Source organism: Abramis brama (genome assembly GCF_963993115.1).
Source record: "Abramis brama genome assembly, chromosome: 10".
NCBI classification, from domain to species: Eukaryota; Metazoa; Chordata; class Actinopteri; order Cypriniformes; family Leuciscidae; genus Abramis; species Abramis brama.
In genome coordinates this window covers 40587856-40659944 of record NC_139972.1, presented here as the reverse complement: position 1 = coordinate 40659944, position 72089 = coordinate 40587856, and the positions used below count along the sequence as shown (strand labels likewise).

The 72089-nt window shown below is 39.8% G+C and overlaps 1 protein-coding gene across 1 annotated transcript; it reads right to left on the bottom strand.

Moving 5' to 3' along the window:
• Positions 1–28813: 28813 nt before the first annotated feature.
• LOC311091076 (complement C2) lies at positions 28814–63085 on the bottom strand. Its single transcript, XM_084126815.1, has 19 exons — positions 62953–63085; positions 61430–61648; positions 60530–60766; positions 53387–53572; positions 50852–51025; positions 47731–47829; positions 47505–47638; positions 46325–46463; positions 46086–46217; positions 44652–44756; positions 41978–42115; positions 41715–41809; positions 41474–41603; positions 41062–41209; positions 40306–40382; positions 40064–40155; positions 31377–31509; positions 31249–31298; positions 28814–29141 (listed from the first exon to the last, which is right to left on the bottom strand). The coding sequence occupies exons 1-19, from the start codon at positions 63017–63019 to the stop codon at positions 28983–28985; spliced, it is 2514 nt and encodes an 837-aa protein (XP_083982941.1). The 5' UTR covers positions 63020–63085; the 3' UTR covers positions 28814–28982.
• Between the last annotated feature and the right edge of the window lie 9004 nt (positions 63086–72089).

Below are 72089 nucleotides of genomic sequence, written 5' to 3'. Positions count from 1 at the left end.
GCCAGGGAGTGCGGCTCCCTAACGACAAGCGCTTTCTATTAAAACTAGTGCCCGCCCATTCTGTTTGAGGCCAGCGTTCGGTGACTGCACAAGTGTACGCAAGTAGCCCGATCCTTCATCTGCCAGGCTCGTTGGTCTAGGGGTATGATTCTCGCTTTGGGTGCGAGAGGTCCCGGGTTCAAATCCCGGACGAGCCCAGCAGTTTCAGAACAAGCAGCCAGTTGGCTCCCTCCTTTGGAGCGCTGAGCCAAACTCAAAAGTGCTGTGAAATCCTTAAGGCTGTTTGTCTTCATCTGTACTAAAATTCAGCCAGATAACAAGTGTTTACTTCCTTCACAGAACATACTCAAAATCGATGCCTGCCAGGGAGTGCGGCTCCCTAACGACAAACGTGTTGTATTAAAACTAGGGCCCGCCCATTCTGTTAGAGGCCAGCGTTCGGTGACTGCACAAGTGTACGCAAGTAGCCCGATCCTTCATCAGCCAGGCTCGTTGGTCTAGGGGTATGATTCTCGCTTTGGGTGCGAGAGGTCCCGGGTTCAAATCCCGGACGAGCCCAGCAGTTTCAGAACAAGCAGCCAGTTGGCTACCTCCGTTAGGAGCGCTGTGAAATCCTTAAGGCTGTTTGTCTTCATCTGTACTAAAATTCAGCCAGATAACAAGTGTTTACTTCCTTCACAGAACATACTCAAAATCGATGCCTGCCAGGGAGTGCGGCTCCCTAACGACAAACGTGTTGTATTAAAACTAGTGCCTGCCCGTTCTGTTAAAGGCCAGCGTTCAGTGACTGCGCAAGTAGCCCAAGCCTTCGTTAGTCAGGCTCGTTGGTCTAGGGGTATGATTCTCGCTTCGGGTGCGAGAGGTCCCGGGTTCAAATCCCGGACGAGCCCAGCGGCTTCAGAGCAAGCGGCCAGTTGGCTCATTCCTTTGCAGCACTGAGCCAAACTCAAAACTGTTGTGCTCTTGAAATCCTTGCTGCTGCTTGTGTTCATCTGTACTATAAGTTAGCCAAGATTTTATTTATTTAGAAAAGGGACAGTGTATATCAATCAACATTCATGAATGTAAATGTACCCAAATTAGCCCGAAGGCTAGTTTTCATCGGTAGTGCCTTTGCCAGACGTTATTAGGCCTAAAACTAGAGTAAAGGGTAAAACATTGCAACAATAATAGAACTGGAACTTGTAAACAACTCTGTAAAATACAATGAAACATATGCAAACAGACGATATATATATATATGTACACAATAAAAAAAGTAAGATATCTAAAAAATAAAAAAATAAAAGATATTGTTATGAGTTAAATAATACTAATTATAATGTATATTACTATACTAATTACTAATTATAATTCAGCAAGATGGCAAGTGTTTATTTCCTTCGCAGAACGTACTCAGAATCATCTGCATGCCAGGGAGTATGGCTCCCTAACGACAAACGCTCATTCTGTTAGAAGCCAGGGTTCGGCGACTGTACAAGTGTACGCACGTAGTCCCAAGCTTCATCAGTCAGGCTCGTTGGTCTAGGGGTATGATTCTCGCTTAGGGTGCGAGAGGTCCCGGGTTCAAATCCCGGACGAGCCCTCTCCCCTTTAGTACGAGTTCAAGGGTTCTCTGACTCTGTTTGCTTCTGCTGCTTTTCTTTATCAACCACTTCATATCTGGCCATTTACTGCAACCCACATAGTACTTGACGTCACGTTCTGCAGCATCAGAGGCTGATGCTTCGGCCAAATTGAACTTTTTGCAGGCCTGTAGATGCCGTAGTGGGATTCAAACCATTTTATATCGCTCTTAATTGAATCACCGTGGCTCTTTTGCAGAAACGCTAAGCACAGGTATACTTGTTGTTCTGTGGAGTTTCTTTGAACAAATTATCATTGACTTTTTGCAGCATCGGCTTAGAGCTAGCTCAACAAGCACGCCCTAGGTGGGGGGCTGATGTCCTATGGTTCAAAGTCAAGCCTACGACATAGCCTCTATGAGGCTGTTTACATTTAGGGCCCGCCATTTTGGTTCTATGGTCAAAACAAACGTATCAATGATGTTTTTGTATGTCTAGATTCATTTATAGTTCATGACTCTTTCCCACCTGTTTTGTGTGTAATCTGCCTCTCTGCTTTCGTACGCAAAGCCTCCGTCGTAGGTCCGGTGCAAAAGCAAAAAGTGGCCTTTTCCCCTTAGGCCACTGGGCCTCTTGCGCAGGGTGCATTGTGTAATTTCAGCCTGATAGGGCGCATGCACGGGCAGGACAGAATGATGCACACAAAAACCCACCACAGCTGTCAGAAGTTTGTCGGTTCTATGCTAATTCAGATCTTGCGCTCATCATGGCGTTGCTTTGAACAAACCATCCTTGAATTCGTCGAACGGCCAACTTAAACAAAGCCCATCAAAGACGACCCAGGTGGGACTTGAACCCACAATCTCCAGCTCCGGAGGCTGATGCCTTATCCATTAGGCCACTAGGCCTTGTCTGGCAAGCTCTGCCTTTGATCTGTAATATGACTTCAAGTGGTTTCTGACGCTCAAACAACTACACTTTAGTATCTCGACGCCAGGTCGGGTTCCGTCTTTGAGGTGAACTTCACTGAATTTGTGGCGCCCTCCCGAAAGGCTTCCTTCCGACGAGGCTCGTTGGTCTAGGGGTATGATTCTCGCTTTGGGTGCGAGAGGTCCCGGGTTCAAATCCCGGACGAGCCCAGCAGCTTCAGAACAAGCGGCCGTCCTTTTGCAGCACTGAGCCAAACTCAAAACTGTTGTGGTTTTGAAATCCTTACTGCTGCTTGAGTTCATCTGTACTACAACAGAGCCAAGATTCAGCCAGACGACAAGCGTTTATTTCCTTGCACAGAACGTACTCAGAATCGCTGTCTGCCAGGGAGTGCGGCTCCCTAACGACAAGCGCTTTCTATTAAAACTAGTGCCCGCCCATTCTGTTAGAGGCCAGCGTTCGGTGACTGCACAAGTGTACGCAAGTAGCCCGATCCTTCATCTGCCAGGCTCGTTGGTCTAGGGGTATGATTCTCGCTTTGGGTGCGAGAGGTCCCGGGTTCAAATCCCGGACGAGCCCAGCAGTTTCAGAACAAGCAGCCAGTTGGCTCCCTCCTTTGGAGCGCTGAGCCAAACTCAAAAGTGCTGTGAAATCCTTAAGGCTGTTTGTCTTCATCTGTACTAAAATTCAGCCAGATAACAAGTGTTTACTTCCTTCACAGAACATACTCAAAATCGATGCCTGCCAGGGAGTGCGGCTCCCTAACGACAAACGTGTTGTATTAAAACTAGGGCCCGCCCATTCTGTTAGAGGCCAGCGTTCGGTGACTGCACAAGTGTACGCAAGTAGCCCGATCCTTCATCAGCCAGGCTCGTTGGTCTAGGGGTATGATTCTCGCTTTGGGTGCGAGAGGTCCCGGGTTCAAATCCCGGACGAGCCCAGCAGTTTCAGAACAAGCAGCCAGTTGGGTACCTCCGTTAGGAGCGCTGTGAAATCCTTAAGGCTGTTTGTCTTCATCTGTACTAAAATTCAGCCAGATAACAAGTGTTTACTTCCTTCACAGAACATACTCAAAATCGATGCCTGCCAGGGAGTGCGGCTCCCTAACGACAAACGTGTTGTATTAAAACTAGTGCCTGCCCGTTCTGTTAAAGGCCAGCGTTCAGTGACTGCGCAAGTAGCCCAAGCCTTCGTTAGTCAGGCTCGTTGGTCTAGGGGTATGATTCTCGCTTCGGGTGCGAGAGGTCCCGGGTTCAAATCCCGGACGAGCCCAGCGGCTTCAGAGCAAGCGGCCAGTTGGCTCATTCCTTTGCAGCACTGAGCCAAACTCAAAACTGTTGTGCTCTTGAAATCCTTGCTGCTGCTTGTGTTCATCTGTACTATAAGTTAGCCAAGATTTTATTTATTTAGAAAAGGGACAGTGTATATCAATCAACATTCATGAATGTAAATGTACCCAAATTAGCCCGAAGGCTAGTTTTCATCGGTAGTGCCTTTGCCAGACGTTATTAGGCCTAAAACTAGAGTAAAGGGTTAGGGTTAGGGTTAGGGTTAGGTTAGGCTCATGGTTAGGTTTAGGGTTAGGGTTAGGTTTAGGTTATTGGGGTTAGGGTTAGGGTTAGGGTTAGGGTTAGGGTTAGAAGGTTTAATCTAGGAGATAATATACTGTGGATGAGAGCAAAGAAATGGATGACGGATGAGTTGCCAGATCTTTATAAGGAACTGATGAGCGCCTGGGGTAAATTTTTAACAAATGTACATTTTAATCCACAAGGTAGAGAGAACATTTTAAATCAGCCTTTATTCTTAAACAACAGCATTTTAAATAAAGGAAAGGAGATCTTTTTTAAGAAATTCTGGGAGCTGGAAATTACAAGAATAAGGGATGTTTTATATGAGTTCAAAGAGGGATTTTTACCAGTGCAGTATATTGTAGATGTAATGGAGGAGGCAAAGGAGGATTTTAGCAGACAGCAGATAATAAACTATTATGAGATAATCAAAAAGGCAATACCCAAAGACTGGATAAAAAGAATTGAAAGTACGGAAGAGGGGAAAAATGAAAAAGAAGTGTATGTGAAGTTGGGAGAAAAATTGTATGGTTTTAAAACATGTACGGTGAAGATGTTTTATGTTTTTTTTAGAGATGGTGTTTTTAAAGAGCCGATTGTAAATGGGTGCAGAAATTCAAAGATTTAAAAAAAGAGTGTATATGGAGAAACATGGGGGGGAGGTGTGCGGAAACAAAATTGGGATGTTTGGAGTATTTTATAAGGCACAAAGTGGTTTTTACTGAGGCTATTTTAAATAAAATAGGAATTGAACAAAACGCTCTGTGTAAAGTGTGCCAGGAAAAGGACGAGTGGATTTTACATATGTTTTTATATTGTAAAGAACTGGAGGAATTTTTAAAGAAACGTAAATATTTAATTAAAGATTTGACTGAGGTGTGGGATGAAAATGTAATGTAATGGAACAGAGTGGTGATGTTTGGTTGGGAAAAGAAGTGTCAAAACAAAAGTTTTATTAATCTGTGTGTAATGTTAATGAAAAGTGCAATATGGGAGAGAAGAACTGTGGCTAAAAAGGAAAAAATTGTGTTGGATGTTTGGACTGTGTTTAAAAGGAAAACGGAATTATATATTGAAAGATTGTATGTGTATTTTAAAGGTGAAAATATGTTTGGATGCTTTTTATGATGTTTTTACTCCAAAAGTTTGTTGTGTTTTAAAAGATTGAATGTGGAAGCTGCCGGGAAGTGAAGAAGATTTTTAAATTATGCATGTAAGATGTGTGATGTAGAGATGTTTGAAGAAGAAAATCTGTATTTTTTATTGTATTTATTTTCATTGTATTTTATTGATTGAAATTTCTTTTTTTTTTTAAAGAAAAAAAAAGGGGTATGATTCTCGCTTCGGGTGCGAGAGGTCCCGGGTTCAAATCCCGGACAAGTCCAGCGGTTTCAGATCAAGCGGCCAGTTGGCTCATTCCTTTGCAGCACTGAGCCAAACTCAAAACTGTTGTGCTCTTGAAATCCTTGCTGCTGCTTGTGTTCATCTGTACTATAACTTAGCCAAGATTTTATTTATTTAGAAAAGGGACAGTGTATATTAATCAACATGTTTGATGGTTTGAGTGCACGCTGGCGCGCCTAGTTGCCGCTACTCACCGGTGAATTTTTAATGTTTTAATGTTTTAATGTTTTAATGTTTTGATTGTCTACTTGTATTACTGGACTGTGGATTTTCACTCATCTAACCATTAATACTTAGTTTATTTTGCTCTTCCGTGAGAGAACACGTATTTACCCCCGGCTTCTACTCTGCTCTGCTTCTGTAACTGCTTACTATGTGGACCAACGCTATTCACGTTTGGTCTGCACTCATCTGGACTCTATCAATAGTCCTCCACCAACCTGTTGCTGGTCTGCACCAGTACACAGCCGCCAAGCTCCTCTGGATCCGCCACCTACCTGGATCTCGACTGGCTTCACTACACCTCGATTCGGACAGCGCTCATCTTTTCCACCGGAGATACATCCACCGCGGGTCACGTAGGAACTTTCACTACGAAAACTCCACTGCAATTAAATCCTTTTGGTCCACCTCTCGCCGTCGTCCTCACAGGAATTCTAGCCGGGCAGCTGATCACTCCTCGTTGGCCAGCCTAGCCAGGTCGGCTAACACCACTAATGGATGTGGCAACACTACTCTCAACTTTGGCTTCCTCAATATCCGCTCTCTCACTGGAAAGGGTCATTTCATCCACGATCTTATCAAAGATCGTGACCTTGACTTCATGTGCTTATCTGAAACATGGCAACAGCCAAATGACTTCTCCCAAGTTCATGACGCTACTCCTCCGGGGTTTTTTTACCTCTGCAAACCACGCGGTTCTCGCGGAGGAGGTCTCGCGATAATTCATCGCGAGAAGTGGAAAGTCTTGCCGGTGTCTGTTCCTGATTTTAATTCATTTGTGTATTTGGTTTTTACACGGACCAACCCCAACGATCATCACATCAGTCTACCGTCCCCCTAAGCCACACAAGGACTTTCTGCTTGAATTCTCAACATTACTCACTCACCTATCTACACTCTCATCAAATGTAATAGTGCTTGGGGACTTTAACATACATTTGGACAATAGTAATCTTCTTCTCACCAAAGACTTCTCATCCTGTCTGGACAGCTTTGGATTTAATCAATACATTAATTGTGCAACTCATTCCAAAGGCCACTGCCTGGATTTACTGTGCTGCTCTGGACTTACCCCTCTTAACTGTGCAGCTGATGATCTCCTTATCACCGATCACTTCTTTATTTCTTTCAGTGTCACACTTCAGCTCTCCTCAACCAAACCAACCCGGCCTATCTCCTTCAGGAATATTAAGGACATTAACCCTGATACCCTCTCCTCCTGCATTGATAATATTCACCTACTGGACAATAACTCTCTACCTGATGACCTGGTTGTTCACTATAATGATCAATTAGCTCTCATTCTAAACTCCCTTGCTCCAGTTAAAACTCGTTCTGTCTCTTTCATTCAGTCTGCTCCCTGGTTCACCCCTCAACTCCGGACTCTGAAAACTAAATCCAGACTGCTTGAGCGCCTCTACAGAAAAACTGGTCTTACTATCCATAAAGAAATGCATAAAGCTCATATGTCTCACTATAAGGACTCAATCGTACAAACCAAATCACATTACTACTCTGGTCTAATCAACTCCAATAGAGGCAACACTAAGTCACTGTACTCCATACTCAATAAGATTCACCAGCCACCTGACTCCCTTCCTTCACACATGTACTCCACTGCTACTTGTAATGCCCTCCTGTTATTTTTCAATGATAAGATTCATAACATTCATCGTCTCATCGATCCAAATATCCTTCCCATCTCCTTATATGATCCTCCCCAACCATCACAATTATTATCCATCTTCCAACTTCCCAGTCCCTCTGAAATCGCAGAAACAATCCGTAAGTCAAAGCCGTCTACCTGTCTGTTAGACCCCCTTCCCACTAATCTGGTTAAATCTTGCCTCCCCTCTCTGCTCCCCCTTATCTCCATCATCATACATGCATCTCTTACCACCGGTATTGTTCCTTCCCTTTTCAAAACTGCTGCAGTCACTCCAATACTTAAAAAGCCTGGTTCAGATCCAAACATTTTTAAAAAATTTCATCCCATTTCTAATCTACCCTTCATCTCCAAAATGTTTGAAAAAATAGTTGCTGCTCATCTCCACACTCACCTTACCCACAACTCCCTTTATGAACCCTTCCAGTCTGGTTTCCGTCCACTCCATAGCACAGAAACTGCCCTCCTTAAAATAACTAACGATCTTCTCATTGCAGCTGATTCTGGTTTATTATCCATCCTGGTTCTCCTTGATCTGAGTGCGGCCTTTGATACAATTTCTCATTCCATCCTCCTTCATAGGTTATCCTCCATCGGCATTGTTAACACTCCTTTTCATTGGTTTCAGTCATACTTATCAGGCCGCACTCAGTTCATCACTATCAAATCCTTCCGCTCCCAGCCGTCTCCAGTCACCTCAGGAGTGCCCCAGGGCTCTGTCCTGGGGCCCCTCCTCTTCATCACATACATCCTTCCCCTTGGCAATATTTTCCGCAAATTTAATATTCAATTTCACTGTTTCGCGGATGACACCCAGCTTTACCTTTCCAGCAAACCAAACTCCAAACTTCCTCCCTCCTCCCTCACCACCTGCCTACAATAAATAAAATCGTGGTTCAGTTCAAATTTCTTAAAATTAAACACACTTCTTGTCATCGGCACCAAAAACACCCTCTCTAAATTTGACAGTTTTTCTCTCCTCATTGATGATACCTCAGTTTCCCCCTCCCCTCAGGTCAAGAGTCTGGGTGTCGTCCTCGACAGTACACTATCTTTTCAATCTCACATTAATAGAATCACACGGTCAGCTTATTTCCATCTTCGTAATATCAACCGTCTTCGCCCCTCCCTTACCATTTCCTCTGCTTCCATCCTTGTTCACAGCCTGGTTACATTGCGCATTGATTACTGTAATTCTCTCCTTTTTGGCCTCCCTCACAAAACTCTTCGTAAGCTCCAGTTGGTTCAGAATTCAGCAGCACGTGTTATAATCAAAACTCCCTTTTCCCACCACATCTCGCCTATTCTTCAACAACTACACTGGCTACCAGTTCAACACAGAATTGAGTTCAAAATTCTCCTGCTCACTTACAAGGCCATCCATAACCTCGCTCCTCCTTACATGTCAGATCTCCTCCATGTTGTCACCCCGTCCCGCTCTCTCAGATCCTCCTCTTCCACCCATCTCTCTGTTCCCTCTGTCCGCCTCAGTACCATGGGGAGCAGAGCCTTCTGCTGCTCTGCACCCAAACTCAGGAATTCTCTTCCGCCTCACATCAGGAACATTAACTCGCTCACAGAATTCAAATCCATACTCAAAACTCACCTGTTCAAAATATCTTACTTATTGTGAAACACACATTGTCCTGTTTACTTGTATTTGTGCCATGTTTTATTTTTTATTCTTTGCTTGTTTTTTTTGTTTTTTTACATATTCTTGTGTTTTTACTTTGTACAGCGACCTTGAGTGTCCAGAAAGGCGCTTTTAAATAAAATGCATTATTATTATCATTATTATTAACATTCATGAATGTAAATGTACCCAAATTAGCCCGAAGGCTAGTTTTCAGCGGTAGTGCCTTTGCAAGATGTTATTAGGCCTAAATCTAGAGTAAAGGGTAAAACATTGCAAAAATAATAGAACTAGAACTTGTAAACAACAAGCCTACAGACTTTGATCTGTAATATGACTTCAAGTGGTTTCTGACGCTCAAACAACTACACTTTAGTATCTCAACGCCAGGTCGGGTTCCGTCTTTGAGGTGAACTTCACTGAATTTGTGGTGCCCTCCCGAAAGACTTCCTTCCAACGAGGCTCGTTGGTCTAAGGCAGGGGTGGGGAACATTGATCCTGGAGTGCCATTGTCCTGCAGAGTTTAGCTCCAACCCTAATCGAGCACAACTGAAGCTAATCAATGTCTTCAGGCAGCCGAATGTTTTTTTCAGGGTTGGAGCTAAACTCTGCAGGATAGCGGCCCTCTAGGATCAACATTCCCCACCCCTGGTCTAGTGGTATGATTCTTGCTTTGGGTGTGAGAGGTCCCGGGTTCAAATCCCGGACGAGCCCAGCAGCTTCAGAACAAGCGGCCGTCCTTTTGCAGCACTGAGCCAAACTCAAAACTGTTGTGGTTTTGAAATCCTTACTGCTGCTTGAGTTCATCTGTACTACAACAGAGCCAAGATTCAGCCAGACGACAAGCGTTTATTTCCTTGCACAGAACGTACTCAGAATCGCTGTCTGCCAGGGAGTGTGGCTCCCTAACGACAAACGCTTTCTATTAAAACTAGTGCCCGCCCATTCTGTTAGAGGCCAGCGTTCGGTGACTATACAAATGTACGCAAGTAGCCAGATCCTTCATCAGCCAGGCTCGTTGGTCTAGGGGTATGATTTTCACGCTTTCACTGTGTGATTTAGTCAGTTTATATCATTTAATATAGTTAAAGGAGCATTTCACCCATGGGAACATTGATCTTTAATGAAAGTGGGTCATATATGTAGTTGAAATGTAAAATAAATTTTCGAATTTGGTGCCTTCTTGACCGAGGAAAGACAGAAAGTAACTTCAGGACGCATTTGTATGAAAGACAACAACTTCCACAATACACCACATTGCACAGCTCCGCAAGCCACTCCCACTAATCCAGAACAGCGCATATGAGGTATCCGCCTATAAGAGAAATCACTCTTCCGTCTACAAGGCTAGCTACCACCAGAGCTTGAAATTCATTTCACACAAAATGTCTAGTTAGTGGCGAACTCATTAGTGAATTACTCCTCGTTTGTATTTCTTTCGAAATGGTGAATTATTGCATGGTACCGGGATGTTCAGTCAGAACATATGCGGTGCGAAACTAGGATGGTTCACAACACAAACATCCGTGTCCTCGTCTGATTCAGAGATTTCGTCCAGAAAATTCTTTGCAGCAGAATCTCTCTCTATCTCTGTGTCCATAGGCGCACAGTGAGAGCACAGGCACCACCAGTCCGCCCCAGCTCGAGCCAGTCCGGGCTCCTCGTCCGCGACAGGCAGGTCTTCTGCCTCCTGTTCCTCCATCAGCCTCCGCTGCTCTTCGCTATATTGCGGCTCGTAAAGGTAGCCACAAACACCGGATTCGAGATCTTCCGAAATCCTCTTCTTCTATATCATATTGAGTACCCTCCGCTATTGTCATAACTTCACATCTGGCTCCACAGCGCCTGTTAGCTTAGCTTCCAAACAAGATGGAGGATATTGCTTTTAGTTTCAGAAAGTGAAGTCCCACCCACTGATCTGTAATAGGTCTGTAAAGTGAGTGGGTCCCACCCCTTGGAAAATGAGGAACGAGTGTTTGTAGTCTCAACCCCTCTACAAAGATATGGAACTTCCTGCTTAGAATGACGCAAAATGACGATTTTTGCATCATTGTAAGCAGGAACTGCAACACTGAAATACTTATTTCTCCCGTCTCAGGGGAAAATGAGGGAATAATGCACGACCATTCAAAAATATGACTGGGTTTCTAACGATACAAGGCTTGATGCAAATGGGTGAAGTGTCCCTTTAATCTTATATAATACAAAGAGTGCAGTTTTTCTCCAGATATTAACATGATAATAAATGTGATTAAATAAATTGATGAATTAAAAGTTTAAAAGTTTGCCTGTTTTAACTCTATTTCGCCAACGAAATTAGTTGAAAACTAAGCCACAGCACTGTATTTGTGTCTCGAGAAACAAACAAGGTATTTCCTTACTGAATTATGAATCAGCTTTTTGAACGAATCAGTTGAATCTCAATGACTCACTCATTAACAATGAATTGCTGCCACCTACTGGTTTTAATTTCACATTTAAAGTATCTTTTCATGTTTTAACCTGTTAAGCTGCAACGCCACTTTTGAAAAATCCCCAGAAATGGCATACCCAAACTGAAACAGATACAGTTCATGAACCCTTTGTGCTAAAAGCATAAGTATGATCTCATTTGAAAGCTGACACCTGGCAGTTTATTGTACATGTAGAATTAATTATTGTCATAATGAAAAAAAAATAGTTATACATAGCTTCAAAGTTTTGTAAAGTTATTAGAAATTTATTTTTTATAAAACATCTTCATGAAAATAAAATTGAAGTTGGCACTGTATCAATCTAAAAAAAAACTTCAGCTAAAGCCACACGTCTGACCATGTTATATTTAAAATCTGAAGATGATAAGTCTAAAACTTTGTATTTAGTTAAATGTTTTTCAAGATCATGTCATATTACTTTATTTTGATTAGACTCTAAAATGCAACTGATGTTTATTTTCATCTTCTAAGTCATCTATTCAGTCTATAGTCTCTATGGTTTTGTGGTGCAAACAAGCCCCATTCAGTCTCAGTCTCTCCTGCACACATTCACACCTCTCCAGCCTGGTTATGGCTCTAAATATGCATTTCTTTTGTCTGCATTATAGTTACTAACGACTGGCTATCCACGCTGTTTCAATACCTCATTTCTTTTATCAAAGTTCTCACTTCACATTTGAAACTGTATCAAATGCCCTTCTTGAATAAAGAAACATTTCAGTAAGTATTCCTATTTAGAAAAATTCATAAAAAAATAACTGCTAGGTAGCAGGTGCACCTAGGGCTAGCTAGCATATTAGCTTAACACACCATCAATACACGACAATTTATGAGATTATGTGCTCCAAAACTTACTTTATAACGCAAGTCGAGTGTTTTAAATAACATTCTGTGATCTGATTTGGCTTCAAATAAAAAAAATCAGACAGAAAATATATTATTTTATAGTATTCTGCACGATGATAAAGTCTATATGGATTAGCATTACATTATAAATATAATCTATTATTATGAAAATACCTGACATGGCTCGAAGAACACAGGTAAATCAAATATCATTGCAATCATGTTTATTGTCTTCAAAACATCTTTATCTGCATGTTACAATGATCTCTGTTAGCTTATGTATGTGTCAGGGACTTCCTGGAATGTCACATGATTATGGCTCTTCTTCATGTGTTCCATATATGGACTATACTGTGCATAGGGTGCCCTCAGGCTGCTGGTATGGATTGAAAACACAGTACATCAGAGTATCTACCGCTCATAATGATTACATCGACGCATTTGGGTATAAATTCAATAAATATTATTCCTGTCTATAGAAATCTGATGTAAACCTATGAGAATCTATCAATATTTCTCCAAATCTGCACATTTTTGAGCTAAAAGCCCTGAGGGACGTTGTTTTGTCAAGTGCTGTCATGACGACAGCACAGGAGTTTTTTCTGAATGGGAGCGGCTGACGGTCATAATTCATATTAAAGGTATCGACTCATTTTTTCATTTCATAACTCCTGACACAAATTAAGACATAACTGTCACTATAAGTTTCTCAGAATACAATAGTGGTCAAATACTGAAACTTGAGTCTTATATCTTTTTAATGATGTATAGTTTGTCAAGGTAATAACATTAAATCTGATAGTAACTTTGAACTATTTAAAAAAAAAAAAAAACGCTTCAGTGCGTCTGAGCTCTGGTGAAGCTTAACAGGTTTTAAATCATTTCAAATATCAATATTCAACGTTTTATGTTTTAAACAAAACATTATTTATGTCTGTGTAAAAGCATCTAAATGCCATTTCAAATGCTGCTTCTGTGTTTCCTTATACTTATTTCATTTGATTGGTAACAGCCCTATTGTGTCTTTATTATTATAATTAAATTTAATTAAATGTATGAAATTGACACAAAAGATGATGTATGCATATAATTAGATTTAAAAATAAATTAATTTCAAATTTTTATACATTTTAATATTTTTTATAAATAAAAATCTATTGAAACTTTTGAAAAAATTATTTCGGTCACTGCTGTGAACTGACCGCCACCAGAATATGAAGAATATCAAAAACTTTAGGAGTCGGCAGTCCTAAACATGCCAAGTTACCAGCACAATAACACACTCAGCAAAATATTGTAATTATCGTTATCGATAAAATCCCTGAAAATATAGAGATAATTTTTTTGTCAATTTCGCACACCAATGAAGAATATTTTGGTCAATTTAGTCAGCTTTTTCAATGAACCAGAGAGAAACTTTGAAAAGAAGGATATGGCACGGTCTCCATGCTACACTAATAATAGTAGTAAGGCTTTCCTCTGTGTACACATATCCATAGAAAGTACAATTTTGCCTGTATTATTGGTGTCCCCTTCAAAAATTGCTCTTGAGGAATGTTATGTTTATTGTCCCTCCCAACATTTAGATGAAATTTACGCCCCTGGGGGTTCAAACTTAATTAATTTTAGTGTTCTTCTACATTTTCATTGGTTTTTATACTGAAAGCAATACTTTTTAGTCTGTTATTTTTTTATAGCCAAGTCAACAAAATCAGTCTTTTTTTGATTTATTCAATGTATGGATCTGTTTTGAAAAATTTGTTTCATGACTATGGCCGGGTATCACTGTCAGTCATCTCAATTTCGTGAATGATTCACAAAGCAGATTAAAGACAATCTTCCTTCGTCTGTGCAGCGGCTCTACTGGAATGTAGCAAATTTATGTTGTAATGTGCCATTGATAATTAAACAAAACGCTTGATTTTAATAAACAGTTACCTATTTAAGCATCAAGAATGGTAAAACATAAACGCTGTCGCCAACATCGGTTAACAGCATGTAGACTACAATGTTATCCTCTAAACACCTATTAATAAAAATGACAGGAAAACACAACAAATAAAATCAAACACAACAAAGCTCCGAAAAGTGTTTTGAATTAGTAAATGAACATTTCAAAAGTTTTTATTTTTGACAAATATTAAACTAGAGACAAAATTCTGAAGATGGTAGAGCTTAGATTCGATCTCGGAACGTTTGAAACTCCGCGAGGCTTTAGTCTGAATGCTGTTATGAAAAAAGTTTAACGTCTTGCTCATGCAACGCCGCATTGATGTAGCCTAATATTTTTCTATTGAAATGTTTTATGTTGAAATGTTTTCATTATTTATTAAAGAAAATGATGCTAATCATAACAACCTACTGTAAGCCTATTTACTTCTTAATAAAGAATGCTAAAACACAGATGCTGCCGACTAACATCGGTTAGCAAGTCCTGATCAATGTTTTAATTTCACGATCATTTAGTTAAGTAATAATAGTTTAGTAATTTCAGTATTGTGAATTGTGATTATGAATTCGTTTAACTACAATGTTTCACTTGAATTGATCTGCTACCAGCTCTCAATCACTCTCAATGAGCCGTGGTGCGGCGTCAGATTACACAATAGAGAGAATAAACTGACACTTTTCAAAGTCTGTGATTGTAGCACCTCTTAGCGGTAAAAGGCAGCAATTACACACCCGAAATTTTACCGCCGCGGGAAACTGTCTTGAGTTTTTTCAACTGCAAAAACGCGAGGCGCCTGGGGCGCATAAACAGCGCGCAGAACGATTAAGCCCAATTTATACTTCTGCGTCGAACTTACGCCGTAGCTACGTCGTAGGTTGTGTGTAGCGCGCGTACCCTTCGGCATACCCTGACGTGCACCTCTCCAAAAATGTAACAACGCGTCAACTCTACGCGGACGCAAGCGCTGTGATTGGTCTGCTAGGACCGCTCCCTCGGGTTTCACATGCTCCCTCTGCGCGCGTGAACGCGGACAACGACGCAGAAGTATAAATGAAAACTAACGCGTTGCCTACAGCGTAGAGGCTCCGGCGTAGGTCCGACGCAGAAGTATAAATCAGCCTTTAGATGAAGGTTGATAAACGTTGGAGAATTTGAATGATATATGAAAATGATATATTACATTTCACAAATGCAAAACACAATTCGTAGATATACAACTGTGCACAAAAACCTGTGAATGTTTAAAATGTACGAGTTTATCCTTGAATGTGAATGTGCAAATCGTCATTCACCTGTGAATTGCCGTGGATTTGTGTGTGTGTGTGTTTGAGACTTTCCTGGCAGAGCGCGTACTCTTTAGCCAATCAGATTTAAGCTTATAAATCGACCAATCAGTATCACATGAGGGCGGGCCTACCTGCATGTTACGTCATCAGCTTTCGACCACAGTTCGTGGCTGAGCAGAGGTATGTGCACTGCAGTTGATCGTTCATTTCTGTATAGTTAAAGCAGGGCTGCCAACTCTCACGCATTGAGCGTGAGACTCATGCAATTGACACTTTTCACACACTCTCACGCCACACATCCATTTTCTCACGCACAGAAAAATTGCGGAGCAAAGAGGTACTTTTAATATTAAACTAATTCTCAGCTCTTAGATTCCGTCAATTTTATTACGAAATTCAGACAAAAATACGTTTGGCGCTTGTAAATGTGACGTGACAGATCGCTGAGCGCCTCAATTGACGTGAACCGATCATCTGTTACTTTTTTATTTAAAGACGCAGTACAACTTACTGAAAGTATACATAATATCGACCAATTAGTGTTTTTCAACAATGGAAAGAGGTCAATATAACAGCAGGAGAACAATTATGTCACATAACGTTACCTTTACCTCAGGAAATCCATTTAATGACCATAGCATGTTAACTGAATAGAAAAAATAGCTAGAGAGGAGATTTTGCTGAGCACTATATTACATATTTATTATATTTTTACTTATGTCATTAAATAATTGTTATTATAATAAAAACTCCATTATGTTTAAATTAATTTGTTATTTTTAAACTTTAATAATACCAGCAGATTGGGCCCTCTATGTTTACAGCATTAGGTGAGATTATTTTTTTAAATAAAATTTAAAATAAACATGTATCCAAATTAGTCAATATTGAATCAAAATCGGAATCAGATCACAAGAATGGAATTGAAATCTTGAAATTTTTGTCAAGCAATAATAAAAACTGTATCCTACCAGTCATTGTACAATGTAAACTTTGTAACATGTTGTCACTAAACTTCATAAAATTCTATTTAGTTACCAAATGTTTTGACAATCACAATTACACTTATTGTGATGCAATATTTGTTTTTACACCCCCCCCCCCCCCCCCCCCCACCCCAAAAAAAAAATCTCACTCCAAGCTAAACTCAAAAGTTGGCAGCCCTGGGGGCTGTTCCATAAACCAAGATTAGAGTATAAGCCAGGCTTATTTCGGTTAGTCAGGCTTATTTTTGGTAGATTCGGTTTCATAAATCAAACTTAAAATAGTTCAAACTCAGTTACCCTGGCAACTTATGCTGGGAAACTAGCCTGGTCCAGGGCAGGCTAACTGTCAGGCTAAGCCTCAGCTGTTACACAGATCCTCTAACACTGACCAACAAGAACACAATGATATTACCACTGACACTCTCTCATACCATTATTGGACTTTATATTATTATTATTATTATTACCACTATTAGTCCAAAAATAAATACACAGTATACAGAAAATCAACTTAAATAAGGCTACAATGATAAATTAGACAATATAGACTTATAAATACATTTCTTTCTGGTTTGTTTGGCAGCTGTAGTACATGTTTATGATTATTAGAAGAACATTAGAACACAATCTAAAAAAAAGCTTTGTAAAGCAGAAGTTAAAATCACAAAATTAAAAATAAATAATTACAAAAGCACAGTATGAATTTTAACTGGTAAGGTGAATCTGAGCTTAGTAACTGACAGTATATTAGCCTACATTTGAATATATCATAAAAATACACTTGTAGGTTAAATAAGGCACATCTAATGTCCAAATAACAAATATTTTAGCATATATATATATATATATATATATATATATATATATATATATATTATGTACTTTATTATGTCTTTCAATTCAAACACATTTAACACAATTATACAAATTGACAGTTCCTGTAAAGACGTCATATTTTCCCCCAATAAATATTCCTTATTTTTCCTTCTACTTTTTTTCTTTTGTGATAATACCCACCAACACACATGATTAGAACAATAACCAAGAAGTACATAGTTAGACACTTTTACATATGATTTAAGGGGGAAATGACAAAAAACAATAAATAAATATTAATAAAAATTTAACATTCACATATTTATATCAAACTCTTATAATGACACATAATTCCTAATAGTTATTCAAGTAATATTATTTGAATATCAAATATTCAATATAAAATAAGCAAATAAATAAAATAACAAATAACTGGGGGGGGGGGGGGGGGGGAGGGTTATATAAAAATGTAGTTAATGTAGGCTAATATATATTCCTTTATTTTATGGAATATTCTTTGATTTTAGAGTTGCACATATCTTTTCAAAATGTATACATTTGCTCTTAATTTCATGTAATCCTCTTCATAATGTAAAGTACATTAAGAATATATTATATTATATGTATAATATATAAAAAATACATTCTAGAAACTAAATCTAACCACTCATTTAAAACTGGGGATTCTTGCTTTATCCAAAAAATTATTGCATTAAAAGCTGTAATTCTGAGCATTCTAATTAAATATACATCATCTTTATTAAGTAGCATAGGTCCTGTTACGATGCAGAGCAGGAAGCAAGAAGCAGGATCCAAGTGCAACGGTGTTTTTATTAAATTAACTAGAACTTTGACATAAACTCAGACTTCAGAACAGAACAAAGAACATGCAACCTCACAACATCAATAACTCACAATGACTGAACTAACACACAGGGCTTAAATACACAGACAACCAAGCTAAACAAGATAACAAGGGGGTGTGGTAAATAAGAAACACCTGGGAAGACTAATCAACATAACAGGAGACAGCTAAACATGCAAAGACAGGGGAACACATGACAGACAAGAACAAGACACAAAACCCACACCGTGACATAGCCCCCCCCCTATGGGCGGCTCTCGACGCCCATAAAAAACAAAAAGTTCAGGAGGGCGGTGAAGCGGAGGCGGTCTTGGGGGAGGGCCGGAGGGCCAGGCCCGCACTGGGAACCGGGAACAGGATATAGGCAAGGCGGGCCTGGGCCGTGGAGCGTGGGCGACAAGGGCGGAGCAGACTGTGCAGACGGCCATGGAGGTGCAGGCTGTGCAGGCAACCAGGGCAGAGACGACCCTTCGGGCGGCCAGGGAGGAGACGAACCTTCGGGCGGCCAGGGCGGAGACGACCCCTCAGGCGGCCAGGGCGGAGACGACCCCTCAGGCGGCCAGGGCGGAGACGACCCCTCAGGCGGCCAGGGCGGAGACGACCCCTCAGGCGGCCAGGGCGGAGACGACCCCTCAGGCGGCCAGGGCGGAGACGACCCTTCGGATGGCCAGGGCGGAGACGACCCTTCGGGTGGCCACGGCGGAGAGGACCCTTCGGGAGGCGACGACCACTTGGGAGGCGACCATGGCACAGGAACAGACACTGGCTCAGGAACAGGAACAGACACAGAGACAGGAACAGACACCAGCTCAGGGACAGGAACAGACACCGGCTCAGCGGCGGCCATCTTGTCCGAAGACACAGGCGTGGTTTCGGCCATCTTGTCCAAAGACACAGGCGCAGAAAGAGGAAGAGGAACAGATTCAGGCTCAGGATCAGATTCAGTCTCGGCGGGACGAGACTCTGGACGGGCGGACGTGACGTGAAGCTCTGGCTCGGCAGGACTGACGTGAAACTCTGGCTCTGGCTCGGCAGGACTGACGTGAAGCTCTGGCTCTGGCTCGGCAGGACTGACGTGAAGCTCTGGCTCGGCAGGACTGACGTGAAGCTCTGGCTCTGGCTCGGCAGGACTGACGTGAAGCTCTGGCTCTGGATCAGGATCAGCGCGCTCTGAGCTTGACGGGACCAGCGGCAGCGAGGGCTTTGAGCTGGGTAGGACCAGCGGCGAAGAGGACTCTGAGCTGGTTAAGACCAGCGATGAAGGCTTTGAGCTGGGCAGGACCAGCGACGAAGAGGGCTTTGAGCTGGGCAGGACCAGCGACGAAGAGGGCTTTGAGCTGGGCAGGACCAGCGACGAAGAGGGCTCTGTGCTGGGCGGCAGGACCAGCGGTGAAGGCTTTGTGCTGGGCAGGACCAGCGGTGAAGGCTTTGTGCTGGGCAGGACCAGCGGTGAAGGCTTTGTGCTGGGCAGGACCAGCGGTGAAGGCTTTGTGCTGGGCGGGACCAGCGGTGAAGGCTTTGTGCTGGGCGGGACCAGCGGTGAAGGCTTTGTGCTGGGCGGGACCAGCGGTGAAGGCTTTGTGCTGGGCGGGACCAGCGGTGAACACAGCTCTGGACTGGCGTGAAGTGCAGGCTCGACTGGACTGGCGTGAAGTGCAGGCTCGGCTGGACTGGCGTGAAGTGCAGGCTCGGCAGGAAGATACTCAGGCAGGAAGGTCTCGGTGAAACATGATTTATGCAGGATAGTCTTGGCGGGACAAGACTCCTGCACGATGGCCCTTATGGCAACACGTACTGACCTCAGCGGAGAATCGGCCACACTGGATACCAGTCCTGGACGATAATAGACCGATCCGGTGACTCGCTTGATGGCTGGCGTGACGTGAAGAACAGGCTGAAGAGATACTGCGGGTTCACGAAGCTTCTCCTCCATGCCCACAGCAAATGACGAATTACTCAGGAAAAGGGCCAGGTCAATATACCTTTCTAGCGTCCAGCCGGTATAGTCCTCTGGCATCATTTGAGCAATATCCTCGTCCAGACCGCTCCAGAACAGATCCATGAGCTGGACGTCATCTAGTGACGCTAAATGGCAGCAAGCCCAGAAGTCCTTCACATACCTTTCCATGGGCTGGCCATCTTGAAAAAGAGTAGCAAGGAATCTCCTTAGGGCCTGGTTACTCACAGTTGCTGGATCCATTTTTGGTGAGTTATTCTGTTACGATGCAGAGCAGGAAGCAAGAAGCAGGATCCAAGTGCAACGGTGTTTTTATTAAATTAACTAGAACTTTGACATAAACTCAGACTTCAGAACAGAACAAAGAACATGCAACCTCACAACATCAATAACTCACAATGACTGAACTAACACACAGGGCTTAAATACACAGACAACCAAGCTAAACAAGATAACAAGGGGGTGTGGTAAATAAGAAACACCTGGGAAGACTAATCAAAATGTATATTTTAGTCAGAATTATTGCGCTCCTATTTGCCGCGCATGCGCGCAGCAGCGCTCGTTCAATATGAAGATTAGCAGTAAAATGGATACATTTGCTCGACTTTCTAACATTTACAGATGAAGAATATAACTGTAAAATGTAAGTTTTGCACTGAGGGAAAAAAAAACATGTCACAAACGCATAAAACAGCACAAAATATAGGCTATTTGATGGTGGATCGATTTGATCCACGATCGACCTCTAGGGCTGCGCGCGCAATTATCTAGACTTGATAAACCTGGATCAAATTAGTGAGATTGCGTGAACTTCAATTACCTTTTATGGAACCACTTTAGCCCCAACTTATTTGTTAGGCTCATTCAAGTCCGGTTTTGGAGTTTAATCCCCGCTTTTCTAAGCAGCTTTTATGGAACAGCCCCCTGGTTAAAGAAGTTTGAGATCAGTTGAAGCAATAGTTTATGAACTATTAACTGATGTAAGCAAGTGCTGTGGTAATCAGATATCCCATATCGTGTCAAAAATGAAAAATAATGATGTTTGATTTGTTGTATTTTAGCTGCAGGTACAGACAGCTCTCACAGCTTCAACAATCACACTAATGAGTGCAAAACAATCAATACCTACCCTAGCTCTCTTAGCACTGGCCTCATCGAGATTGTTCTTTAAATAGTGAATAGACCTATTTTAATGAGCACCCATTGTTTATTTGCCATTTGTGCAATTTGTGCATGTTGGTAATCTTTGGCATATCATCTGGATAGCAGTCACAAACATCTTAATTCATGTTGTTTCTGTCACGGTTGTTAGATCCACCGTCTCTCTCGTCTTGTGGGTGTGTGTGTGTGGTGTTCGTACTGAGTGTTTCGTGTGGGCGTTACCGCTGATTACCTGTCAGTGTGGGTTAGGGTTAGGTTTAGCCTATTATTATTATTATTCTTAGTCAGTGTAGCCTACTTTTGCGTTCATTTTATGAATATTGTTTCTGAAATCGGATAGACTAAGTCGAAAAATTGGTAATTTTAAAGCTTGTTAATGATTTCAATGTGTTTAAAAGAGAAACAAGCCAAAACTATTTGGGGCGTTTTTTTGTGCATTCTCGCGGTTTTTGACAAGGTTTTGGGCTGGAGGTTTTGAGTCATAGACTGATAGCCCGAGATAGGTGCAGATTCATGAGCCCCGGCTGCAGCAGCGTCTCCAGCACTACCTCTTCAAGCCGGGACCACCGCCGGGACACCTTCTGCCTAAAAACCAGAGAGAGCGAAGAAGTTTACCTGAGTCATAGACTGAAAGCCCGAGACGGGCGCATCCTCTGCCCGATCCTGCGGAGCTATGTGTGTCCTTTCTGCGCGGCCACCGGAGACTGGGCGCACACGCGCCAACACTGCCCTCGAAGAGACGCATAAGACATCCCAGATAGCAAGTACGTTTGGGCCAAATTGTGACCATATTTGTTTGGTCTTTTGCTGTTTTGGTTCACAACTCATTTTGAGATATATGGCCCAGATAACAACGAACACATGAGAACCATATGTGGTTGAGCTATGGCACACAGCGAGAAACACCGACTTGTGGTAAACATTTGGCTTATACATGAAAAAACACAGGAATCCTGAAATCAAGTGTGGCAGACATCCGGGCTGCGTTCCAGTCCACTTTTAGACACGCACTTGCAAACTTCCCTAAGCACTTCCCCTCGGGGGAATCCCTGCCGCCATTTTGAAGTGCGTTTCACTTCGTGAAGTGGACGAGGGAAGTTTATATGGGCAGACCCTCGTTCCCTCGATTTTGACAGAGGGAGCGAGTCTACTTCATATGTACACTTCAGGCACCTATATGTCCCACAATTCAGTACAATTGTGACGTCACCACAGATCTCGTCTAATCACCACCACAACAAACAACTCTATGATATATTAATTAATTTTTTTTAAAATTTAAAACATCCCAAACACACCTATATACATTTGGATGCTGCATTAAACAAATTCTTAAAGGGGAAAAAAATAATAATAATAAATCTACTCCATAGCTGATTCTAAGTGATCAAGGGCTTAGGACGTTCATTTCTTCCCATTGCAGTTTCCACCAGTAATGGGCACTCGTGCAACGTAACGAGACGGAGGGAAGTTAGCGAGTGAAGGGCATGACAATTTTGGACTGGAATGCAGCCCCGCCGTTCCACACCTCAGGTTGCTATGCATCTTCCCTCCTATGAGCCTTTTTCACACTTCTGGGTTTTGTGTTTCTGGTGCTCACCAACGCCGGGTAAATTTACTTCCGGTGACAACTACAATGGCCGAGTCCAAGAATAAGTGTTGCTGTAGCGTCCCTCAGTGCAGCAAATTTAAGCAAAAACAACCTTATTTAAGTTTTCACGGGTATCCTTTGAACGAAGACCAAAAAAGAAATGGGTCATCGCTATTAGACGAGACGAAAGGTCTACGTTTGTCATTCGGAGAGGTAGCACGTATGTCTGCAGTCAGCATTTTACCGTACCACTCACCTTGTCAGGAAGCATCAATCAGATCTGGCATTATTGCTGTTTTATGGTTAATTACCAGGGACCAATGTTTCTTGAGCAGTGAATGTATATATTTATAATAATATTATTATTTTTTTTGCTTTGTACTGTAACATTTGATCAAATGTATATTGTTATTATTTATACTAAGTTTCCTGAAAATAATTTGACAGACACAATGAAATAGTTGACAGCAAAATGGCTTTTTTTATTTTTATTATTAGAATTCATGAAAAAAAATAAGTGTGTCAACTCAGTTCTGGTGTTCTGTCACCATCACTGTCATTCATCACTGTCATTGTCATTGTCACCATCACTGTCATCGTCACTGTCATCTGTTAGTCACCGTCTGCACTACAGTTCCCAGCATCCTCCTTGGCCCACACCTGCACGTCCTTCACCATTACTCGCACCAGTCATCTCGTCATCATCAATCATTTTCTTCAGCTGTTGTCATCATTATTCATCTGTGTATTCAAGTTCCCTTCATGTCCTGTGTCATTGTTGGTTATTGTTTGTGGCTTGCACGCTGTCTCACCTAATGGTTGTAACGGAGTTACTTATTAAAAGAATCTTTGTTACTTTTCTATATTCATCGTCTTCATTGTATATTTACGGTAACAAGTTCATTGTTATTTCACACAATATAAATATATATATATACAATTAGTACATTTTTGGACGGGTCACGGGAATGGTGGTGTTTCATTAATAATATTATTATTACACTGAAAAAAATTTGGAGTAGGATTTACTTTACAAAGATTTGCCAAGTAAAAACCTAAACATATTTATCAGTAGCTTTAATTAGAAATCTTTACGTTAAATTTACTTGGAATATGGAATTAAGTAAACTTTACTTAACCTAGTTAAGTGAAAGTAACAAAGAAAATAAGTAATTTTATCTTGGCTAGTTAAAGGTTGATTAATATCGATTTAGTTGAAATTTCCTTTGCATTACATTTGACTCAAACAAAAATATTGAATTATACCAGTCATTTATAGTATGTGCTTTACTTAGATTATCTAAGTAATTTATACTACATCATGTCAGATGTTAAGCATCATGTGAATGCAAAGACCTCAATACTTGGTAGACAATACACAATGACGGTAACATTTGATGGATCATTTTTGTGTTTGAATGTGTCATTTTGAGCAGAAAATTTACTCGAAATGTCACAAAATGGCAAGTTACTAATCCTGACAACAAAAGCAATGATAAAACAGTGTAAATACAGCTGGAAACTAGTGAAAAATGAACCTCATTAATTATTCAAGGTCCAGTGCATGATGGGAACCCCAGTATCAGAAAAGTTGAGTAATTTTTACTTAATTTTATTGAGTTGATATTTACGCTTTCATTTCTACTCGCTTGAATTAAGTACTGATATGGAATTTACTTAGTTTTTTTTTATTCTTGCCTGAACTAACTTTTTCATGTAAATTAAATTTTTTTTTTTTCAGTAGTATTTACTTCACCAAAAAATCATTTTTTACAGTGTAGTGTTTTTGTTATTTTTATTAATAACTACTCAAATACAAAGTATTTATTCAATTTCTGCATGTGAGAGAGAGAGACTGGTGTTGTTTATTGTAAGTGTTTGTTGCCTTTTTGGACTTGTTGCCTTCCACCGGAGGGTTGTTCCATAAAACAAGATTAGAATACAAGCCAGGCTTATTTTGGTAAGTCAGACTTATTGTCGGTGGATTCTGTTTCATAAAGCAAACTTAAAATAGTTCAAACTCAGTTACCCTGGCAACTTATGCTGGGAAACTAGCCTGGTCCAGGGCAGGCTAACTGTCAGGCTAAGCCTCAGCTGTTACACAGATCCTCTAACACTGACCGACAAGAACACAATGATATTACCACTGACACTCTCTCATGCCATTATTGGACTTTATTAACCACTATTAGTCCAAAAATAAATACACAGTATACAGAAAATCAACTTAAATAAGGCTACAATGATAAATTAGACAATATAGACATATAAATATATATATATATATATAGATATATATATATATATATATATATATATATATATAGATATATATATATATATAGATAGATAGATAGATAGATAGATAGATAGATAGATAGATAGATAGATAGATAGATAGATAGATAGATAGATATAGATATATAGATATATAGATAGATAGGCCTAAATACAATATATATACTACAGGTTTTCTTTTTTTCCAGGCTGAATGTTTTGTGCCCAAGATTTAATTAGATTTTGATTTATGAATACATTTCTCTCTGGTTTTGTTTGGCAGCTGTAGTACATGTTTATGATTAGAAGAACATTAGAACACAATCTAAAAAAAAGCTTTGTAAAGCAGAAGTTAACTGGTAAGATGAATCTGAGCTTAGTAATTGACAGTATATTAGCCTACATTTGATTTACCCCATTACAATAGTCCCTTTACAGTTATTGCTATCATAAAAATACACTTGTAGGTTTAAAATTCTAAATAAGGCACATCTAATGTCCAAATAACAAATATTTTAGCATATATATATATATATATATATATATATATATATATATATATGCTAAAATATTTGTTATTTGGACATTAGATGTGCCTTATTTAGAATTTAAAAAAAAAAATATATTTATTTATTATGTACTTTATTATGTCTTTCAATTCAAACACATTTAACACAATTATACAAATTGACAGTTCCTTTAAAGACATCATATTTCCCCCCAATAAATATTCCTTATTTTTCCTTCTACTTTTTTTCTTTTGTGATAATACCCACCAACACATAGCCTAAAAAACACATGATTAGAACAATAACCAAAAAGTACATAGTTAGACACATTTACATATGATTTAAGGGGGAAAAGACAAAAAACAATAAATAAATATTAAGAAAAATTTAACATTCACATATTTATATCAAACTCTTATAATGACACATAATTCCTAATAGTTATTCAAGTAATATTATTTGAATATCAAATATTCAATATTAAATAAGTAAATAAATAAAATAACAAATAACTAGAAATAAAAGGGAGGGAGGGTTATATAAAAATGTAGTTAATGTAGGCTAATATGTATTCCTTTATTTTATGGAATATTCTTTGATTTTAGAGTTGCACATATCTTTTCAAAATGTATACATTTGCTCTTAATTTCATGTTATCCTCTCCATAATGTACTTTAGAAACTAAATCTACTCATTTAAAACTGGGGATTCTTGCTTTCTCCAAAAAATTATTGCATTAAAAGCTGTAATTCTCAGCATTCTAAATAAGTATACATCATCTTTATTAAGTAGCATAGGTCCTATACCCAAAACTATATTTTGTATTTTTATATATTTAGTTTCTTAAAATAAACTTCCCTGAATTAGGCTACTTCTGTTCACTGAAGTAGCCTACTTCTGTTCGCTAGAAGTTCACTGCAACTTATCCAACATCCTAAAGATAAATTATTATAATTAGAAGATATTTCTAGTGTTATAAAATATTGCGTATTAATTTTCCAAGCAAAATGTATATTTTAGTCAGAATTATTGCGCTCCTATTTGGCAGCAGCAAGATTAGCAGCAAAATGGATACATTTGCATGACTTTCTAACATTTACAGATGGAGGATATAACTGTAAAATGTAAGTTTTGCACTGAGGGGGAAAAAACACATATCACAAACGCATAAAACAGCACAAAATATACGCTGTTTGATGGTGGATCGATTTGATCCACGATCGACCTCTAGGGCTGCTTAAGAAACGCGTGCACACGCAATTATCTAGACTTGATAAACCTGGATCAAATTAGTGAGATTGCGTGAACTTCAATTACCTTTTATGGAACCACTTTAGCCCCAACTTATTTGTTAGGCTCATTCAAGTCCGGTTTTGGAGTTTAATCCCCGCTTTTCTAAGCGTTTTTTATGGAACAACCCTCAGGATCAAATTAGTGGGATTGCGTGAACTTGAATTACCTTTTATGAAACCGCTTTAGCCCCAAATTATTTGTTAGGTTTATTCAAGTCAGGTTCTGGAGTTTAATCCCCGCTTTTCTTAGCATCTTTTATGGAACAACCCTCTGGTGTTGTCAGTGAACAGGCTGTAAAACTGTTGGCTAAGTTACAGACACTCATGAAAAACTGATGCTAATTATCTGGGAAACATTCTCTAACAGCAGTCAAGTTGTTGTTGAATTTGTTGTAACATTAAAACAGGAGATCATTACTTACTCTGTGCTCAAAGTGATGCTCGGAGTGATTGTGAAATAAGTAGGCCTACCCGACTGAAAATTATTTTGGATGCTCGAAAATTTTAAATGAACCTAATTGACAAAACAGTTATGCACTTTGACCAAACTCTAACTTCGCATCCAACACCAAATAAAAAAATACTGCATTGTACTGTAATTTAATACAGCCCATAATGCATTGCAAACAGTAAAAAAACATATTACTTAAATACAGCAGAGTACTGTTAAGAATTGTCTGTAAATTAACAGCAATTTCTTATACAAAATATTGCCCAGAATGCAATGTTTTCTACAGTACTTTACTGTTTTGATGGAAAACAGTATTTTACTGTCAGATTTTGGCAGTTTTTTTTTAACAGCAACTTTTACAGTGTGGTTTAGGTAAGACTGAATACCCTTCTTGTTGTTGTATGTTCTGATAGCATATACATTATCAATTCATTGTGTTGGACGATATTGTGATTTGTTATCTTCCCCTTTGTCTGTGTTAATTATGCTACATAACTGTCACAGGACTTTATGTTGCATGCTGAATTCATCAAGTGTTGTTCAGTTATCTCAGAATTAAACATTTCCTATTAATCCATTTTGTGTAAAAATCTACCAACTCTTGGCAGATTTAAAGAAAGAGTAAAGGAAGAGATATTTCAAATCATGGCTTATGATATTACTTATGGTTTGCTCATTACATTGCAAATGGATGGCCCATATTGAGTCTGTTGCATTGTGGGATAAAGTACCCAGTACAGTGTGCTCTGTTGTATTTTACACATACTGCAAAATATATCATTCAGGTGTTCTTTACATGCATACTTGTTTGCATACTGTACACTAAAGAAACAATGAGCTGTATGGTTCTATGCTGTACTGAACATGGCCTGAAGTCAGTTTAATAAATCGCGTATAGCATCAGCTGGTGCTCAGCTGATCCACGTCTACCTATAGGAATACAACGCATATCACAACATTCCTATTTAAGTTACCTTTTCAGTTATTCTTCATTGGCTTCATTGTGTTGCTCAGGAACTATTACCCTTCACCATCCCCAGCTCTTCCTCTTGTCTGCAGTCAGTACTTGGCCTCTGACATTCCTTAATGCCATTACATTATTGTCATCAATAGCACTAATGATATCTGTAATACTTTGTTGTTTGGGTTGTTTAGCAGGGGGTTTAATCGCTGCTCTTATCCATTCTACACTGCATTGATGGACTGGGAGCTCTTGCCCAGAACAGATCTATACCACCAACCCAAACTCTATGCTAAATATCAATCATCTTTAATGGTAATGGTCCCGACAGAACATTAAATTAGTATTGTCCCCTTTCAACCATTTACCTATTATATAAAATAAAAAAAAGTCATCATAAATGAGATAATAATCTGTTTTTATTTATCTTGAACCGATACAATCATTTGACAAAATCATGTCTGCAATGTCAGCTCACTCACAGACCATGCACTCTGAAAACATTCAGGAATCTGTCAGATCTGCATAGTTTCTTATGCATTCCTGTGTTTCAGTCGGCTCCGCTATGCTAAGGACGAAATTCCAGCTCCTTGTAAAGGTGCTGCTTGAGCCAGGGCATCACTGTGAACACACTGATGTGGAAGTCCCGGGCGTCTAGAGGCCGGTTATCTCTGACAGCGGTCTTTGAGTCACATGTCTGCTTAGTGCCCCAGCTAATGACTGCCACCTGTGGGAGAATAACAGAAGTCAAATGCTTTGAGAAGTCAAGAGTTTTGCTCTGGGGTGTGTTTCCTGAACAACGATGTAACTCGCTGCTTAACTTAACATAGTATGATGCATCGTTGAAGAAATCAGCTTGCTAGTCACGACTGTTTCCCGAAACCGTATTGTTGCAAATTTGTTGTTCAGTAATAACTTCTTTTAATTAATCCGTTTGAGATCGAATTAATGCTAAAAGTTTTGCTATAAATTACATCTGAGAACTATGTCTCTAGTTATTTTGCTTAGTTATTTCCAGATTCAATCATAGTTCTTACGTACTACTAGAGCATGTACATGCTCACTCTTCAAAAACGACGCTTTAAATCTCGGCAAACTAAAAGATGAAAATTACATTTGTATATATTCGAAATAAAATCTATACATACTGAATGTCAGCTTGCTTATTTTGCTCAAGATAAGGATTTATTAAGTTAAGTCCACATATCATGTAAATAAGAAACTCTGCTTCTTGCCACAGGTTGAGAGTGGTCGTTCCAAACACACAACTTTGCGATGCCGTTTCCTAGTGTGTGTCGGAAATATGGTTTCGGGAAACACAGACTCGTTGAACTATGCTGATAACGACAGAACTTGCGACCATAGTTGGCTAACGATGCTTTCAGGAAACGCACCCCTGTTTAGTTTTAGGGTTTGTTCGCAATTGTAGTTTGGTTCTCTTGGAACTTTTGGTCTGGACAAAAAAAAAAGAAAATTATACATTTAGTCCTGGTTCTCTTAGCGTTCACACTGTCATTTTTAACGCCGAACTTGAAGACAAAACAAAAAGGAACAGCTTTTATGACATTTTGCGTGTCATAAAAGCAAAACATTCAAAACAATGCTGTGTGCTGGGCTTAATGCGCTCATCGTATGTATGTGCATATGATGGTATTTTTCTAGCTGACACTCATGAAGAGCTTAGAAAATGTGCAAAAGAATCAAAACAGAGTTTCCTCTGTCACACAAAGATATGCTGCAAGAAGACGCCTGTACTGAACAGTAATGATGAGAAAAAACAGTGCTTAGAGTTAGGGTTAGCATACTAGTGCACAGAAAATAGCATACTTCCCTTCTATAGAGTAGGCAAAAAATAGTATTTGACAAAAGAAGTAGCCTATGTCCGAATTCACAGTACTCATAAAAGATTAGGCAAAAAGTACCCTGATGACCTACTACTTCCGGTGAGATTGAGGCCACAGGAGAAGATTTATGAGTGGCAGTAAAACGACGCAACTGACGCTGGTAGGTCACATGATAATGACAACATGGCGGATGAAGTCAGTCTGGATTACATTCATACTACACACATTCATACTATATAGAACATATTTTTTTAGTAGTTACACAGTAATTACTTATTCAAAATATAACAATTTCTTGCCAGGCTGTCATACAAAGAAATTATGAACGCATGCAAAAACAAGTGAGAACCAAAGAAATATTAATAATTGATTATGTTGTAGTCAGTGTAAGCTTTTCCCCATGAGCTTTTTGTTTTTCTATGCATTTTTTTTTTTTTTTTTTGCATATCAAAATAAACCCGTAGCTGTAGTTTGACTTTTTTGTCAAAAACTTTTGTCAGATAAATACCTTAAAGTTTAGTTATTTGCTCTTCCCTCGTATTTAAAAAATAAAACAAATATATATATTTTCCTCATATTTTGATGGTTTAAACAAACTTGTAGGGTCATTAAAAACAAATATCCACTCCAGACATCACTTTTTGCCACTACTGTACATATTCACACTTATGGACATTGATCTCTCTAATTCACTTATCCTGGTGATAAATATTGTGTATATTGTAATATGAATATTGGAAGTATTTGAATATGAAGTGGAAATTCATCCTAGAAATGTCTTATTATTTGCCAGTGATATCAAGTCATATTCTTTAAAAACACTTAATATTATCTTACATTATTTTGACTCAAGTATAAGTATTATTAAGACAAAAAAAAAAAAAAAACTGTTGTGTTTTAAAAAAAAAGTGCTGTGCACTTTAACTTCCACCTCGGGATCTCTCTTTATCAAGGCGAAAGAAATTTGAAAATAAACTACAAAGCACTCACTTGAAAATATCGCATCCTCTTACGCAGAAAGAGAGCTCCTCCAGAATCCCCTGCAAAGAATTGCACTCATTATGTGTCATCTCAGTGTGTAGATATGAAGATATATATAAAATTTTCTTCAATCAAACCTTTGCAAGTCATTTCATGTCTGATTGTCTCTGTTCCTCCAGTGCACATGAACCTGTCTGTTATCACTTCTGACAGTGATGCGCTGCTGTTTGCAGGGAAGGTGGATCTTGCTTTCTTTAAGCATTCACCTCTCTGTGGAAGAAAGTTTTATATTATGATATACATAATCGACTAAATTATAGGATACACTGATTAATTAATCAAATGGATCACAAGTAATCACATTACAAGTGAATTATTGTTTGTTTTTTTCCATTTTAGTCTATCAATGTCCTTCAGTCCTACAAGTCTATTCACAAAGGATGTGTTCTTCCTGGCTTCCTGTTTTAATTGTTGGTTTATGTACAGCTGTGGCCAAAAGATTAGGCAGTGACAAATTCTGTGCAAAGAAATCACTGCAAAGCTGAAGTTTGCTGCTTCAGTTTTTGCTGTTTTGATGCACATTGTTTCTAGATTATTGTGCGGAGGGATCAGATGCATTTTAAATAACTGCAAAAAGCTTCACTTTATCACAAAAACCCAAAAATATGTCGGTTTGTTTCTTTGGCCCTGGCATCTAACATCATTTCACTAATCATATCAATAGCTCATGAGAAAGTGTGAACGTGTACAAGTCAGGTAAATATCAGTCTATCATTCTGATTGAATTATGAGAGCAAACTGATTGCATTAAAGGAAGGAAAGAAGTGCTTCCAATCATTGTGTTCTTGTGTTAGCAATGGTTCCCTCCAAAAGAAAGACTTGTAGCCATCATCGCTTTGCATCAATATGGCCTCACATGCAAGGAAATTGCTGCAAAGAATATTGCACCTGAAAGAACCATTTACCGGATCATTGAGAACTTCAAGGAGAGAGGTTCGACTGTAGTGAAGAATGTTTCAGGATGTCCCAGAGTGTCCAGAAAGAGTAAATGGCTACGGAATCGTGTCACCACCAGTGTCACGGCCTGGTGTCCAGAAGAGCAGCAAAGAAGCCACTTCTCTCCATGACAAACATCAAGAACAGACTGAAATTATGCAGGAGGTACAAGGTTTGGACAGCAGAAGACTAGTGCAAAGTTTTTTTCTCAGATGAAGCTCACTTTGTTTGGGACATCTGGAAAATAGATTGTCTGGAGAAGAAAAGGTGAACGTTACCATGAGTCCCGTGTCGTTCCACCAATGAAAAATCCTTAGGCCATCCATGTGTTGGGTTGCTTTTCATCTGAGGGAGTGGGCGCTTTCACAATTCTGCCCAAAAACGCTGTTTAATAAAGAATGGTATCAAAACGTCCTGCAAGAGAAACTTCTCCCAATGACAGAAATTTGGTGATGATCTGTGCATTTTCCAGCATGATGGAGGAGCATGTCACAAGGCAAAAGTGATAATGAAGTGGCTCAGAGATCCTGGCAACTCCCTGGATATTCATCCCAAATGTTACGTCTAAGGACGTATTGTTTTTCTCTTGTGCATATGTTAAGGTCATTGCTATGTATTTTTGTGTATTGTTGCTTTTGTGTTTTTCCCTCTCTATTTTCTCTCTATGCTGATGCTCTTCAGGTGCTGATTGTAGACACCTGTACCTCATTTACTGATGATCATCTGGCATTCATTGGTTCCTGCAAGAAGAGGGCCAGCACTAAAAGCACACTAAAGACACACAGCAAGCAGAGATTTGGAGGTTTTTCCCCTCCCCATGTGGACTTCTTCTCTTCTGCCCCAGATCATTTGCCAATGTTTTTTTCTTTTCTTTTTTCTTCTGTAAATTAGTTAATATTAACTGTTAATTGAATTGAAGGTATTGTATTGGTTTTTGCTGGTGTTGGGCAGATTGAGGTTTAGTGAAACACTGAAACAGTTGAAGCAAATGTGCCGAATTATGTTAAGGCTTCGAAAGAATCTGACACCCATCTCCACGGTGACCCCTAGTGGTCAGAACAGTGTAAATGCAACAAAAACCAGGGCCAAACATGCATAAAAACACCTTTTACAAATCTATTGCAATTTTTTTTATTGAAAGTAAAATCTTTCAACTGCAATTATCTAATCATCTAATAAGATTATCAAGTGTCTATGTTCTTTTATCAATTGTCAGGGTTTGTTTTGTTTGTTCTATGAATAGCTCAGTTAAACAGGCCAATTGTCAGAGTTCTGTCAGTTCTGTTTGGGTTACATCTTGGGTTGGTGACAGAGCTCTGGGGCCTGTACCATGAAGCCGGATTAGGTGGCTAGCCAGCTATGTTTCAGTTTAGTTTCCGCCAACCCTGGGTTTTAGGTACTATGAAAGTAGCTTGGCTTTAATCGGTGTTCGTTGCCATGGTATCTTACGCTGCACGGCTAACCTGCTCCGGAGCAGGTTATGTTCTGGATTCGAGATCTCAGACTGAAGTTTGACCAATCAGCTGAGAGCAAAGAAACATATAGGTGACGTAACTTATTCCAAGTGTCTGTTGCAATGACTTCACCTTTTCTTCCAAATCCAGTGGACATCTCAGCGCAAATTGTTAGACGAGCACTTTGTAAAGAAAGAGTTTTTAGCCTGACAAAATCCCCTTGCCTTTCTTGATAGTTACTTGTATGAAAGATACAGCTTTTCCGCGGAAGGAATGTCTTATCTTTGCGAACTTCTTGAGCCGCACATAAATAATTTAACACGTCGAATTCATGCACTTACTGTACCGCAAATTGTATTGCGTTTGTGTTTTTTTGCAAGTGGTACATACTTGCACGGTGGGTGACGCACAGAAGCTTGAACATCACATGAACACTTTTTTTTTTCTTTTTTTTCCAAAAAGCACATTTCACAAATGTACTATACAATATAATACATGTTAAGAATTATTTTAAATCTTCATTATTATTCTGTTAATCTTATGATAGTATTCCCTAGTCTATTGCTCCAGTCTCCACTGCTCTAGGGGAACATGAGGCAGATGTTAATTGGAAATCCTATCACTTCAGGTAGAGATGTGAATTTGTGAGATGATTATTTTCTGTGAGATGAATCTTTAAATTAGTAACATTAACAGATATAACAATGATCTACTAAACATTTCATCTGCTGACGACTTGTGGTCATGAACGTATGATCACAAGTTTGGATGCTAAATGGCCTGGCTCCAGTGCTTGACTCACAAATTTTCCATGAGTCTGTGTTGTGTCAGCGCTTTGAGGAAAGCAAGTTAAATTTGGTACAGTACAAAACTGTTAATTTGAACTGAGACAGAAAAACCTACACAATAACCCCTATCATGACCCTCAGACAGGGCCACAGCACCTCACACAATGTGGCCCTCAGTAAAACCAGAGTGAAGATAGAGATGACCTTTGGCATCCTAAAGGCACATTTCAACTGTGTTCGGCCCTTAAGAGTCACCAGAGCGGGCATCACAGATAGTGGCTGCATGTGCCATTCTGCACAATATAGCCACCAGTAGAAAGGAGCGAGAAACACCACAAAACCAGCTTCTCCCCGATGAAACTGACCCCATCACACTTGACCACCCAGCTGGTGCAGATGTAGATGCAATCACCATACAATATTACACTTAATAAAAGCACATTGAAACTGCAGATAAGTCTCAAACTGTTTTATTGGTTTTGTGGGGTGAGAGGGAGAAAGAGAGCAAGAGAAAGTTTCATTAATAAATATTAATACTAAAGTGTTACTTGGTTAAATAAGTTCACATACTGAGATCAGTTTTATTCAGCTGTTTGATCTCCAATTTTATTTTTCCTCAGCTCACAGTCAGCTCATAGTGAACAGTCTAGTTCAAGTCTCCTTTTGTACAGGGCCCTGACTGAGTCTGTTTCCACCTGAAACATAATTCCACCACAAACATGATCATTACAAGTTTTCTGGAGGCTCATCAAATCACAAAAAGTTCCTTGACTTCCTACAAACACAGGACTGACTAATTTATGTCAAGGGTTTTAAATCCTTACACATTTCTTCTGAAGCCCATTGAGGTAGAGGCCTCAGTTTCTGGGGCAGGTTTTGAAAAATCCTACAATAAAAGAGATGTGTAAGGGCCAGTCCCTTTTTTATGCCACACATTCAAATGTTTGCCATAATAAAAAGCCCAGTGCATTCACATCAGCAACTGTCTGAGAACACACAGACAGAGTGTCTTCATTTCCTCCACCCTAATAAATAAAAATAGGCCAATGTAAAGCATAACTGTTGTAAAGCAGGTTATGTTTGGTGTTCTGTCTGCTGCATACTGACCTCTGTGTGCGAGACTGTGTATGTGTGCTGGCTTCAACAGGGACACTGTATTTCCCTGCAGAACATACAGTCAGCCATATTTAAAACTTAAAAGTAGTAATGTATTGCACATGTACCCAGTGTTACTTGCTTAGAGGAGCCAGCACCAGGGTCAGATTGTACAGCACCTGTAATCCCATCCATAATCGGCCATCCCTTATTGCCTACTGAGAGCCAACTCCTCCGCCAGTGTATTCTGGTTTTCTGAATTTAACTCTTTATTTCTGTTCGCTGCAAACAAGTGTTTGTGATAAAATGTTCACAAAAGTAATAAAAGGTTGTGGTAAATACTCACCACTTTGAATTATTATTTTTATATTTTGTCTTTATCTGTTGCCAAGAACATTTGGAGTTGGGGTTGCATCTAAAAATCAAGGAATATTAATCTTTCTTAGTACATACATGTACATTTTTTATATATTATAAAAATAGGCTATAGGGTATAGTACACATATAGGCTACACATACATATACATAATTTTACATAAATATAGAACGTATTTGTTTAACTTACACATTAAGCGCGCGCGTGGAGTAATCATAGCTTAAGGATCAAAGCCTGAGTTGACAGAGAAAGTTGATGAGCTGCATCATGGTACCAATAAAGCCTGATTGCATCGGTTTGGTTTTGTCAATTCAAAACTAATCCTGTAACCCCGAGTTTGTTCAGCTACCTTCATGGTACAGGCCCCTGGCATTCCCGGTTTGTCATGTGTTTGTGTATAGTCTGGTTTGTTGTGAGCACATGGCTTGTCATGTATTTCCTTGTGCCATGTGCTCTCCTGTCAATTGTCTAGCCCCTCCAACTTGTTACTTGATTATTGATTAATTTGCCCCAACTGCTTTCCTTGTTACCCTCTTTTGTTTGCTTCCCTATTTAGTCTCCCTGTGTTTGCAGTCCAGTGCTGGTTCTTTTTCTATGTTCCCTCGTGTTTCCTGTTTCATACCAGATGCCTGTCTTGCTTTCCCCCACGGGGAGGTTTTGTTTGTAGTTTTGTTTTATTTTTATTACTTATTAAAATCCTTCTTTTCCCGCACATTAATCCTTGCTTCACTAATTTACCATTCCGTGACACCAATAAGACTATTAACTACCATTATTCATTTTAATTATACTAATGTCTAATTAAAACATCTACAAATGTATAAAACTGATCAGAGATCAGGTAAAACCCACAGACACTTGTTCATTTGTTCTCAGTGACTCATATTAATGGGTTGACAGAGTTCATCGCCCCCAGTGGTGAACCATTGAAATTTCAAAGTGTTTCGAAACAGTTGTGACGTAATGAAGCCTCGTTTACTGAAATCACGTGACTCTGGCAGTTTGATACACACTCCGGACCACTGATTCGTCAAAAGATTCGTGAAGGGCTTCAAAGCTTCATGAAGCAGTGTTTTGAAATTGCCATCACTAGTTTTTGCTAAGAACGTGCACTGGTATACCTTGTTTTGTGCTGACAGTTCAAGTTGTTAAGTCTTTTGTTAGTTGAGTTATTTGGAAACCTGTAAAGAGGTGGGTGCCATTTTTCTTTGTAATTTATCTTTTTCTCCTGTTTTTCTGAGTGAGAGGGAGACAGGGAAGTTTTGCTGTTTTTCTTTTAATTTTCTTTTTGTTATAGGTCATTTAGAAGATTAAAATTTAGTTAGAATCTTTTTGTTTATTATTTTGGCCTTGCGCCCTCCTGAAGCTTTTTTTCCCTTTTTTTCCCTGTTTTAATAAATTACGCTTCAGCTTGACCTTTGGTTGGCAGTGTTCTTTCCTGAGCTGGGGCTGGAGATGAGAAGTTCCCCATGGTCTCTCTCATCTCTTTGTTACATTTTCCCTTAACACCTAGACGTAAAAAGGGGAGATTGTAACACATAGAGAACTTGTGGTCAATCCTCAGAAGGTGACTGGACAAGTAGAAGTACACTTCAACTTCAAGCACTAATAATGTAAGAATGGATCACCATAAGTCAGGATTTGGCCTAGAAGATGATATTCAGCACACCAGAGCGAATTGCAGAGGTTACGAAGAAGAAGGGTCAACACATTCTTTGCATATGTTGAATGTTTTTGCCAATACAAGCCTTTAAAACGAAAAAATGATCTATGAATAATGAAGCAGCAAACTTTGCGAAGCACAAAGTTTATGTCACTAGCAAACTTTTGGCCACGGTTGTATTCTGTGCTGCCGCTCTAAGATACATCATCTGCAGAGCCATACATGACAGCCTTTTCTGACTTGCAGCACCAGGCAAGCAGTTTCAGAGCTGTTAAATGCCTAACCCGCTCCTAACCTCACTGAAACTACACTCACCTAAAGGATTATTAGGAACACCTGTTCAATTTCTCATTAATGCAATTATCTAATCAACCAATCACATGGCAGTTGCTTCAATGCATTTAGGGGTGTGGTCCTGGTCAAGACAATCTCCTGAACTCCAAACTGAATGTCAGAATGGTAAGAAAGAAAGGTGATTTAAGCAATTTTGAGCGTGGCATGGTTGTTGGTGCCAGACAGGCCGGTCTGAGTATTTCACAATCTGCTCAGTTACTGGGATTTTCACGCACAACCATTTCTAGGGTTTACAAAGAATGGTGTGAAAACTGGAAAAAAATCCAGTATGCGGCAGTCCTGTGGGCGAAAATGCCTTGTTGATGCTAGAGGTCAGAGGAGAATGGGCCGACTGATTCAAGCTGATAGAAGAGCAACTTTGACTGAAATAACCACTCGTTACAACCGAGGTATGCAGCAAAGCATTTGTGAAGCCACAACACGCACAACCTTGAGGCGGATGGGCTACAACAGCAGAAGACCCCACCGGGTAACACTCATCTCCACTACAAATAGGAAAAAAAGGCTACAATTTGCACGAGCTCACCAAAATTGGACAGTTGAAGACTGGAAAAATGTTGCCTGGTCTGATGAGTCTCGATTTCTGCTGAGACATTCAGATGGTAGAGTCAGAATTTGGCGTAAACAGAATGAGAACATGGATCCATCATGCCTTGTTACCACTGTGCAGGCTGGTGGTGGTGGTGTAATGGTGTGGGGGATGTTTTCTTGGCACACTTTAGGCCCCTTAGAGCCAATTGGGCATCGTTTAAATGCCACGGCCTACCTGAGCATTGTTTCTGACCATGTCCATCCCTTTTTGACCACCATGTACCCATCCTCTGATGGCTACATCCAGCAGGATAATGCACCATGTCACAAAGCTCGAATCATTTCAAATTGGATTCTTGAACATGACAATGAGTTCACTGTACTAAAATGGCCCCCACAGTCACCAGATCTCAACCCAATAGAGCATCTTTGGGATGTGGTGGAACGGGAGCTTTGTGCCCTGGATGTGCATCCCACAAATCTCCATCAACTGCAAGATGCTATCCTATCAATATGGGCCAACATTTCTAAAGAATGCTTTCAGCACCTTGTTGAATCATTGACACGTAGAATTAAGGCAGTTCTGAAGGCGAAAGGGGGTTAAACACAGTATTAGTATGGTGTTCCTAATAATCCTTTAGGTGAGTGTATAATCTCCTGCTGACCTGGTGCTGAGACTTTGAACGTGGCATGGTTGTTGGTGCCAGACGGGCTGATCTGAGTATTTCAGAAACTGCTGATCTACTGGGATTTTTATGCACAACCATCTCTAGGGTTTACAGAGAGAGAAAATAGTGAGCAGCAGTTCTGTGGGTGAAAATGCTTTGTTGATGCCAGAGGTCAGAGGTGAATGGCCTGACTGATTTGAGTTACAATAGTAACTCAAATAACCACTTGTTACAAGCAAGGTCTGCAGAAGATCCTCTCTGAGTGCACAACACGTGGAACCTTGAAGCAGATGGACTAAAGCAGCAGAAGACAAACTGGTGCCAGATGAGAACAGGAAACTGAAGCTACAATTCACACCGTCTCAATAAAACCTAAGAATGGAAGATTGGAAAACCGTTGCCTGGTCTGCTAGTCTCGATTTCTGCTGCAACATTTAGATGGTAGGGTCAGAATTTGGTGTCAACAACATGAAAGCATAGATTCATCCTGCCTTGTATCAACGGTTCAGGCTGTGGTGTGAGGGAAACTGGTTTCTTGAAAATCTTGAAAAAGAGTCCTTTTGGCATGTGCTGAAACGGAAGATTTGCATCATGGATTTGCAGCCGACAAATCAGCAACTGTGTGATGTGATCATGTCAATATGGACCAAAATCTCTGAGGAATGTTTCCAGCATCTTGTTGAATCTATGCAACAAAGAATTAAGTTCTGAAGGAAAAAACGGGTCCAACCCAGTACTAGCAAAGTGTACTTAATGAGGTGGCCGGTGAGTGTATAATGCATATATAACTCGGATGACCTCTCCTCCTCCCTGTTGTTTTCTGACTCATATACACTGCATTATCTAATAAAGGTACAACACATATTAAAGTGTTGTAATTTTGTAAGGACAGCACTCACCTTTGCACCACTATGTATGTGGGTGTCTGATCGACGAGTTCCCTGTCTGATGAAGTGAGCCGGAGTCTCTTCCAGGTGGAGCAGGGATCTCTCTGGTCATGCACACAAACATTCATTTCATCATAGAATAATTTTTTTTATCTTTTAGCTAAAGATTATGAGTTTGAGTATGTTTTGAACTTTGATGTTATTCACTATAAATCTTCATAACAATATATTAATTGAATTTCATAAATACTCACTGTGCTCGTCACATGTAGAGTCTGGATCCATTCTGAGAGCCCGGTTTGATGATTTGGTACAAGGTAAACAAATGGGCCTGTGTAGAAAGGTATAGATGTAATGCATTAACTGGCAAGACAGAACTCCAAAGCAGTCTGCTTGTTAAGCCGTGACATATTGAATACAAGTCTTTACTCCGTTTCAACTGAGAATACCATCTCAACAGCCGTTTATAATAGGGTGACCATATTCCAGGACATGTCCGGCCGGGGTTTCGAGATCGCCCAAAATATCCGGGATACGGCTTTTGCTTTATTGTCGCCATTCATTTTGTTTACATGCACACCTTTTGATTCAGTAGGACTGAATTAATTCCGATTGGTGAATCTGAATGTAGTGTTTACATGAACGCTAAACAAGTGATCGGTTGATGTGCGTTTTAGCATTGCTAAGAAAATTCCTGTGTTTTCGTCTCGATCGGGATCCGTGTGAAGCAGAATGCATGACCTGCAAAGCTGGCACGTACGTGTCAGTGTCAAATAATGTAATAATGTAAACATAATGAATGGTGACTGTAGAAAGCAAAAGCCGAATCCTGGGCATTTTGGGCGATCTCGAAATCCTGGCCAAACATGTCCTGGTTAAACAGGACGTATGGTCACCCTAGTTTATAAGCACTATTTATTTATTTATTTATAGCACATAAGATAAAAAACAAAACAAAACAAAAAAAACACCAGAATATATTTCCAAGGGAAAGGGTAGTTGAATCTTACCTTGCCTTCAAAGATATCGTAATGTTTTCTCTCATCCTAACCAGAGCAATGTCGTAATCATAAAACTCATTTACATTCTTGTGCTTTAGGCCTTTCACATTAAACAGAGGATGAAGAATCAACTCCATGGCTTTAACATCACCATTACCTTTGTAAGAGAATTGAAGCAAAGTACATGTAGTTTAGCGTCTGTGCATGACAGGATAAAATCAACATAAATTCAATTGACCCAATTTACTGTTTCTGGTCTAATTCATCGCTGCATATAATAATAATAATAAAAATATATTCTTTCAGAAACTTTCTTCGATTTGGCTTTGATTTTTAGTTGACTTTATAAGAGATTTTCTCTGAGTAGCATGAGTCCATAACATTATTCCATAACATTGTTGACAAAAGCAACAATTCTTACCATGGTGAACTGTTATGTCAGCAGAACTGGCAATTGATACAGATTCATCTGTATTCACCTTTATTAAGCAGTGTGCAGCTGTCAATACCATGCTCTTAGTCACTAGAGTCCCTCTGCATGTTTTAGCTCCCTGGATGAAAAAAAAAAAAAAAAAAGGTAAAATATGATCTACCATCTCAAAGCAGTGCTTTTATAGAAGTTTTTTATTAAATTGTTAAACTCTTGATATGAATTTACCAACCCAAAGAACATTGACATGCCAAGGTCTGGTGTAAGTTTCAGACTTCTCTTCCTCTTGCTCTTGTGCCACTCCACACTTAGTCACAGCAGAATCACCTGATTTGTACAGTAAGACACTATTATTAGTAAAGCTACTTTGAAACAATATATCTGGAGAAAGATATTCAGATTGAAACTGAAAATAAACAGATTAATTGTTCAGAGTCTCTGGACAACGATTTCAACTGTGGGACCCTAGAGGTTCTCTGGTATCTGATTACTTACTGATCATTCGGTTGAACACAGATCCCAGATGTTTATAGTCCTTTAAAATAAAAAAATGCAGCTCATCTTTCTTGGAAGAGGCAATGCTTGTGAGATCTTTCTTGTTAACTTCTCCTTTGACAGCAAACACATACACGTCTGTGAAACATATAAATGCACACAACTGGTGAAACTAAGAAAAAAATCATTAGGCTGTATTTTTTTGACACCTTGGATCAAGGCCTTCACAACCACACTGCTACACAAAATAGACCCACAAGGAAATAATGTATGATAAACTGGCTTGCTTACACTACTTACATTTGTGGTCAGAATTATTGGCACCCCTGGTAAATATGATCAAATATGGCTGTAAAAATAAATCTGCATTGTTTATCCTTTTGATCTTTCATTAAAACAATTAGCAAAAATCTAACATTTCATTGCAGGAAAAGAATTGAAAGTGAGGAGTAAATCATATTATGAAGTAAATTATTTTCTCCAAAACAAGTTGGCTATAATTATTGGCAACCTTTTATTGTTGCCAATAAACCTTTTTATTTTATGTAACATTCTTTTGCCAAGATAACAGCTCCTCCATAAAGAATCTCTCCAGATCCTTCAGATTCCCGGCTCCATGTTGTTGTTTCTACTCTTCCGTTCACCCCACTCATTTTCTATAGTGATCAGGTCATGGGATTGGGATGGTTATGGCTGAAGCTTCATATTCTGCTCAGTGACACAGTTTTGTGTTGATGTTTATTTTGGATTATTATCCTGATCAAATATCCAACCACGGCCCGTTATAAGATTTCCAGCAGAGGCTTTTAGGTTTAGATTTTTTTTATCTGTTGGTATTTGCTAGAATCCATGATACCATGTATCATTCTGAACAAGATGTCCAGGACCTCCAGCAAAAAAAAATTTTGTAACAAAAATTGGCCCTCAAAAGATCCAACAGTATATTTATATTTATATTTATATTTAACTGTGGACATGGGGTACATTTTATTCCTGTTTTCACCAAACCCATCTGGTGGGTTTGCTTCCAAAAAACTATTTTTTCAGTTTCATTTGACCATAGAATCTGGTCACTTTTGAAGTTCCAGTCGTGTCTGACAACTGAATATGCTGGAGTTTGTTTTTTGATGAGCGATGAGCTATTTTCTTACAGCCACTTTCTATTTCGTGAAGCTCAACAATCTTTTGATGCACATCAGAACTATATTCTTTGGTTTTACTCATTGTGATGGATGATTAAGGGAATTTGGCCTTTGTGTTTCCTCATATGTAAACTCTGTGAAACAAGATGTCATAGCTAGACAATTTCATGCTCATAGTCACCCTGGTGTTGCAAAAATGTAAATATTAATGGGAATATACTTCAGAGATATTTTACTCATAAAAAAAATAAAAATAATCTAGGAGTGCCAATAATTGTGTCCAACGTGTTTGGAGAAATACACTTATTTCACAATGTGATCCAATCTGCCAATTGCTCAATCTGATTGAAAAGCCGTCACGTAATCACCTGTTATGATTAATATCGATCCGAATGAAATTTCGATTTTCGGTGGTGTAATCCTTAAATAATCTTCTCAATCGGATTCAAGAATAGCTTGCACACATGCACAGCATGTTTACCAGAGCACTTCTATAATAATATCAATATTTAAATAATTTTTACGTCTTACAAACAGGCATATATTTATTTACATCTTACAAATTGGTCAGTTAAGGAGACTGAAATGTTTTTTTGCTAAAAAAAATCCCTCTTCTGACAGCTTTCAGCTTTCCTTTCAGGCATGTCTTCAAGTCAAAAACAACAATTATACTAAGATGTGGCAAATGCGTTTGTGCTGAAGTTTTGTTAAGGATATATAAATGCACATGTGAATGCAAATGTGAATCGGATTGCGAAATGTGAAGTTTAGAGTTGTTATAAACAGAAATAGAAATTGGATTCTATTAATTCAGATTGATGAAAATTTGTGCATGTAAAATATTACTACTAACCTACTGTGGTATGCGTAGGGAAATGCTACACATCAAAGTGAAATAAAAATGGTAGGGTAAAGGTGGACATGAATGGACATGAAACCCTAAACTTGTTTGTGTTACACATCACAGAAACCAATGTTAGCATCTGTACATTTTAATTGTAGGATAAAACTTGTTAATTTTGAGCTTTTTTGTGCTTCAGGGTCTAATATTTTCATTGTGTCAATGTCACAGGTTGAGTGTCTCTTCCATGAACCCAGAGTTTTTGAAAAAGAATAGCATATGGCTCTGGAGTAAGACAGAATCCTACGGGAGCAGAAATGAATATCCATGTCCTGTACATGTTGGTTTTTCTGGGTGGTGTAATGGCCAAAACTATGTATTTGCATGCATCACATTATTGTGTGGTGGGCCCTTTAAGAGACTGATCACTTCACTCATAACGTGCGCTGTTGTGCTGATGACATGAGCGGACAAATTCTAACAAACTTTTGGAGAAGTGGATGGGAGCTGGACAGAATTTTGTGGGAGTGGGACTGAAAAACACACCCATCCTCAGACAACAGGATATTTGTCCAGTTATAATGATTCGAAATAAACTGAAATTTGAGCAATTATTACATGAGAGGAAAAACAGGGTTAATATCAAAATGAGTCTGATAGGGTAAGACATGTAAACTTTTAGGAGACGAACCCAGGAGCTCCTCATGTGTGTGGTCTACACTGCTGGGTTTGTAGCCGAATAAGTTCCGGATCTTAGCTAACATGTTTTGTGGGTTGGGTCCCATATTTGAGTGGCCTGGATATACACAAAAACAAAAGCAAAATTAGTACATCAATAAATGAGCTTCAGAATTATTCACAACCTTTGAGCTTAAAATGCCTGTTATTACTTTTTTAACATACAGTATCTGCAATAATGATGAGCTTATATTTAGGAATATTGAGGGCTTGTACAGTAGTTAAATATGTAATGTTATAGTACATATAGTACACAGAGTGTATAAAGACCTTACTTAATGAGCCGTTATAATAATGTTTTTATTACCTTAGAATAAGCCATTTCTATATACACACACGCGGGTCGCCTTACATCGACATGTTTCTACAGGAGCCCTAAACGGACAAACGTGTTTCGTCACTGTGTTGTTCTTCATGCAAAGACGCTAGCTTAAAGTCAGCGAATAAAACACTGACATAATGATGAACAAGTAACAATAATATTCGCAATAACATATCGTTTTACTGAGTAATTAAGTCAACCTAATTTCTTAATGTATCTTTGTAAAGAAACCTCATTGATTAACTGTCTCAGACGACGACATAATTTCCTGTCGGCCACTGTAACTTCTGTTGGGTGCAATTCACAACCTCACCACTAAATGCAGCTAAAAATCACACAGTGCAGCTTTAAAGGCACACTATGCCGTTTCCATTTTTTCTAAAACAGCGCCCCCTAGAGTCGCCGTGGATTACTTGTATTTAACATTACTGTCGTAAATATCACTCATGCAGAGCCGTCTCTGCACTCTTCCGACTGCGCTTTCTTCATTTTCTTCGTCGACCCTACCATGATTCATGTCTGAAATGCGTGCTAGTGTCTTCCGGAGGGGCTGCTTCATATGTTGTTGATGTATGTGACGTCGTGCTGTAAAGCAAGTCGTGATCCTCTAAAGATTTGTCGAGGCGCCACCTCTCAAACCTGCATTGCTGGTTTTGCCAGCGGTGTCGCAGCATCCCCCCGTGCCCTCCAGAGGTCACATTTGTCAGTCACATACATCATTGAGGATGATTCATTTCAGAAAAATGACCATTATAAAACTGATTGTTATTCCTTGTGAGGCGTACATTTCTTACATTTGAATGAAATGGTTATTTTTCTGAAAAGAGGCATCCTTGTTGACACAGTATGTAGCTGACAAATGTATGAGCCCTGGTCCTTGTAGACCCCCATTACTGCATTTTACTATGTCATCCTAGAGAAGCACTGCCATAGACTGCCGCATCTACAGAAATGTGTGTATATGTGTGTGTATACAGTTTGTGTGTGTGAATGTCAATGTCCCAGGTCAGACACAAAAGTGAAGCCACCCTTTAGCCTTACTCTTCTCATATTGGTCAGTCTTACCATCAGTTGAAATGATAACGACGTTCTGAGTCTCATTGAACTGATTTCTTTTGGTCTCCCTGAGGAAAGCAAGCTGACTGTACACCCTTTCTAGGGCTTTATACAGATTGGTGCCTCTCTTACTTCCATGGCCTGAAATGAAATTTAAATGAATTACATCAAACTGGAAACTGGAGTTAGAAAGCTACAATAAAGATGTAGTAAAATTTTAAAAACAAACATTTGTACAATGAACATACTTTCGTCGCTAAACTCCTCTAATTTCCTCAAGATATACTGCACATCTTGACTCTCGAAGCTTGTAATGGACACTATTTCTTTGGGCTCACTGGCATATGAGATTATCTCAAACTTCATGTGGACTTCATAGCTATCCAGCTGGAAGATGAACAAAATTGCACAGCAATTTATTTTTGCACAAGAATTTATTTTGATTCAAACACATGATGGCTGTTTTATGCTTTAGAATTGGTAATTTAATTTAATTTAATTTAATTTAATTTAATCATTAATCTTATTTTATTGTGCTGTATTATTGCTAATATGTTTAATTGTTGTAATTTATCATTATTATAATGTATATTCATGTTTATGTTACTATTTATTTTATAGAAAACCACAACCATACAAAGCAGTCTGTTGAGTGGTGACTATAAATGGGTATTCCCATCGCATTCATATGCTTTGTTGTCTGAAAGAATAGGAATCACAGAGGACACCCGATGTATTCTTGTCTATTTATTGGTGAAATCTTATTGAAGTCAATTTTTTTTGAAGATATTTAAGTTTTAATAAAATGCATCCCATTCACTGACAACTATATTCACTGCGCCAACCAACAATCACTGCAACATCTAGATAATCAGCTTGCTGGAATTTCAGTCAGTAAATGCTTCTTTTTTTTTTTTTGCTATGTATGAAACCTACAATACGCTTTAAATGATTATTCATAAATGTTAGTATGCACTAACTTATCGTCAAGACAAGACGATGTAGCTGTTGTGGGAAAAAATAATAAAGAATTGCCTGCCCAACTCGGAAACTCAGATATCAAAATGATCTCAGTTTCCCAGTAGTACGACTTCAGAGGGCATTCATGTCCAATTCCTGACTAGGAAACTCATATTTACGATAATTCCAATAGCATGTGAAGTCAGCATAAAGCCTGAGTTTTGTCAACTCTAACTATTCCTCTAACCCTAAGTTTGTTCAACTACCATTATGGTACGAGCCTGTGGTCTTTGGCCATCTGCATCTAGTTGTTTTAGAGAACACATTCCTATTAAATGAGTTAAACATTTTATTTTAAATATGTTTAATTGACAGCTTTTTGTAATTGTAAAAACATTTTTAATACATTTTTGTAATTTTGTAATTTGCTTTGCCTTTTAATTTTTTCCAAGTTATAGAAATACAAACCTTACGGACAAGTTCAATAATGGCAGTTTTTGCTGCCTGAAAATTCTCCTTTGAAATGCTTCCTGATGTGTCCATGAGGATGAAGACATTCAGCCGACCTTCTTCAACCCTGACAGTCCTACCCAAATTTTGCCCTAGTGATTGTGCAATAAAAAAAATGTAGTAAAGGTTAATGTTCCTTACTTGTGTACAAGAAAATTATGTTTTCAAAAAGTTCTGTTTTCACCTTTCTTTTTAAAGTTAGGGTGTGACACATCCATAACTGCGGTCAGAGATCCTCCAAAGGCCTGAGCAACGGTATCTGGTTGATCAAATGAGTACTGGGCTAAAAAAAAAAGAATTGAATGTTTACATTGAATCAGGGGTGCATTCCAGAAAGCAAGGTTATCTTACTGTCAAACATACCCTGAACTCTCGGTTGATTAAACCAAACCTTGCTTACTCGAGGTATGCTGGTTCTAAAAACGCATCTGGGTGTAAGTAAGAGTATGTTCATGGTTAACACACCAGACATTCTCAACAGAGCGATGAATCAACGAGTCACCATGGAAATGGATGCTAAGAATAAGCATGTCTTACTACTACTTTCTTCTTCTTTAAATGCTGATTTACATACTTATCAATTTACATTTACATGCATATCGCCACCTATTTCACTCTAAAAAAATGCTGGGTTGTTTCAACTCAAATTTGGGTCAACTATGGACAAACCCAGCCATTGGGTTAAATTTGTAAATTACATTTTTAACCACATGTTTGGGTTTGTCCATATTTGACCCAAATTGGGTTAAAACAACTGAGTATTTTTTAGAGTGTTGGTGGTTGTGCAATAATTTTTCAATCTTTTAATTTAATAATCTTTAATCACTGTGAAAAAGAACTATATCGTTTGTTTGATGCTAATTATATAATAAAAAGAAAGACAGATTAAACTAAATACAGTAATTTTGCTTCCACGTTGCTTGAAAGATAACATATCATATATCATATCATATATGTCTTTTACAACCCCATTTACAGAATAGTTGGGACATTTTGTGCTACTAAAATCAAGAATCTGTGATTTGTTAATTCTCTTGAACCTTTATTTAACTGACAAATGAACTGTAAATATAAACAAGTTTTGAATTTGATGGCCGCAACACACTCCACAAATGTTGGGACAGAGGCATGTTTACCACTGTGTCACATCACCTTAGCTTTTAATTACACTTTTTAACCATTTACGGATTGAGGATAGTAACTGTTGCAGTTTTGCAAGTGTAATATATTTTCACAAGACAACTGCTCAACAGTTTGTGGTCATCGTTGCCTGATTCTCCTTTTCATGATAGGTCATACATTTTCAATAAGAGACATATCTGGACTGCAGGCAGGCCCTCAGGCACATCTCTTCTATGGTGCAGAGTGTCTAGAAACCACTCAGTTTTAGCATGTGCAGAATGAGGCCTGGCATTGTCTTTCTTCCCAGGAAAAATGTCTTCTTCATGGCAGTTTATGTCTGTACAATCCCAATATATGCCTCCATGTCAGTGGTACCTTCACACAAATGCAAGTCACCCATGCCGTTTACACTGATGCATCTCCGTACCATGACATATGTTTGCTTTTGCATCTGTCACTGATGAAAGTCTGATTGATCCCTTTCGTCTTCGGGACTGAGAAGTCAATGTCTGTTTTTCCCCAAAACAAGCTGAAATATGGACTCATCTGACCGCAGCACACATTTACTCTGTCTTGATTAATGTTTTCACTTTTATTTTGCCTCTGTCCCAACTTTTGTGTAGTGAAATTAGTTTATATTAACAAAATACAATTATGTTGTTCAGTGGAAACATTGGAAAACTTTTCTTTGACCTTTTGTCAGTTAAAAAAAAAGGTTCAAGCGAAATTAACAAATCACAGATTCTGATTTTTATTGCATTTTACAAAATGTCCCAACTTTTCTGGAAATGGGGTTGTATTATAGAAATACATTATAGCATAGAAAACGTCCTGTTGCAAAAAAACAAACAAAACAAAAACAAAAAAAACGTCTGAATGCAGATCAATGATGTATGAGATGAGAATTATATAGCTATATATATATTTTTTTTTTTTTAAATAACATTACCTTGTTTTAATAACGCTTTATATATCAATATACCTATAATATATATACCAATATTATATATATATATAATACTGTATTGTGTGCAATCTGTCATGCCCACTGGAGCCTCATCAATAGGGCACGCATGCGCTGAAGTAAACTAACCCTGAACCCCTCTGAAGTAAACTAACCCTGAAACCCTCTGAAGTAAACTAACCCTGAAACCCTCTGAAGTAAACTAACCCTGAAACCCTCTGAAGTAAACTAACCCTGAACAGCTCTGAAGTAAACTAACCCTGAACCCCTCTGAAGTAAACTAACCCTGAAACCCTCTGAAGTAAACTAACCCTGAACCCCTCTGAAGTAAACTAACCCTGAACCCCTCTGAAGTAAACTAACCCTGAACCCCTCTGAAGTAAACTAACCCTGAAACCCTCTGAAGTAAACTAACCCTGAACCCCTCTGAAGTAAACTAACCCTGAACCCCTCTGAAGTAAACTAACCCTGAAACCCTCTGAAGTAAACTAACCCTGAACAGCTCTGAAGTAAACTAACCCTGAACCCCTCTGAAGTAAACTAACCCTGAAACCCTCTGAAGTAAACTAACCCTGAACCCCTCTGAAGTAAACTAACCCTGAAACCCTCTGAAGTAAACTAACCCTGAACCCCTCTGAAGTAAACTAACCCTGAAACCCTCTGAAGTAAACTAACCCTGAACCCCTCTGAAGTAAACTAACCCTGAACCCCTCTGAAGTAAACTAACCCTGAAACCCTCTGAAGTAAACTAACCCTGAACAGCTCTGAAGTAAACTAACCCTGAACCCCTCTGAAGTAAACTAACCCTGAAACCCTCTGAAGTAAACTAACCCTGAACCCCTCTGAAGTAAACTAACCCTGAAACCCTCTGAAGTAAACTAACCCTGAACCCCTCTGAAGTAAACTAACCCTGAACCCCTCTGAAGTAAACTAACCCTGAAACCCTCTGAAGTAAACTAACCCTGAACCCCTCTGAAGTAAACTAACCCTGAAACCCTCTGAAGTAAACTAACCCTGGATCATGAGCTGCTCCGGAGCAGGTTATGTTGAGAGAGTAGGTTGCAATGGCAACTTACCCTGAAAGTTAACTCCGTTTTTGGATCCGAAAGTTGAGGTTATCCTCTTACTTACCCTTAAACCCTTGTCACATAACCTGCTTTCTGGAATACACCGCAGTCCCACTACACTGTGTAAATAAATGTCTGTGTCCTTGACTGACCATAGCAGCGTGGTTCTGCCCCACTCCATTCCCTTGAATCCAAACATTGCCTTTCAGAGGGGCCGAGCAAATCCAGACCTAACTGACACAGATACCGCACTCGGTCTCCAATGCGGAAGCGTTCTCCTGAACGTAAGGCCCCTGGAGGAGCCCCTGGGTTTTTGCAGTCCTCAGCTGGAATAAGAAACACATGATACATATATTTATCATTTATATACTATGCATTTTTTGGTAAATGATGCATTGTTCAATAATGATGAAAAATCACAAATGAAACCTATTTAAATGTATTTATTATGCATGCCAGTCCAGTAGTTGGCGATGTCACTTTGTAAAGAAATGCTACACGCCTATAGACTGAACACGTAACATGCATGAGCATGACGTCACGGTTTTAGAAATTCTTTGAAAACTTGCACTTTGAAATAGAGACCTGCATGAAACAAAATTTTCAGTCCCGCTTCTGAGGGATTCTGTCCCGCTTCCGCCCACTCCCGCAAAAATATATGTTACTGTTATGAATCCTGTCTTGTGTTCCCCTTGTCTTGTGTGGACTTTTGTCATTTCCTGTCCTGTGCCATGTTTTGTTGTCCTTGTTGTCCATGTTTTTCTTGTTTATTAGTCTCCCCAGGTGTTTCTAATTAGCAACGCCCCCTTGTTATCTTATTTAGCTTGTTTGCCTGTGTATTTAAGCCCTGTGTCTTATTCAGTCTTTGTGAGCTCTTGATGTTGTTTGTTGGTTGTCCTGTTCCCGAGTCCTGTTCCCGAGTCCTGTTCCCGAGTCCTGTTCCCGAGTCCTGTTCCCGAGTCCTGTTCCCGAGTCCTGTTCCCGAGTCCTGTTCCCGAGTCCTGTTCCCGAGTCCTGTTCCCGAGTCTGAGTCTGTCTTTGTCAAGTTTTGAGTTTGTTTAAATAAAGTGTGCTGCACGTGGATCCTGCTTCCTCCTATGTTTCAACCGCAACTTTACAGTTAACTCATTACAAGGGGGGGTAACTCATTACAAGTAACTTGAGTTACGTAATCAGATTACTTTTCAAGTAACTAGTAATGTAACACATTACTTTTAAAATTTACAACAAAATATATGAGTTACTTTTTCAAATAAGTAACACAAGGTACTTTGTTTTGCCATGTATTGACTGACAGCTCTTTTGTCCCCATATTGAGACAAATCGAAGTGCAGAGGTGGTGGGTGGGTCGGTGTGTGTGTGTGTGTGTGTGTGTGTGTGTGTGTAAACATGATGGTTATTGTAGTTCTAGAGACTAAATGTGAGCATGCATGTAGGCCTACTCATCTCACTTGCACACAAAAAAGATTAAATATTCCTTAAAATGAATAAAATCAGTGAAATGCAGAGTCAGAATACTATGCAAACCTCCAATAATAAATATGTTAAATAAAGCATACATTTTTATGCATTTAATCTCACTTTATTGACCAATGTACTTGCTTCTGACCTTCGATGATTCAGTTAAACCATAAGCAAAAATGACTATAGTTTTGGTTGTTTTTTATTGCTAAAAGAAGTGTTAAACTTTTTTTCTCCTGCATCCTATTCTTCCGTTATCCAGAACAGCAGCTGAGAGGTTTGTCTGAGTGGCGCCCTCTACTATACACGCATGAATTAGCATTTCCTTCAGCCTGAGGGTTAATATTTCACTTTTGGTGTGAAAGGGTCTTTACATTTACTTTACATTTAAATGTCTTTACATTTACTTCACATTTATATATATATTATTTTTATTTATTTTTAAAGGTAAAAATAAAATAAAAATTAACACAGAAGTAATGTAACACATTACTTTTCTAAAAAAGTAACTAAGTAAAGCAATTAGTTACTTTTTTAGGGAGTAACGCAATATTATAATGCATAATGAATGTTATAAATACTGTATAAACTCTGCCTGTAACTGTTTTTATTTTCGTTTTAGTTGCTCTTGTTGCTTTTGTGAAACAGATGAATAACAATGTAATTGTTTTCAGATTTTTTTCTTTATATATATATATATATATATATATATATATTTCAATTTTGAGGGAGTCCCGCGATTCGTTTTATTCTCCCGCAACCCGCACACACACGAGTACCTTACCTTACAAAAGGCCATTTTCGTATAAATGAACAGCCAATACGCATAAAAAGTTTTCAGCTTTTAGTTGAAACTGTGTTGTGTAAACGGCCCCCTAATCTCTAACAGAAAACATCTGCACAAATTCCTCGTTTGTAGTACAGCCATTATTTACATGATGTGGCTACATCACCATGTAGCACATTTGCATAATTTACACGTGCTGCTAATTTGGCTCGTCCTCAAACAAAGGTAGTAAAAAGAAATTAAGATATTTTTTTTTAACATTAACTCAAGTAAAACTATTCTAGTAGACCATCTTGCAAAATTATAAACCATGTAAATATAATGTTTCAATTAAGAATATGAGGGAGTAGCATATTATAAAAGAAAGTAAGAGAAAAAAATCACAACTTCATTTGTATGTTCTGCATTTGTTTGGAAACAAAGGAATATAAATGCTTACACTGGTCATCACACACTGGTGTTGCACCAGTCCATCCACCCCACTGAGTGCAGTTCCGCTCAGCAGATCCAATTAAATCAAATCCTTCATGACATGAAAAGGTCTGTTTTTCTCCAAACTTGAACCACTGTTTCCTTGGCCAGAACTGCCCGTTGTCAAGCTGAAGTTGAGCAGGGCAAAGAATCTCTAATAGTGAGACAGAAACATGGGTGGTTAAAGTGGAAGCCAAACAAGTAATCTGTAGGGCTTTTCATACTTAAAATTGTTCATCTTTGGGTTACCTTTTTCCATGTTTCACACTGTTCAATCTTTATCTTGTGTGAATTAATCTTAGGTTTTCAGGATTTATGCACAGCAAAATCAGCTGTGTTAAATGTACTGTACACCAATGGTATGAGCCTCACCCACAGGTATTAAAAAGCAGTGTAGGATCATCTCTTTGTAGTGTTAAATGTTGAATTATCCAGGCAGTTAACAAATCAATTAGGTTTACTTTACAAGTGATGATTGGCCATTAAGTGATGAGATGACACTTACTAAAAGCAAGTTTGGATGTACAAGTCGTTTAGAGTTAGAGGTTTAACTCCAGTTACAGTTAGTTTGAAACATTTAAAATATGATGATCAGTGTGTCCTTCAGTAGGGCACTTCGACATTGATTTATGTTGAATTATTATTAGTCCAGTCATTGCAACAGTGTTTAAACAAACACATTTGTTTGCACTGTGGCAAAGAAGAAGAGTAAAGCATGTAGACTTCATCAAATTCACTAGTTTTGTTAATAAATAGTGTTGTAGTACTACGATAAGCAAATACTGTCTCTGAAAATTATTTTGTATGGGAAAATTTTAACTGTCACACATAGACATCAAAATTTGGCAATGGTGACAATAAAAAAAAATATTCATGCCGCAGTGCATGCTGGGTACCAGCATGCAATGTGGCATGGTTCTTTTGATTTGAAAATGTTTGACTTCAAACAATGTTAGGTATTGTATGACAAGTGCTGATGTCTAAGCAAAAATCTGGTGAAATGTTAAATCCTTCAGAAGCAGTGTATTCACACTTCTTCATAAGTAGTGATGTGAGCAATTAAGTTTTTCGAAACTCACAAAATGTCATTGTTTCGAAACGCACTGATGATGCCTGCTAGTCAAAACAGTAACTGTATCAAATGCAACTGTATCAAATCATAATCTATTAAATACAATTAACAAATCATCTAATACCATTAAATGGAGTGTCTGTTTAATATGTTATTTTGTTCAATTGTAAGACTTGTTTAATGAATAGCTTGGTTAATCAGGCCAAAAAGACAGCATTTAATTAAACTCTTATTTATTATTGAACAAATGTGTCATTAAAAATATCTACAAATTTATAAAAGTTAATATCATGGGTTCACAAGAGATCTCCCCCCCCTAGCGGTAAACCATTGAAATTTCTAAATGTTTCGAAAATAGTTATGACATAACATATCCTCATTTCCTGAAATGATGTGACTTTGACAGCATGATAAATGCTCTAAATCACTGGTTTAAAAAAAAAAAAAAAGATTCACAAAGGTTGTGAAGCTTCATGAAGCATGGTTTGAAAATTCCAAAAACACTAATCACAACAGTATTTCATCACTGTAGTTACACCATATTAGCACAAATTGTATTCCTACAATGAGCATAGATTCAACTAGAGGTCTGCATTACCGCGGCTGTCCCGCGGGACCCGTGGGACCCGACCAGATATTTTGCGCCGCGGGATTAAATTTCCGACTAAAAAACGGTAGCGGTCGGTAACTCTGGTGTAATTTGAACGGGAGCGGTCGGTCATTCAATATCACGTTCCCGACGCCGACGTTCTTTCAGAACAGCATATCTTCGCTTTACCTAATCTTAATCTTATCGACCACCCGGTATAGGCTACAGTCTGCCCTACAATATTGTTCGGTTAAGGCCTACATATTTTGCTTAATGACATGTCATATTTTCTTTCTTTCTCTGACACTTTTCCTGTGTTGACAGCAAAATGTTACGAATTTTGATAATACGAATAAAAATAATAGCCTACACTTCATTTTTTTTTCGCTGCGACATTTTTTCCCCTACTGTCTGCAGCAAAATGTTACATTTTGTATATTGACAAGGCGAATAAAATAATAATAAAAAAATGTTTGTGCAGACTACATTTTTATTTTCTCTGTGAAAATGTACATGTGAAATTCTGGGAGATCTATATTAAGCGGGATGGTCGGGTCGGGAAGAAAATTATTCTAAGCAGACAGCGGGTGAACAAATAGTGTATATATAGCGGGAACGGGTGGGTGCGGGATATAACCCCAGCGGGAGCGGGCGGGAGCGGGACTTAAAAAACAGTCCCGCGCAGACCTCTAGATTCAACACTACAATCTGACTCACATTCACTTATTACAATTAGGATGGCAGCAAATAATTAAGCCACTCATTCATCTCAATGTTACAAGTGGTCAAATTTACTTAATTACACCCTATTTAATCCTCTTAATTGGTACAACACTGCTGCACAGGCAGAAATATAATTAAATTAATATTAATCAAAGTCATGGTACCCAACCAAATGGAACACTAATCACCATAATGGTGACTTCAAATGAAACGTTAAATGAAACAACACTCAATAAAGCTAAACCTCTACTAATCGTATTCATAGAAATTAAGAGTTAATTAGTTACATCAAAAGATGTATTTTATTTGCAGTTGAGGATATAAGTCTTCTTCAGTCTTGTTCTCTTTTTCTGTTCTTGTTCTTCCTCTTTCATTTACATTTACATTTATTCATTTAGCAGACGCTTTCATCCAAAGCAACTTACAAATGAGAACAATAGAAGCAGTTAGAACTATCAGTAGGACAACAATATGCAAGTGCTATGACCCTTCTCAGTTTAATCTAACGTGTGAAGAAGAGAAAGTGTTAGTATTACTGGATCAAGTGTTGTCGAAAAAGATGCGTCTTCAGCCGTTTCTTGAAAGTGGCTACGGACTCAGCAGCTCTGGTTGAGTTAGGCAGATCATTCCACCAGCAGGGAACAGTCATGGTAAAGGTCCAAGAAAGAGATTTTGTGCCTCTTTGAGATGGCACCACAAGACGTTGTTCACTTGCGGAGCGCAAGTTTCTGGATGGCACATAAGTCTGAAGTAATGAGTTTAAGTAAAAGGGAGCAGAGCCAGTGGTTGTTCTGTAGGCAAACGTCAGTGACTTGAATTTGATGCAAGCGGCAACTGGCAACCAGTGCAATTTTGTGAGGAAAGGAGTGACATGTGCTCTCTTCGGTTTGTTAAAGACCACTCTGGCTGCAGCGTTCTGGATCAGTTGCAGAGGTTTGACAGAGCAAGCTGGGAGACCAGCCAGGAGAGCATTACAATAGTCCAGTCTGGATAAAACTAGCGCTTGGACAAGGAGTTGTGTAGCATGCTCTGATCGGAAGGGGCTGATACTCCTAATGTTGTACAAGGTAAATCTAAATGACCGGGAAGTTCTAGCAATATGGTCTGTGAAGTTCAATTGATCATCAATTACAACTCCAAGCTTCCTGGCTGACCTTGATGGAGTTATGGATGACGAGCCTAGCTGAATGGTGAGGTTGTGATGAAGTGTTGGGTTGGCCGGGACCACAAGTAGCTCTGTCTTTGCAAGGTTTAGTTGAAGGTGGTGGTCCTTCATCCAGCCAGAAATCTGTCTTTCAGGCAGGCTGAGATACGATCAGCTACCGTAAGAGGTAGAGTTGTGTGTCATCAGCGTAGCAGTGATAGGAAAATCCATGTTTCTGAATCACAGATCCTAGTGATGTCATGTAGATGGAGAAGAGAAGTGGTTCAAGCACTGTGCCCTGAGGCACTCCAGTAGCTAGATGTTGGGTCTTAGACACCACAGCCCTATATGACACCCTAAAGTACCTACCTGAGAGGTAAGACTTGAACCATTGGAGTGTGGTTCCCGAGATGCCCTTCATCTTTAGGATTTACAGGAGGATCTGGTGGTTAACTGTGTCAAAGGCAGCAGATCCAGCAGGATGAGAACTGAGGATTTGGAAGCTGCTCTTGCCAGTCTCAGAGCTTCAATTACTGAGAGCAGGGCAGTCTCAGTTGAGTGTCCGCTTTTGAAACCAGACTGATTGTTGTCCAAGAGGTTGTTCTGTGTAAGGAAGGAAGAGATCTGGTTGAAAACAACTTGTTCAAGTGTTTTCGTTGACGAATGGAAGGAGAGATACCGGTCTGTAATTTTCCAGATGTGCTGGATTTAGAGTGTGTTTCTTAAGCAGTGGGGTAACACGAGCCTGCTTAAATGCTGTGAGAAAGGTACCAGTGTGAAGAGAGGTGTTTATGATGTGCGTGAGTGCGGGTACAACTGAGGATGAAATGGCTTGAAGTAGGTTAGTGGGAATAGGATCAAGAGGACAGGTGGTAGGGCGATTGTAAAGGAGGAGTTTGGAGACTTCTGCCTCTGAAAGTAGAGAGAAGGAGGGTAGAATGTGTGTGTTAGCTGGTAAAATGTGTGTGTCAGTTTGTGGATTGGTAAACTGGCCGCTGATGGTGGTTGTTTTATTTATGAAGAATGTGGCAAAATCGTCAGCTGTTAGGGTTGATGAAGGAGGAGGAGGAGGGTTGAGAAGTGAGGAGAAGGTTTTGAAAAGCATGCGAGAGTCTGAAGAATTGTTAATTTTGTTGTGATAATAAGTCATTTTAGCAGTGGAGATATTAGCAGAGAAGGAAGAGAGAAGGGACTGATAAAGACCAAGGTCAGTAGGATCTTTCGATTTGCGCCACTTCCTCTCTGCACCCCTGAGTTTAGAACGATGTTCACGGAGAACATCAGATAACCAGGGGGTAGAGGGTGTGGCATGGGCTGGCCTGGAGGAAACGGGGCAAAAGTTGTCCAAGCAGGATGTTAAGAAAAGATTATCAGTTGCACTGTTAGTATCTAGTATTGAAAGCTGATCAGGTGGAGGAAGTGTGGATAAGACCAAAGAGGATAGGTGAGAAGGTGAGAGTGAGCGTAGGTTTTGCCAAAAGGTGACCTGTGGAGGAGTGTGTGTTGTGTTCTGAGGCAGGTTGAGGTTGAGAGTGAGGAGGAAGTGATCTGAGGTGTGCAGTGGAGTGACCAGCGTATGGTCAGTGGAGCAGTAGCGCGTGTAAATAAGATCCAATTTGTTATCTGATTTGTGAGTAGCCACAGCAGATACTTGTTTGAGGTCGAATGAGGCAAGCAGAGTGTGGAAATCACACAAGCAGCCTGAGGTTTTTCTAGGTGGATGTTGAAGTCTCCAAGAACTATGAGAGGAGTACCTTCCTCAGGGAAGGATGAGAGTAGCACATCAAGCTCCTCCAAGAAGCTGCCAAACTGACCTGGGGGACGATATACAACTACAAAATGGATTTTAATAGGGCTAGTGATGGTAATTGAATGTGATTCAAATGAGCTGTTGTCACACAGAGGTGGTAAAGGATCACATTTCCAATCGTTTGAGATAAGCAGACCAGTACCTCCAGCCCTACCAGTCAGGCGAGGGGTGTGAGAGAGTGAAGTTAGTGGAGAGGGCAGCCGGTGTGGCAGTGTCCTCTGGTCTGATCCAGGTCTCAGTCAGGGCCAGTAGGCTGAGACCTGAATGACTAGAAATATATTTAATGAAATCAGCTTTGTTTACAGCGGACTGGCAATTCCAGAGACCAATAGGAAAAGAGAATATAGTACTAGAAGACACCGGAAATTTATGCAGGTTGTTAGGATTGTACTGCCTCAGATGTGTGACATTAGATTTACGTATGTTTGTAATAGTAGGGATTTGAAAACACATAGTGTAAGAGAGCTCACAAACAGAAAGATCAGTTGAAAAGGTGTGTAGAAGAGAAAGGAAACAACAAGAAAATAAAATGAATAACAAGAAATTAATACTCAAGTGCCTTGTCGGTGTCCTTGCTCGGTGGAGTCGCACAGGTAGAGTCGTTGGTCTTTACACTCTTCTTTCCTTCAGTAGACTCTGTTCATTAACAGCAGGTGTCATCAGTGGCTACGTTTACATGCAAAACTTTTGTTTCAATCGGACTGAATTCATTCCGATTGATGAATCTGAATATAGTGTTTACATGAACACTAAACAAGTGATCGGGTTGATGTGCGCGTTTATATGTCACAAGCTTCAAATTGGAATATATTTTTTGACATGCGCAGACTGCACAAATATACAGAGTTTTCCGCTGTTTGTACTAAATATTCTCCTACATTGGTTCTTTATTTGTTTTAAACAGCAGACTTAATATTTATCCATTTCTGGTCATAATTTGGAGTAAATGAGCATATGAACCGTTGTGCCGTTCTGCTTATATTTATAACGCTGTAAAAATGCCCCTCCCCGCACTGTAAGACCCCTCCCGTCATCTGTGGATGAGAATCTGAAACAAGGGACTGGTGGGATGTTGTCCAGACGCAGTGAAAGGAGAATTTTAGGATGACGGGACACTCATTTATATGACACTTTATTCAACAGGAACAAGAGCTCATTCCGCGCGTCATACGTCATTACGCTATTTCAACGTCATTGCACATGCGCAGTCCTTTCATTTTCGGTTTTTAATCCGACCAAGTGTTAACATGTTTTCTCGATTGGATTAGAAAAATAAATAAACCACCCCTTTCAATCCGATCGATCGATTAAGGTGTTTACATGAAGGCTTTTCAGTCCGATTGAGCCGTCAATCCGATTACTAACGTATTTGGTTGCATGTAAACGTAGCCACTAAAGGCCAGTCATCACTTGTAAATTAAACTTAATTGGTTAGATTTTAACACCTGTGAGTGAGATTCATATATACATCTAGAGGTGTTCATGTAATACTAGTGTTTTTTTTTTTTTTTATGTTTGTCAATACTATTGATTGGACAAAGAGAGCATGCAGCCTATTTAATTAATAACTCTTGCACATCAGTGGGATTTATATATTTCTGATCCTTTGCAGTGGAGCTTGGTTTTATACCCCATCTTAATAACATTAGTGGTGCTAATCCCCATTCAAAATACTTAATAAAAGTCTGAAAATTTGTTTTAACTCAGGGTTAAACAGCAGCGTATGTTAAAAAGGATGATAACCCATGGAGTAAAAAGGCAAGAAGAAGGTACCCTTGCACACAGCATTGAGTGTTCTCTTTCCATTTGGGAGTCTCATGGCTGACCATTGGCCATCTCTGTCACAGACTCTTTGCGTTACTGGAAAAGGGTAGTGTCCTGCCTTGCAGTGATAGGTCAGCACGCTCCCTTCCAATCCCTCATTGGAGTAGACCACACTACCTCCCTTTATGGACACTTCCAACGAGCAGTTCTTCTGTGGTTCCTCATAATCTCCATAATCGCTGGTTTCTAAAATACACAGATTCGGTTAATAGTAATCCTAGAATAAAATGACAGTGGATTTTTTATTTTTAAAAAAGGTATACTTAGTAACTTTTTACAGTGTAGACTAAGTCTAATGACTATGTTAACTACAATATAGTCATGACATGGTTCCCTTTACCATTGTCAATGTCAGCTTGATTATGCTGTAGATAGTATGTTACATTTTTAGTTTCAAGTTTACCATACAAATGAGCATAATGTTCCTTGTACTCTGGCCACAGCAATTGATGAATTTAAGTGATTATTAATGATAAAATACCCATAGTTGTGGCATTATTTCCCCCACAATGAAGAATACAAAGTTTTTCAAAAGTTTTCCGAAGTTACTATACTTTGCTACCAAAGAGACAAAAGTGTCAGTGAAAAGCATGGTTGAAATATGAGATATGTGATATCTAAAGAAAACAAAAGAAAAATGTAAAAAAAAACCATTTGTGCTATTTTTGGCCACAATTCTTTTGCATGTAAAGTCTGATGTGATTTGGCCAAAAGAAGGAAATATGAAAGTAACAAGCCTCATGTTTCCAGTCTCCAAGCCCATACATATTTCATGAAGCCTGTGGTGGTATCCACTATTTTACTTGTATGGGATATAGTAAATAAATATTATCGCTCTTTAAAGTTTACCTTCACATTTGACCCTGGATACTCTTGGCTCCCATTCTCCATCAGAGCTGCAGACTTTTTCGCTGATTGGATAAGGTTCAAAGCCATCGCTACAGTGATAAATTAGCCGACTACCCACAACACCGCCATTTGAATACGCCACCGTGCCTCCAATGATGGATTCAGATGTGGTGCAGTTTTTGGACTCATTCTCATAATCATAATCATATCCTGATTGCACTGAAACAGAGAAATATTGAATATTGTTAAGCTTTACATTTGATCCTTTTAGATATGAAATTTAGGGCAACTTTTGACTAAAATCATGATTATACTTGTTCAGTTTATCAGCAAAATCCATATCTGAGTTAAAACTGTCTAATTTAATCCTCTTGATATCTTTCCTCTCAATACCTGCCAAGGTTTTAATTTCCTGCCATGCTGCTCTTAATTTTTCTTCCATCCAGCTAATCTTCCACCTTATCTTTAAATTTTAACCCATTCTTCTTTATTACTGCTCTCACCCTTTTACTGATCTCTCTAACTGTGTAAATGCTCAAATGATCTCTCTAAATGCTGTTCTTTTGAACTTTCTATTCATCAAAGAATTAAAAAGAAAATTTGTACACAACTGTTTTCAACATTGATAATAATAATGAATGTTTCTTGAGCATCAAATCATCATATTAGAGTGATTTCTGATGGATCATGTGACACTGAAGACTGGAGTAATGATGCTGAAAATTCAGCTTTGATCACAGGAATAAATGACACTTTACTGTATATTCACATAGAAAACAGCTGTTTTAAATTGGAATAATATTTCACAATATTACTGTTTTTGTTTGTATTTTTAATCAAATAAATGCAGCCTTGATGAGCAGAAGAGACTTCTTTTAAAAACATTAAAAATATTACTGACCCCAAACTTTTGAACGGTAGTGTATATATACATATATATATATATATATATATATATATATATATATATATATATATATATATATATATACACATACACACATACATACACACACACACACACACACATAACTAGCTACTTGAGTAGCTTTTTCATTGGATACTTTTTTTTTTACACTTACTCAACTAACTATTAATAATTACAGTTTTTTGATACTCTACCCACCTCTGTATATGGTTCCCTGTTGAATAGTCTTAAACCTCAAAACATCTAGGAATTAGTTCCTTGTATAAGTCAATTAAATGCAGAATGGTTTAACTAGTTCTCTAAAATATCTTAGAGTGCTTCTCATGAAGCTTAGCAAGCGTATATAGACAGAGTGCAACACAGGGTTACAAATTCTGACCGTGAAAGAACAAGGAAACAAACAGGGTCAATTGTTTTGAGAAATGCACTTACTGGTTTGCAAATCTTAAGGGTGATTTTAAAAAAAATACCAAAGCGACTGAGAAAAACTGTAATGCATAATAATGGAAAAAATACATAATGGGAAAAAAAACAGAAGTTTCTATATTTCTAACATGGATGAACACATTATCATTCTCAAACATTGGGGACTTACCTTCAGATACAGAGATGTACAAGAAAAAAGTGATGATACATGCAGTAGTGTAGTGCATAGCTGTCATGATCAGTGCTGGCTTCTTTTAACTCTCCGCTTTGGGTGAAATACCAATATGAACCTTTGTAACGTGTATTTGAGGAGTGATTAAACATTAACATTTTAATGCAATTCTGGTAAGTTCTATAAAGTAATCAATTTCGGTGAGTCAGATCTGGATTAAAGACAAGGGCCACACATGGGTCATAAGTCGCCAGAGTCTCAGCCAATTATTAACCCTTCAATGGCCCTGCACTGGGCCTGAATAAGTTTTAGTGTTGGTACCGATTATCAGCCTTAGGTAAACCAGAAATCCCAAAACCGAGCCACACCTGAGCCTTATCTACACTGTAAAAAAATGGTCAATGGCTGCTACAGCTGCCAAACAAACACTGTCAAATTAAAGTGTCATAATTTAAATAAAGTGCAAAAAAAACCTTGACAGAAATGTTTATTAAGCTTTATGGAAAACACTATTATTTTACAGCTGTTTTATTTCACACAAAACAGATGATACTGAAACCCTTTAAATCCCAACAGAACATTAAACACTAACAGATATCTCAAGATATCAGCATATTCACTTATTACAATCTATACTTTACTTCTTTCATCCTAAAGTTCTTATTGAGAATTAATAGAGGTTTAGATGTTGATGTTTTATTGAAAATAAATTATGGTTATCAGTGTTTGCTTTAGTTGGGCTCTTGACCGTTGACGTCTTATCTTTAGTTTGTCTCTGGCTGCTGTACTTGGGTACACTTTTTGAGTATCTGTACTTTACTTGAGTATTATTTTTTTCTGGAAACTTTTTACTTTAACTTCACTACATTTGAAAGACAAATATCGTAATTTTTACTCCACTACATTTCTGTCAAGGTCCTTGAGTAGAAAGTAGTAACGTCAGTCAGGGGATGATTTTAGTTGCAGGGGTTCCATTTTGGTTGGAAATGAAAGTCGGGTAGACGTCAGAACTCGACTGATGTTGGTTTCTGACGTCAATCCCCCGTTTTTCATTTTCAACCATTGTGGACGTTATTGAGTGCACTTATTCAATCTCACATTCAATCCCACTATTGGAACTGTGTTCTAGAAATAAATCTGATATTGATATGAGGGTAGGTAGGCAGGCATAGATTCAGAGGCATAAGGTACTGTTAGTATTACATACAACAATAATAATACAATGCATTGACATTTACTTATTACTTTTTATACTTAAGTACTTTTACAAACGAGTATTTTTGTATTTTTACTTGTACAGAAAGTAAAAATTGGTCTTTACAACTTTTACTTGTAATGGAGTAATATTTGACCAGTAGTATTTGTACTTTCACTCAAGCAAGGAAGTTGTGTACTTTGTCCACCTCTAGTTATGGCAAAAAATGCAAGAGCAACTCTCAGATGATGTTGGTCACTTGTTAGTGATTGTCATGATCCTGGTTTTCTTTTCCTCTTTCTCTGTCTCCCTCTTGTGGTCACACACTCACTCGCACACTCACTCACACAATCACGCACACACATCCACTCCTCCGCTCATTATCTCTTACAGCTGTTTCCCCTTTCGTTCTCTTCTCCTCACCTGTTCCCTTTTTTCTCTTGATTGTCTCTGCTTCTTATTCCCTCTTCCTAGCCGTCTTGTTGTCGGATTATTCAATGACCTCTCGTGAGAAACGCCTGTCCTGTCCTGTCCTGTCCTGTCCTGTCCTGTCCTGTCCTGTCCTGTCCTGTCCTGTCCTGTCCTGTCCTGTCCTGTCCTGTCCTGTCCTGTCCTGTCTGTGGAAAGTGAAACCATTAATTCTGCTGTGAGTAATACTGCCTTCAGACTGTGTATTATCCAGCTGTGCCTGTTTGCAGAGTTCCTGTTCAGCGCCTGCTCATGGCTGTTCACCCTTTCTGCTGTCTTCACTATTCCTGACTGGCTGAATGCATCTCGGGGTCCCTGCCTCTGTCCTCGTGGAAGTTTATGCTGATTTTCTAAAGATCCAGTCGTCTGGCAGTTTCTGTTCTGGCTCTGATTAATGCCTGTGATTTGTGTTCTAATTATTCATTGAAGACTATTTCCTTTATTCATTAAAGACTGTTAACTGCATCCCGCCCTGGTCTTCCATCGTTCTTACCATAACAGAATAATCCGAACAGAAGATGGACCAGGCGAGTGGCAATCCCCTTCACAACGCTGTAGAGCTCCAGGGTGCTCTGTTGGGTAAACATGAAGAGGATTTATCTGCCGCGAGACGTGCCGTTGATTCCCTGACCGCCCAGCTCTCGGATCTTACCCAGCAGTTCCATCACTACCGTCATGAAACCACTGCTTCAGCTGGACAGCGCGACTCTTCCGAGCCGCGTATAAACAACCCGCCGTGCTACTCGGGTGAGCCTTTACAGTGTCGAGCTTTTCTCACCCAGTGCGAGGTTGTATTTTCCCTCCAGCCGTCTACTTATGCCAAGGATCGGTCTAAGGTGGCTTATGTGATTTCTCTTCTCAATGGACGAGCTCGAGAGTGGGCGGCGGCGAACTGGGAGGCAGAGGTAGACTGTATCTTCAAGTGTTCTCTTTTTAAGGAGGAGATGATCCGAGTCTTTGACCGGTCTGCACACGGTGACGAAGCATCCCGCCTCCTATCCACCTTGCGTCAGGGGAAAAGGTCAGTCACTGATTTTTCGATTGAGGTCCGAACCCTGGCCACAACGAGTGGATGGAACGATCCGGCACTCATCGCCCGCTTTCTCGAGGGCCTGAACTCTGAAATTAAGGATGAGGTCTTTGTCCGAGAGGTTCCTGACAGTTTCGATTCCCTTGTCGCTGGCTCTCCGCATCGAAAGACGTTTTGACATGTGACGAAGGGCTCGCAGAATGGAGGCTTCGTTACTTCCCACTTCCACGGCGACCCAGCCGCCACTGCCATCTGCTGCTGATCCCGAGCCGATGCTAGGGGGGCTTCGTATATCCACACGGGAACGCCAACGCAGGATTATGAATCGCCTTTGCATGTACTGTGCTGCCGCTGATCATTTTGTCTCTAGGTGCCCAGTAAAAGCCAGCGCTCGTCAGTAGGCGGAGGGTTGCTGGCGAGCGCTACATCATGGGTCTCTCCGTCTAAGTCCTGCACTTCCCTTCCCGTACACCTCCGCTGGCTGGGATCGTCAGTTTCTTGCTCTGCATTGATTGACTCGGGGGCGGAGGGGAACTTCGTTGACGAGACGTGGGCTTTGGAACAAGGTATTCCCCTCTTAGATTTACAAGACTCCACCCCCCTGTTCGCCCTAGATGGCAGTTCCCTTCCTAGGGTACAGAGAAGGACTTCTCCATTGACTCTTACTGTTTCAGGAAATCATAGAGAGACTATTTATTTTTTTATTTTTCATTCCCCTTTTACTCCAGTGGTTTTAGGCCACCCGTAGTTAGTTCTCCACAACCCCCAGATTAACTGGGCGGAGGGCTCTATTTTATCTTGGAAATTGTCTTGTCATGTTGATTGTCTGTCTTCTGCTGTGCCCCCTGTCTCGTCTGTAACTGTTTTTCAGGAAGAGCCAGGTGATTTGTCTGGAGTTCCGGAGGAGTATCACGATTTGCGGGAGGTCTTCAGCCGTTCCCGGGCCACTTCTCTCCCCCCTCATCGCCCGTATGACTGCAGTATAGATCTTCTCCCGGGTACCACGCCCCCCCGGGGAAGACTATACTCGTTATCCGCTCCCGAACGGGAGGCGCTCGAGAAATACCTTTCTGACTCGATCAATGCCGGTACCATCGTTCCCTCCTCGTCTCCAGCGGGAGCCGGTTTTTTCTTTGTTAAAAAGAAAGACGGCTCCCTGCGTCCCTGCATAGACTATCGGGGTTTAAATGATATCACTGTCAAGAATCGTTATCCATTACCACTGATGTCATCTGCCTTCGAAGTCTTGCAGGGAGCAAAAATTTTCACAAAGCTCGATTTACGCAATGCCTATCACCTATAAAGGAGGGGGATGAATGGAAGACCGCGTTTAACACACCCCTAGGGCACTTTGAATACCGGGTTCTTCCTTTCGGATTGGTAAACGCCCCCGCGGTCTTTCAAGCCTTAGTCAATGACGTCCTACGGGACATGCTCAACGTCTTTGTGTTCGTCTACCTCGACGACATTTTGATCTTTTCGCCATCACTTTTCGATGTGCACGTCCAACATGTTCGTTGTGTCCTTCAGCGTCTACTGGAAAATCGACTTTATGTTAAGGCCGAGAAATGTTCTTTCCACGCCCCCTCAGTTACGTTTCTAGGTTCAGTCATCTCGGCAGAGGGGATCAGTATGGACCCAGCTAAGGTCCAGGCGGTCACTGACTGGCCCGTGCCCGACTCTCGCCTCGCACTACAACGTTTTCTCGGGTTTGCACATTTTTATCGTCGTTTTATACGAAATTTCAGTCAAGTGGCCGCTCCTCTTACAGCTCTGACCTCAGTCAAGTCCCCGTTTAGGTGGTCAGAATCTGCGCAGACTGCGTTTGACGTTCTAAAATCTCTTTTTACAACCGCGCCTATCCTTCTTACTCCTGACTTCACTAAACAATTTATAGTCGAGGTCGACGCCTCTGAAGTGGGGGTCGGGGCTGTTCTTTCCCAGCGGTCCGCCGCTGACTGAAAGATACACCCCTGCGCTTTTTTCTCTCACCGTCTTTCTCCTGCTGAGCGCAATTACGACATGGGCAACCGCGAACTGCTCGCCATCCGTCTAGCGTTAGGCGAATGGCGACAGTGGCTAGAGGGAGCTCCCGTTCCTTTTATTGTCTGGACAGATCACCGAAACCTAGAATATATCCGCAAGGCCAAGAGACTAAACGCTCGTCAAGCCCGCTGGGCTCTATTCTTTACCCGTTTCGATTTTACCATCTCATATCGCCCGGGTACCAAGAACGTCAAGCCTGATGCGCTATCTCGTCTTTTTGACTCCTCTTCATCTTCTGAGCCTGAGGAGATTATTCCCCCGGGTCGTGTTGTTGGCACGACCGTCTGGGGAATAGAGAAGCTGGTTAAGCGTTCTCTTTCTCGAGTCATAGTCCCGCGCAACTGTCCTAAGGGGCTCCTTTTTGTTCCTGTATCCGCGCGTCGAGCTGTCCTTCAATGGGGACACACCTCTAAATTGACTGCCCATCCCGGCGTCCGGGGCACCCTCGCTTTTATCCGTCAGCGCTTTTGGTGGTCTTCTTTGGAACGAGACGTGCGACGGTTTATTGGCTCCTGCGTTACGTGCGCGCAAACTAAGGCTGGCAATTCCCCTCCAGCCAGTCTACTTCGTCCGTTACCGGTTCCTACACGACCGTGGTCTCACTTAGCTCTCGACTTTATCACCGGGCTTCCTCTCTCGGAGGGTAACACCGTTATTCTGACCGTGGTAGATCGTTTTTCTAAGTCGGCCCATTTTATTCCACTCACTAAACTCCCCTCTGCCAAGGAGACCGCCCAGATCATGGTTGATCATGTTTTTAAGCTACATGGTTTACCAACTGATATTGTGTCTGATAGAGGTCCCCAATTTTCTTCTCAATTCTGGAAGGAGTTTTGTCGCCTGATTGGGGCATCCGTTAGCCTTTCGTCCGGGTTTCATCCCCAAACGAACGGTCAAGCAGAACGGACTAATCAAATTGTCGCCCGTATGCTTCGCAGTCTCACCCATCAGAATCCCGCGTCCTGGTCACAGCAACTTTCCTGGGCCGAATACGCCCATAATTCGCTTCCCTCCTCTGCTACCGGTCTTTCGCCCTTCCATTGCTGTCTCGGCTATCAACCTCCGTTATTTGCGTCCCAAGACTCTGAATCTAATGTTCCGTCAGTGCAAGCTTTTATTAGCCGTTGCAAACGCACCTGGAGGAGAGTGCGATCTGCTCTCTGTCGAGCTAGAAGACGCATTACAGTTACGGCCAATAGGCGCAGAATTAGAAGTCCTCGCTACGCCAGGTGGCGCTCGTTGAGAGAGGGGTACTGTCATGATCCTGGTTTTCTTTTCCTCTTTCTCTGTCTCCCTCTAGTGGTCACACACTCACACGCACACTCACTCACACAATCACGCACACACATCCACTCCTCCGCTCATTATCTCTTACAGCTGTTTCCCCTTTCGTTCTCTTCTCCTCACCTGTTCCCTTTTTTCTCTTGATTGTCTCTGCTTCTTATTCCCTCTTCCTAGCCCTGTCTTGTTGTCGGATTATTCAATGACCTCTCGTGAGAAACGTCTGTTCTCTAGTCCTGTCCTGTCCTGTCTTGTCTGTGGAAAGTGAAACCATTAATTCTGCTGTGAGTAATACTGCCTTCAGACTGTGTATTATCCAGCTGTGCCTGTTTGCAGAGTACCTGTTCAGCGCCTGCTCATGGCTGTTCACCCTTTCTGCTGTCTTCACTATTCCTGACTGGCTGAATGCATCTCGGGGTCCCTGCCTCTGTCCTCGTGGAAGTTTATTCTGATTTTCTAAAGATCCAGTCGTCTGGCAGTTTCTGTTCTGGCTCTGATTAATGCCTGTGATTTGTGTTCTAATTATTCATTGAGGACTATTTCCTTTATTCATTAAAGACTGTTAACTGCATCCCACCCTGGTCTTCCATCGTTCTTACCATAACAGTGATTGTATAGTAATCTTTTAGTTGCCTGATTCACTGATATCAGAGTCTCTGATTAAATTGTTTAATATGAATAGTTAATTTCACATGCCAATACTACTGCAGAAATTCATGCAGTGTCGTGATACTCTGAAAGATTTTATGTAGTCATTATGCAGAAAATGTTCTGTCAAATGCCATGTAGACTCACACAGACATCAAGAATCAGCGTATGAATCTCAACAATGGTGACAATAAAAAAAATATTCAGATCAACTTTGAACGTCACAAAACAAGCTACTAAAATTACAAAAAAGCTTTGTTTATTGTCACCATTGTTGAGATTCATATATTGATTATTGATGTCTCTGTGCGCCTAAAAAAAACACAGGTCACAATATTTTATGTATAATGACTTAAAACAACTTTGAATAACAGATTGTCATAATACTGATGCCACAATATCACAAGGCTACTGTAAATCATGTGAAATTGACTGCTAATTTACTTTTAATAATGTAATATTATTGTGGCAGAATAAGCGATTTTACCATCTGATTAGTTTAGTTTGGGGGTATGGATTGGCTGGCCAATACGCCTTATTCAGCCTGACGCCATTTTGATTCCAGAACGAGGCTGTGAGGGATAGAGCGTTCATATGGCGTACTGTTGTGTACCGGGATGGCGGTCATTCAGCCGTCAAAATAAAGAAAATAATTAATTTCACGAATTTCCACAGGACAAAGAACTTCGGAAAAGATGGATTGTTAAAATTAGACGCGACATTGGACCTAATTTTCAGGTAAGAGTACGGCATTGTTTATATAATATCAGTTCTGCATATTAGCCTGTTGGCTAATCTCTAATTTCTATGTTTTAGACTTGCTTCCTGCTCAGCTACTATTCGGAAGCTCTTGCTTACTGCTCCGCGCTTTGCTCTATCGCTTTTACATTTTATCTCCTTTATTTTTATATTTTATTTCCTTTTATCACCTAATTTTAACTTCAGCAAACAGCACAGTGCTCAGACAACAAAGTTTGGATTACTACAAAAACGCAGAATTCTTTTACCCGACCAGCTTACATTCCGGGAAAGGAAAACAAAACTGCCTACATTCATACGGATAAGAGAGAAAATGCCTCTTCAGGTTCAAGAATCTACTTGCTGCACTAACTGCCACAGACTTTTACAAAGGATTGCACTTCTTGAAACAAAGTTACTTACGGGACCACCAAACCAGACGGAGCACACAACAGAGCTTCGTCATGGACACCCTCAGCATACCGGTGAGTCCCATGAAACTAGTGCTCCTCGACAGGTAGAGAAACAAGCCGATCGACTTACTAATCGATGGCACAAACAGGGAGCGAGACCAAAAGGCACTCGAGACATCAGATTGTCACGAGCATCACATATTGCCGCAGTAGCATCCTCTACCCCAGATACAGCTCTGACAAGGATTGCAAACACCGGTCTTCTACCACCGCCTATACATCTTGAGAACAGATTTGAAGTACTAATGAATGTAAATGAGGAATCCCCAAATGTGATGAATGTGATCGAACACAGACTGAATGGGCCAGTAGCTAACACTGATGCTAACTGGCGCTCAAGGTCAAGCAGACAGCGGCACTCAGCTCAGAGCGCTGCCGAGCCCAGGACTCTGATAGTGGGGGACTCCATAATCAGAAACATTAGCAGCAGGGATACAACTATGTGCTGCCTTCCACAAGCAACAACTTCTGATATAAACAGGGAACTTCAGAACATTCTGATGAAACATAAGACTGCAAATCGACTCATCATTCATGTGGGGAAGAATGATATTCATAAAGAGCAGTCAGAACTCCTTAAGAAGGATTTCAATGAACTTTTTGAAACACTTAAAAGACTGAAAGTTCAAACATTCATCAGTGGACCTCTCCCAGCAAGAGGAACAAACAGGTTTTCACGGTTGCTTGGGCTAAATACATGGCTGCAAAAAACCTGCAATATAAAAGGAGTAAACTTCATTGACAATTTCAATCTTTTCTGGAGTCAGAGACAACTGTTTCATCGGGATGGCCATCACCCAAACAAACTTGGTTCAAGAGTGTTAAAGGACAATTTCTACTTCTCCATCAATCATCCTTCTGCAGTTTGTGCCAATCCACTCAATCTGAACGGCACACACACACCTGGACACAGTATGAATGACCACAGGACTTCACTTCAGCAGCAAAATGGACATGCGGTTGACATATCACACAAGGACAATGATAACACCACTCCGCCACAACAACCTCTGCTCACGGACACAATCTCAGCTGAGCCCTGCCCACAGAGAGAAATATCAGAACTGCTTGAAGATTCAGCACCCAAGGACGACTTCCTGGAAAACAGCCAGGGAAGCCAGGACAGCATATCACAGCCTCCTATAACACCAGAGCAACAGCCCCTTTCACCAGACACGCTATCCCTCTCTCCAGCATCGCCTCTTCTGTGTTTCTCACAGAAAATGGAAGAACTGGTGTATGCTGGAACCAAACT

What these genes read in the sequence shown, in the direction of transcription:
- LOC311091076 (XM_084126815.1), bottom strand. Translation starts at nt 63,019, where the DNA reads ATGACAGCTATGCACTACACTACTGCATGTATCATCACTTTTTTCTTG. An exon ending in ACTCAATGCTGTGTGCAAGG is followed by an intron (nt 53,573 to 60,529) that starts GTACCTTCTTCT and finishes TCTCACTATTAG; the next exon opens with AGATTCTTTGCCCTGCTCAA. An exon ending in TGTGTTCAACCGAATGATCA is followed by an intron (nt 41,810 to 41,977) that starts GTAAGTAATCAG and finishes TGTACAAATCAG; the next exon opens with GTGATTCTGCTGTGACTAAG.